Below are 72,089 nucleotides of genomic sequence, written 5' to 3'. Positions count from 1 at the left end.
TGGCTTAAGGCTTGTCATTGTTCGCCGTTGCTTGTTAAGGCATGTCATTGTTCGCCGTGGCTTGTTAAGGCTTGTCATTGTTCGCCATGGCTTAAGGCTTGTCATTGTTCGCCATGGCTTAAGGCTTGTCATTGTTCGCCGTTGCTTGTTAAGGCTTGTCATTGTTCGCCGTGGCTTGTTAAGGTTTATCATTGTTCGCCGTTGCTTGTTAAGGCTTGTCATTGTTTGCCGTTGCTTGTTAAGCCTTGCCATTGTAAGCAGTGGCTTAAGGCTTGTCATTGTTCGCCATAAATACGTGCGAAAACATCAACATATATTTACAACGAGGAAAGGAGTTTTCCAAAGGTTGTAATGGAACAACACAAGAGAAAGGATTATGAGAGGATATGGTTCGTTTGTGGAGGTTTTGCCAAGACGTTTTGTGAGGATACCTTTGTAAACACATAATGCATAGTTATGGATGTAAACTTTGTTAATAACTGTATGAGATTTTTTCACTAAGAAATTTTCGCATCTATATTTTTTTTATGAAACCGTACACAATTTAAAAACGGCATAAATCTGCACTTACGATGCTTGTTTTTGTCGTTCACATCCCTCTTTGAATGTTACTTCTGAGAGTCTTTAACTCCCATCTTCGAATGTTGCTTGTGACTGTCTGTATCTTCGTGTTGTATTTCCTTACACAGTGTGGCGTGGTTAACTGTCTTCAGAGAACAAACACCAGAAGCAGATTCCTACGATTCAAATATCGTAAATGATCAAACTTGTGTTTATCCCTCACCCATCGATTATTTAGACAATTACATGAATTGTTTGATAGGCATTAGTTAGAAGATGACGGATGACAAGGTAGACACAATTTTATGGATAACAACATCCTTAATACTGCAAAAAGCGACGTTGCTTGACAACAGTATGAGCATCTATACCGAAACGTCGCTTTTTACAGTATTAAAGAAGTTGTTATCCATAAAATTGTGTCTACCTTGTATAGACACATGCTGTGAAATAAATATAATGTAAGTGCATGTTTAAGTTCTAGCAACTGAGCTTGCATAGTGATCATTCATATGAATTTCCATTCACAGAATACCCGTGAAGATTCCGGGGTAGAATAGGTCTTCAGCAACCCATGCTTGCCGTTGATGCATGTCATCGATCACAATTGCGTGGGTCGATGCTCATGATATCAGTCACTGAATTGTCTGGTCCAGACTCGATTATTTACAGACCGCCGTCATATAGCTGGAATATTGCTGAGTGCGGCGTTAAACAACAAACCAACCAACCAATCCATTCACAGAATACCATAATCAAGGTTAAACACAAATTGTCTCTGATTGACAAAATATCTACGTGTTAAAAGACTGATGGGGCCTTGGTCATTAAATGCATGAATATTTGTTTGATATCAAGGTGCAGCTATTCTCGCGATATGTTGCAATGTTGATGGAATATTGTTGGGTGCGGCGTGCAACAACAAACAAGCATACGGATCTCTCTCACCTTTGACTTGTCTTCACCGAGAACAAAGGACTCTTCCTGTAACTGCCCACCTTCCTCGGTGTTTGCCAGGCGACACGTCAAGATGCCATGATTGTATTAAAAAAAACACAGCCAGCACTCTCAATGCATAATCTGTTGCACCGACGAATGTCAATCCATGAAAGGCTCTTGATTGTGCTTCCACGTGACGTGTCACAGACGCAAAGTGTAATAGATTGTAAAACCACACAAAGCCAGAATAGCCAGGACGCAGGTCGCCAGGCATCTCCCATCTTGGTCACCTCCGCTCGAAATCTTCTGAAGCTACATCTCATTACCTGATGATGCTCTTCCTGATGTGTGTCCTGACGTCATCTGCAACGCAAATAAGTTAATTTACAGTTAATTGATGGCTTCCCAGTTTGGCTGCAGATGATGCTGAGAGCACTTAGAGATAAATACCTCCAATTTCAAAACCCTGACTTATGGTGGTTGAAATCGATATGGGCACATATTCCTGTTTTTCCTGTTATATTTAGTGCTTTTGTCGTCTCACAAATTATCATTTTTGTGAGATTGATCACAAGTTACCCAAACCAACATTACCAATTAATTTCAACATATTATTTACTTTTCATTCATTAGCTGACAGGTAAGACGATAGAGAAATGTATATTCATAACATAGGATAAACACTCACTGGCTATGCTTGTATTATTATATGACGTAATTGATTTGACAAAAGAGGCAACTTTATTAAATAAGAACTATTTAATAGTTACAGAAGAAGCCTAATACATATACTGAACCAAATTAAAAACTTCACAATCCTAAAATTTTAACATTTTGACCAGTTATCATTGTGTGACAGATTCATGGTGTGGGGTGCTTTCTGTGGCAATGCACGTTCCAGGCTTCTTGTCATCCATGGCAACCTCAACGCTGCTTCTTACCGCGACCAGGTACTGGCCCCGGAACTTTTGCCTTTTATGACAGCACATGGACCCGGTTTGATCATCCAACACGACAATGCCAGACCCCACACAGCAATTTTGACAGGGAATTTTCTTCGGAATGCGGGAGTCAACGTCATGGACTGGCCGTCAAGGTCTCCCGACCTCAATCCCATCGAACACGTCTGGGATGCTCTTGGCAGAAGTCTGCGCACTCTCCAGAACGAACCACAGAATTTGCAAGATCCTGGCACCATCTTGCAGCAACAATGGCGTCGTCTTCCCAATCATGTGTTCACAAGCATCACAAGGTCCATGCGGAGGCGATGTGTGGCAGTTGTCAACGCACATGGTGGCCATACACGCTACTGAACTTGTGTGCCATCAGATTCTCGTGCTTGGGACTTATGATTTAAACTGTTGATGTTATTACCGAATACCGTAGGTGCTTGGAACAAATTATGGTTACCACCGTTAATTAAAATCCTTCTTTGGACATTAATGATTAAAAATTACCTTCTCTGATACATTTGTCCGTTGTATATCATATATAGGATTACTTTTAAAAAATACCAAGTTTTTAATTTTACTCAGTATATTTTAACAAGAATATGAAACAAACAAATATGTCATATAGCACCATCATGCATGTGCGTTCGTGCAATTTTAATATTGTCTCAATATTTTTAATAAATATTTGGACCCCAGTTGTCTTTTCAAAAAAAGAACAGATTTATCTTACCCAAACCCTGTCCCTCGTCGTGAGAAGCCAACGCGTTGAACACCACGTTGCCCTACGTCCCAGGGCAAGACTAGCAGACTGTCACATCACATTTGCGTTCTTTTATTTCACTTTTACTGACCTTAGTTCTTCCATGAACTGATATATCAATGATCACTTTCCAACATCCAGTTGAGTTGACAGCACGATCCCGAACATAGATTATCTATTTCAATGTTGTGTTGAGTCAAATAACACGTTTGCATTTCCTATGACTAGGAGAGGCACATTGTATAATAACACATATCAAGTGTCACAGAAAGGGCTTGAACAATTTATTTCCCACAAGTATTTCTGTTTTAAGCCACATTTCCAGCGACGGTAGGGGAATGAGCATATGCAAAGTGGCACTTTGAAAACGTGTGCATGTTCTCTTGTAAACACTGATGAATGTATCTTTTAGATATTTATGTCATAGGTATCATATGTGTGACGCTGAGTGACAAGTGCAATTAGCACAAAATAATAAAATGATTTAGTTCTCTGAAGTTGATCAAGATCTGTTTCCAAATGCACCGTAAAATGCTGAAGGAAACAGATGCTGAATGTGACACGTGAAATTGTCAATGTTATCAAGCAGACCTGGTGAGAATAGAAATGTACTCATTCATATATGTATAAACAAATATTTTATGTGATTATTGTTCACTTCAGTCGCAGAACAATTTTATTTTAAATCTGAACTATAAACTAAATTTGTCTTTTGCGATTACAAATTCAGCTGAATGCTAGTATCTCACTTAAAATATGATTGTAATAATCGTTAACATTATTATTTATAATCAGAATCTTGGTTTATGTTTTGTTGCATTAAACCTATCGCCCATGGAAAGTTTGATCATGAACTGCTTCAAGTTTCGAATAGCAACAAACATTGATGTGTCTCATTGCTTGCACCACATCGAAAATCACAAGCCCATTGCCATGCTTCCCTGAACATTCCCAAACAGATAGCACACACAACCTCTATTGTATCTGCTCCTGGTCATCTTCTCGAGGCAAGAGCGTCCACTAGCCTTTTTATCAAAGTCTTCATCTAGGCCTTGATATAGTGCATACTCTTGCGACGGGAAGCTGGCTTCTGGCGTGTGACCGCGGCTTCTGAAAAGAGATTATTCCTCAGCTCGGACCTCCAAACAGGACATCGAATTCGGATTCTCGTTTCAGGAAGTGTTTTTCTAACATATACTATTAATTATAACGAGATGTTGGAAACAAATATAGACTGTCATGATGCTGACTTTAGAGGTGTTCTTCTAAACAATCATCGGATGTGGTCATTTAGGCTTTGTGGTTTTTATAATCATCCAATGACCATACTAAATATTGGTGCTTGTGGATATTTAATAGAGAAGTGGATGATTGTATTCGGGACTTTCAATCCTTTCTTTGTCTGTGGGAAGTCAGTCAACCAATTCAAGCATTCTTTGTCAAAAACGTACATAAATGTGTGACTAAAATTGTAAATAAAACCCGCTTATATCAATAATTTATGTATTCAATGTGGGGAAATATATTATGAAGAATGCATATGTTTTCACGTCAAAGGGTTGTGAAACCCTTAATTGTAACATGATGATGAACACGTTGATTATTTTATTTTGTGATTTGAGGTATTTGGAAATTACACAAATAACAACCTAATTAACTGAATACCTTGTCACTGTAAATTCGGTCTTTATTCATTCTGTATCTCGTTATGATGAGAGGTGCTTGCTGATTACACAAATAACTCCATAATTAATTGAAAACCTTGTCACTGTAAAGTCGGTCTTCACAAGAAAAATACAAGTGGCAAGGGATTAGCTGTGTACAGGATTATTATTGTTTTGTTTTAAGCTGTAATTTTGACAGACAAGCGGTTAATTTAAGTCTTAACTTCAGGTACAACATATTAGAAACAGGGTAAACATTTACAAATGTTCACTGCCAGAGATTGGTGGAAAGCAGAGTCAAGTAAGCTGTTCTCTTGAGCGTATGGTACACGCAAAATAGGATATAGAATCAGACAGACTGCTTGTTAGCAAACGTACCACCAAATTCCTGTCTCAGAGATTAACCATGACCCTAAATGCAATCAAGGACGACGTTTCTTTATATTTACAGAAAGTATTTGAGACAAGTAGGATTAATACCATGCGGATCATCACACACTCAAAGGATTTGCACGAATCTTTGCAATGTGGTATCATTACTGTTTGATAGTGATTCCAAAAGAGTTGCTTATGCTATAGTCGTACAATGGACTCTTCCTTCATCAGAGCTATCTTATTATGATGGAAATAGTTATATTTTAGCTGAAGATAATTATTCTCAAAATTACAGAATATCATGTCATTTCTATTGTATTCGTTCCCTTGGGCAATTAACGTGCTACTTACTTGTGATAATTGATACTCTGTTGGGTACCACGATTTCCACGATAATGAGAATCTGACATTTCATTTAGCATTAATTGTCATATGACCCAAAAGCTCCAAAAGAGTAGATGTTAGTAATATCATCTCAAATGACGAGCAAAAATCCATTACCAACCAGCATTTTTTGTTCAAAAACAAAGAGCAGGATCAATGTTGAGGAAGATACTTGTATTGTAAAAGACATGAATTAACAACATCATTACAAGTTATTCTGTGAATGAGAACAAAAATGAAGGTATTGTGTCCACAGCTTGGGGGATGGGGTCTGTTGCTCAGGGGTCGATCTACCATCAATACTGTCAGTCAATATGAATCAGTGCACGCCCCAAATCGACGACAGGCAGAAGATGTTAGATGTCTGATCACAAGAAATGGAACTTGACACCATTCGTCTCTGATGGCCTGTGCTGACTGATCCTTGTTTAAAAGTCGACCTGGTCGACCTCTAATTTGACAGTCAATGTTTTCCCTCAAGTGTTTTAAAGTGGTTCTCCAATGTCACTGATAAGGAAATACAACTGATAAGGAAATACAACTGATAAGGGAATACAACTGATAAGAAAATATAACTGATAAGGGAATACAACTGATAAGGAAATACAACTGATAAGGGAATACAACTGATAAGGTGATAAGGGAATACAACTGATAAGGAAATACAACGGATAAGGAAATATAACTGATAAGGGAATACAACTGATAAGGAAATACAACTGATAAGGAAATATAACTGATAAGGGAATACAACTGATAAGGAAATACAACTGATAAGGGAATATAACTGATAAGGGAATACAACTGATAAGGAAATACAACTGATAAGAAAATACAATTGATAAAGAAATACAATTTATAAGGAAATACAATTGAGCGCCAGAAAAGCCACTTCAGTCATCCTGTGATTATACTAAAAGAAAGAGACGCTAATATGTAATCACAGGCAGGGAAGGTGAATCATTCCCCTTAAATGTCATTAGAAATATGAGGATTTCCTGCTGGGTCGCAATATTCAACCGACTGCCAACACAGTTATAGTGACATCTTGCAGTCATTTGATTAAAGCCTTTCACGTTTTGTTTTTAGTTTCACATTGACAACACTGACGTGGAATCAGGTATAATAATAGTAATTTTTACGTTTGTTTCTTTGTTAGTTGTTCAACGACGCACTCTGCAATGTTCCAGCAATATGATCGCGGTCTCTCCATAATCAGGTCTAGACGAGACATTCCTATGATTGACACCATGAACATCGATCTGAAGCTATTGGGATACGATGACATGCATCAACCAAGTTAGCAAGCCTGGACACCCCCTCGATCCCATTAGTCGCCTCTTACAAGTATGAGTTTGCTGAAGATCAATTCTAACCTAGATCTTCGCGGTAAGTAGTAGTAGTAGTAGTAGTTGTTGTAGTAGCAGGTGGTCGTAGGTGTTGGATCTCCTATATTAGAATACCACGATTCTTGTTAGCCATGTCTGGGTGAGACGTTGATTCGTTTATGTTGAGAATATATTCCCTTTCATTAGAGACTGGTAGGTAGGTTTCTTGTATTACTGGTTCGATGTCAACTACATGTATACCAAGATTCACTCAAGATTTGTTTTCGGGATAACATCCGGCTTTCTTAAAAAAAGTTAGAATCTAATTAAAACTTGCTTATGCCCAGATGGAAAATGGGGTTTTGGAGTCTATCGTAATGGATTTACACGACCCATAAACTACCCCTTCACGATGCTTCAAAAAGTCGTATTTGACTATGGAACATGGATTGGCAACGTTTCATAGTCAAACTTAAGTTTGTCAGTTAATACCCTAACACTGGACATGCGGACACATGTGCCTCCTCGGTTGTATCGACTTAAATGTCCATGTCTTTGAGGACTCATACAATACAAGGTTAATAACATAAACAAAACAGATTTATTTATGTTACATGTATCACAATAGTTGTTTATCGACTGACTCCAACGACATATAGAGTGACTATGAAGAGATCCAGGATGGCTGGACATCCATATGATATGGTCCGTACGCTGCTGCTGTGTGGTTGGTCGGCCTGTGTTCTGTCAGAAAGAAATGACTTTACTGTTAGAAACTCCACTATCACTTAAGGTAGCAAATATATGAATCAAAAGCTTTGTAGTTGCAGACATATGTATTCATCAGCCATGTAACATTACAGTCATGCTTAATGTTCTGTTTATTTTTTTTATTACGTGATTTTAGTTCGAGACAAACGATTTGGTTATTTTTTCAATCTTTCGTTCTGCAGATTAATGATGATATTATTGGCAAAAGACGATTTAAAAATCTGTTTTAAATTTCAGTTTACTTATCATATAAAACTAAACTGAGGGCCAAAAGAAACGTTACCAACATTAACTGATTAGCACATCTCACGAATACAGCCTTCATGTTCCATGTCGTTCTTTGCACGTGCTTTACGTTTTTTGGGAGATATTGGTGTTTTTCAGCATTTTTTTAAAACATTCCTTCCCAAATTATCGTGCAATATCTGGGTATAAATTACACACGGATCTGTTCCCTATCATTTGTTGCGATGATTAACACCAATGAACATGCCAAGACTAACCGCTGTCCAGAGGGAGAGAGCCATAGGTATGCTGCAGATGGGAGCGACACAAAGCGCGGTTGCCATTAACATGAACAGCTCCAAGATGATCATTACCAGACTGGTCTCACGTCTCCGACAGACTGGCAGAACAGCAAACAGACCACGGAGTGGCAGACCAAAGGTCACGACCCCGCAGGATGACTGCTTTTTACGGGTATTTCATGTGAGAAACAGATTTCTTACTGTGACGTCATCAGCTGCTTACAGCTTAGGACATCCGGTCAGCAGACAAACAGTGACCAGACGACTACGACATTATGGTCTCCGGGCTTATCGCCATTTCATGGGCATGACCTTGACACGTCAACATCGACGTGCCAGATTGACGTGGTGCAGGCAAACTTCAAATCTGACGCGAGTTCATCGACGACGTGATGAACGTACGGCTCCTTGTTGTGTCCGGGAGTTGGAACCTTACGGGGGCGGAAGTGTGATGGTCTGGGGTGGCATTTGCGGGGCCAAGAAGACGGATCTTGTCATCATCGAAGGCAATCTGACAGCACAACGCTACATTGACAATATCGTACGGCCAGTGGTTCTTTCTTTCATCCAGCGTCAACAACGGGCGGTATTCCAACAAGATAACGCCACACCCCATAAAGCCCGTATTACTAGAGACTTTCTCAACGCCAACAACGTGACTGTCCTGCCGTGGCCAGTTCGATCACCAGATCTGTCACCCATAGAACATCTCTGGGACCAGCTGGGGCGTCGTCTTCGGAAACGTCAACATCCTCCCTTCACGAGACAAGCGTTGATCGTTGCCCTCCGTGAGGAATGGAATCGGATTCCTGCAGTCGATGTGAGGACGCTTGTCTACTCAGTTCGACACCGCATATGAAGATGCATTGCCGCTCATTGAGGTCATGTCCCGTATTGAACGGTCTGGGCCGTCGTCACCTTAAAGTTGTAACCAATGTTTATCGAATACTTGAGGAATGACCCCATGTCAAGAAATGTCCCTGTTGGAGCTCAAGGACTTTGTTGCTGAATTAGTAAGTTCGCATTTTCTTGTTCTGAATGATGAATTTCTAAAATACAATTGTTATTGCTGCTTCAAATTGTGTTGGTCATATTTTATCCTAGAAATATCGTTGGTAACATTTCTTTTGGCCGTCAGTTTAGGAGAACATTTATTCCCAAGGCCGGCCTACCTGTTACATATACGTTCCTCCCGACACAGAAAACACACCTATCACCTATTAACTAGCAGGATTTTAGTTAATTCATACCTTTTTCCTTTCAGCAGGTGCGTGTTGTTTGTTGTCCGGGATAATGTCGGACGGTGGTCCGGAGCGGTACTCTTGAAAGGGGTGGAGTACACCAAGGTTGTGTCCTGGCCCAGTGCAGAGGAGGTGGTGCTTGCTTGTCCTGCGGTCCCTGGCAACACAAGAAGGACTCTTGTACCCCACGAGCTTTTGAAATACAAAAGTTCTATTTTACGTGAAAACGTGTCTCCCCTACGGCACGGATTTGAAACGTTTGGTTCATTTGACACCCTTTGGCATCCTTGTTTTTTCAGGATGCACAGTAGATATTGTTACAGTATTCTTCAGGAGAAATCTGTATACATGACACATGGACCAAGAAATGACTAATGTATTGCACAGCCAACCGCTATTGATCCGGACCACGATGATTCCGAAAACTCGTCAAGTATCGTCAAGAATATCACACAGTTACAATGATTCGTTGATTTGGAATCGGATCTCACTGACACGGTGCCCTTAGAGAAGTTCACTATATGCTGTAAGTATGAGCTTCGTATTGTATACGGTTTTCAAGTTAAACGACTAGTACTTAAGGAGTCATTTTTCATTTCAACAAATTCAATTTATTCATTTAGACTTGTTTTTTTATATTTTTCACGAATAATACATTCTAACAAGCTAGCAGACATGCTTGATGTACGATGCATACCTTCAACAACCAGGGTGTATCCACAGTCAGGGATGGTACTCCCGCCACTCCACCAGACTTTGCTACATGTGTACCTCCCAGCATCACTCGCCGTCACACTGTACAGGATGAACTGTACCGCCAGACCAGCAGATGAGTTGGTGACGCCAGTGATCTTGATTCGTGAGTTATATTGAGGCCATATGCTGACCAGAGACGATCCCACGGTCAGCACACTCTTGTCGGTGGGGGATCGAACATAAAACCGATGTCCATAGATTCTCATGTTCCAGGTAAACGTTGCATTATGACCTTCCCGTACAGACGTAATGCTTGTGTCACTCTCAGTCCATGCTGTAATACATAGAGATACATGATCGTGTTTGTTTGTTTCGCAATATTCCAGCCATATGACGACGGTCTGTAAATAATCGAGTCTGGACCAGACAATACAGTGAGTGACATCGTGGCAGTCGATGTCACAGTTGGGATACGATGACATGCATCAACCGATTCAGCGAGACTGACCACCCGATACTGTTATTCGCCTCTTACGACAAGCATGGGTTGCTGAAGACCAGTTTTCACCTGGATCTTCTCGTAGTAGGAAAGCATGAGGTATTGCCGTCAATGCGTTGTAATTCTACGTCGTAGATGAATATGGAATGAGGTCAGGATTCTGTTGCAATCCAAATTCCAAATAACGTTGTAGACATTTCTTATGATGATGATGATGATGATGATGATGATTGTTTGATTGATTGTGTGTGTTTGTCTGTGTGTTTTTGTGTGACTGTGTGTCTATCTGTATGTCATGTGTCGGCCTGTTTTATGTATAACGACGTACACAGCAATATTACAGCTATATGACGGGGTCTATGAAAAATCAAGTCTGGACCAGACAAACCAGTGATATTATTATTAGCAACCGATCCATTTAAGTGAGTGAGTGGGTTTGTGAGTGAGTGAGGGAGGGAGGGAGGGAGGGAGGGAGCGAGTGCTGTTTTGAAGAGTAATTTATCCTCTGAATAATGAATAATTATGAATAGATGAATAATACCCAAACCGGAAGATCAACCGGAACGACAGTGTTTGCATCCGGATGATTTTATTTGTGTCCACTTTCACACGTCTGTTACAACTGATTTTCTATGGCTGCCTTCACATCTCTTCAGCGCTTGATACATGAGTTCAACACGCCTGTGACTGTAGATAAAGAGCATGCAGTGGAGCGGTGATTACCTTCATCTGAATGACATCCATGCACACAGCAGCACGCGACCACACACAGTATCCTCAGCCACAGAAACACCATCACAAGGTTTTTATAGGGTAATTTAATCACCACCACTGAGAGTGTGGGATCTGGCCTCGCAACACAAGGATCCCCACACGTTGATGCGTGTGATCAACGCGGAAGCAATACTGGGGTCATCCCATCAAAATATGTCCTTGCTTTCATATTTCGTTTACTTTAAAGCTATTGCTGCAAAATAAAAGGTATTTATATATGTTGATTTGTGCGACCTTTCGTTATCAGTACTTAGTTAAAGTACTTAAGTTCAACATAGAACGTATATCTTTATATCACAATAGGGGAGGTCGGGAAGCTAAAAATGTGGCGATGGGGCATTTAGAGGTTGGTGGTGGGGTAGCTTAGAGGTGGATGTGGGGTAGCTTAGATGTGGTGGTGGGGTAGGTTAGAGGTGGTGGTTGGGTAGCTTAGAGGTAGTGGTGGGGTAGCTTAGAGGTGGTGGTGGGGTAACTTAGAGGTGGTGGTGGGGTAGCTTAGAGTTGGTGGTGGGGCAGGTTAGAGGTGGTGTTTGGGTAGCTTAGAGGTAGTGGTTGGGGTAGGTTAGAGGTGGTGGTTGGGTAGCTTAGAGGTGGTGTTGGGGTAGGTTAGAGGTGGTGGTTGGGTAGCTTAGAGGTGGTGTTGGGGTAGGTTAGAGGTAGTGGTTGGGGTAGCTTAGAGGTGGTGTTGGGGTAGCTTAGAGGTGGTGGTGGGGCAGGTTAGAGGTGGTGGTGGGGTAGCTTAGAGGTGGTGGTGGGGTAGCTTAGAGGTGGTGGTGGGGTAGCTTAGAGTTGGTGGTGGGGCAGGTTAGAGGTGGTGTTTGGGTAGCTTAGAGGTAGTGGTTGGGGTAGGTTAGAGGTGGTGGTTGGGTAGCTTAGAGGTGGTGTTGGGGTAGGTTAGAGGTGGTGGTTGGGTAGCTTAGAGGTGGTGTTGGGGTAGCTTATAGGTGGTGTTGGGGTAGCTTAGGGGTGGTGGTGGGGCAGGTTAGAGGTGGTGTTGGGGTAGCTTAGATGTGGTGTTGGGGTAGCTTAGGGGTGGTGGTGGGGCAGGTTAGAGGTGGTGGTGGGGTAGCTTAGAGGTGGTGGTGGGCTAGCTTAGAGGTGGTGTTGGGGTAGCTAAGAGGTGGTGTTGGGGCAGCAAAGAGGTAGTGTTGGGGTAGGTTAAAGGTGGTGTTGGGGTAGCTCAGAGGTGGTGTTGGGACAGCAAAGAGGTGGTGTTGGGGTAGGTAAGAGGTGGTGTTGGGGCAGCAAAGAGGTGGTGGTTGGGTAGCTTAGAGGTGGTGGTGGGGCAGCTTAGAGGTGGTGGTGGGCTAGCTTAGAGGTGGTGTTGGGTTAGCTTGGGGTGGTGGTGTGGCAGGTTAGAGGTGGTGGTGGGATAGCCTAGAGGTTGATGTGGGGTAGCTTAGAGGTGGATGTGGGGTAGCTTAGAGGTGTCGGTGGTGAAGTTTAGAGGTGGTGGTAGGGTAGCTCAGAGGTGGTGGTTGGGTAGCTTAGATGATGTGGTGGTGGGGTAGCTTAGAGGTGGTGTTGGGGCAGCAAAGAGGTGGTGTTGGGGTAACAAAGAGGTGGTGTTGGGGTAGCTTAGAGGTGATGTTGGGTCAGCAAAGAGGTGGTGTTGGGGTAGCTAAGAGGTGGTGTTGGGGCAGCAAAGAGGTGGTGTTGGGGTAGCTTAGATGTGGTGGTTGAGTAGGTTAGAGATGGTGGTTGGGGTAGGTTAGAGGTGGTGTTGGGGCAGCAAAGAGGTTGTGTTGGGGTAAGTTAGAGGTGGTGTTGGGGTAGCTAAGAGGTGGTGTTGGGGCAGCAAAGAGGTGGTGTTGGGGTAGCTTAGATGTGGTGGTTGGGTAGGTTAGAGGTGGTGTTTGGGCACCAAAGAGGTGGTGTTGGGGTAGCTTAGATGTGGTGGTTGGGTAGGTTAGAGGTGGTGTTAGAGTAGATTAGATGTGGTGGTTGGGTAGGTTAGAGGTGGTGTTGGGGTAGCTAAGAGGTGGTGTTGGGGTAGCTTAGATATGGTGGTTGGGTAGGTTAGAGGTGGTGTTGGGGCAGCAAAGAGGTGGTGTTGGGGTAGCTTAGATGATGTGGTTTGGTAGGTTAGAGGTGGTGTTAGGGTAGCTTAGATGTGGTGGTTGGGTAGGTTAGAGGTTGTGTTGGGGTAGCTTAGATGTGGTGGTTGGGGCAGCTTAGAGGTGGTGTTGGGGCAGCAAAGAGGTGGTGTTGGGGTAGCTTAGATGATGTGGTTTGGTAGGTTAGAGGTGGTGTTGGGGTAGCTAAGAGGTGGTGTTGGGGCAGCAAAGAGGTGGTGTTGGGGTAGCAAAGAGGTGGTGTTGGGGTAGCTTACAGGTTGTGTTCGGTCAGCAAAGAGGTGGTGTTGTGGTAGGTTAGAGATGGTGTTGGGTAGCTTAGAGGTGGTTTTGGGGTAGGTTAGAGGTGGTGTTGGGGCGGCAAAGAGGTGGTGTTGGGGTAGGTTAGAGGTGGTGGTTGGGTAGCTAAGAGGTGGTGTTGGGGTAGGTTAGAGGTGGTGTTGGGGCAGGAAAGAGGTGATGTTGGGGTAGCTTAGATGTGGTGGTTGGGTAGGTTAGAGGTGGTGGTTGGGGTAGGTTAGAGGTGGTGTTGGGGCAGCAAAGAGGTGGTGTTGGGGTAGCTTAGATGTGGTGTTGGGGTAGCCTAGAGGTGGATGTGGGGTAGCTTAAAATAGGATGTTAGGTAGCTTAAAGTAGGATGTGGGGTAGGTTAGAGGTAGTGCTGGGGTAGCTTAGAGGTGGTGTTGGGGCAGCAAAGAGGTGGTGTTGGGGTAGCTTAGAGGTGGTGTTGCGTCAGCAAAGAGGTGGTGTTGGGGTAGGTTAGAAATGGTGTTGGGTAGCTAAGAGGTGGTGTTGGGGTAGGTTAGAGGTGGTGTTGGGTCAGCAAAGAGGTGGTGTTGGGGTAGGTTAGAGGTGGTGGTTGGGTAGCTAAGAGGTGGTGTTGGGGTAGGTTAGAGGTGGTGTTTGGGCAAGAAAGAGGTGGTGTTGGGGTAGCTTAGATGTAGTGGTTGGGTAGGTTAGAGGTGGTGGTTGGGGTAGGTTAGATGAGGTGTTGGGGCAGCAAAGAGGTGGTGTTGGGGTAGCTTAGATGTGGTGGTTGGGTAGGTTAGTGGTGGTGGTTGGGGTAGGTTAGTGGTGGTGTTGGGGTAGCTTAGAGGTGGTGTTGGGTCAGCAAAGAGGTGGTGTTGGGGTAGCTTAGAGGTGGTGTTGGGGTAGCTAAGAGGTGGTGTTGGGGCAACAAAGAGGTGGTGTTGGGGTAGGTTAGAGGTGGTGTTGGGGTAGCTAAGAGGTGGTGTTGGGGCAGCAAAGAGGTGGTGTTGGGGTAGCTTAGATGTGGTGGTTGGTTAGCTTAGAGGTGGTGTTAGGGTAGCTTAGATGTGGTGGTTGGGTAGGTTAGAGGTGGTGTTGGGGCAGCAAAGAGGTGGTGTTGGGGTAGCTTAGATGTGGTGGTTGGGTAGGTTAGAGGTGGTGTTGGGGTAGCTAAGAGTTGGTGTTGGGGCAGCAAAGAGGTGGTGTTGGGGTAGCTTAGATGTGGTGGTTGGGTAGGTTAGAGATGGTGGTTGGGGTAGCTAAGAGGTGGTGTTGGGGCAGCAAAGAGGTTGTGTTGGGGTAAGTTAGAGGTGGTGTTGTGGTAGCAAAGAGGTGGTGTTGGGGCAGCAAGGAGGTGGTGTTGGGGTAGCTTAGATGTGGTGGTTGGGTAGGTTAGAGGTGGTGTTAGGGTAGCTTAGATGTGGTGGTTGGGTAGGCTAGAGGTAGAGTTGGGGTAGCAAAGAGGTGGTGTTTGGGCAGCAAAGAGGTGGTGTTGGGGTAGCTGAGATGTGGTGGTTGGGTAGGTTAGAGGTGGTGGTTGGGTAGGTTAGAGGTGGTGTTGGGGTAGGTTAGAGGTGGTGTTGGGGCAGGAAAGAGGTGGTGTTGGGGTAGCTGAGATGTGGTGGTTGGGTAGGTTAGAGGTGTTGGTTGGGTAGGTTAGATGTGGTGTTGGGGTAGGTTAGAGGTGGTGTTGGGGCAGGAAAGAGGGGGTGTTGGTGTAGCTGAGATATGGTGGTTGGGTAGGTTAGAGGTGGTGTTGGGGCAGCAAAGAGGTTGTGTTGGGGTAGCTTAGATGTGGTGGTTGGGTAGGTTAGAGGTGGTGGTTGGGGTAGGTTAGAGGTGGTGTTGGGGTAGCTAAGAGGTGGTGTTTGGGCAGCCTAGAGGTGGTGTTTGGGTAGGTTAGAGGTGGTGTTGGGGTAGCTAAGAGATGGTGTTGGGGCAGCAAAGAGGTGGTGTTAGGGTAGGTTAGAGGTGGTGTTGGGGTAGGTTAGAGGTGGTGTTGGGGTAGCTAAGAGATGGTGTTGGGGCAGCAAAGAGGTGGTGTTGGGGTAGCTTAGAGGTGGTGGTTGGGTAGATTAGAGGTGGTGGTGGGGCACCAAAGAGGTGGTGTTGGGGTAGCTTAGATGTGGTGGTTGGGTAGGTTAAAGGTAGTGTTAGAGTAGATTAGATGTGGTGGTTGGGTAGATTAGAGGTGGTGTTGGGGTAGCTAAGAGGTGGTGTTGGGGTAGCTTAGATGTGGTGGTTGGGTAGGTTAGAGGTGGTGTTGGGGTAGCAAAGAAGTGGTGTTGGGGTAGCTTAGATGTGGTGGTTGGGTAGGTTAGAGGTGGTGTTAGGGTAGCTTAGATATGGTGTTTGGGTAGGTTAGAGGTGTTGTTGGGGCAGCTTAGAGGTGGTGTTGGGGCAGCAAAGAGGTGGTGTTGGGGTAGCTTAGATGTGGTGGTTGGGTAGGTTAGAGGTGGTGTTGGGGTAGCTAAGAGGTGGTTTTGGGGCAGCAAAGAAGTGGTGTTGGGGTAGCTAAGAGGTGGTGTTGGGTTAGCTTAGAGGTGTTGGTGTTCGGTCAGCAAAGAGGTGGTGTTGGGGTAGGTTAGAGATGGTGTTGGGTAGCTTAGAGGTGGTTTTGGGGTAGGTTAGAGGTGGTGTTGGGGCAGGAAAGAGGTGGTGTTGGGGTAGCTTAGATGTGGTGGTTGGGTAGGTTAGAGGTGGTGGTTGGGGTAGGTTAGAGGTGGTGTTGGGGCAGCAAAGAGGTGGTGTTGGGGTAGCTTAGATGTGGTGTTGGGGTATGTTAGAGGTGGTGTTGGGTCAGCAAAGAGGTGGTGTTGGGTAGGTTAGAGGTGGTGGTTGGGTAGCTTAGAGGTGGTGTTGGGGTATCTAAGAGGTGGTGTTGGGGCAGGAAAGAGGTGGTGTTGGGGTAGGTTAGAGGTGGTGTTGGGGTAGCTAAGAGGTGGTGTTGGGGCAGCAAAGAGGTGGTGTTGAGATAGCTTAGATGTGGTGGTTGGGGTAGGTTAGAGGTGGTGTTGGGGCAGCAAAGAGGTGGTGTTGGGGTAGCTTAGATGTGGTGGTTGGGTAGGTTAGAGGTGGTGTTGGGGTGGGTAAGAGGTGGTGTTGGGGAAGCAAAGAGGTGGTGTTGGGGTAGGTTAGAGGTGGTGTTGGGGTAGCTAAGAGGTGGTGTTGGGGCAGCAAAGAGGTGGTGTTCGGGTAGGTTAGAGGTGGTGTTGGGGTAGCTAAGAGGTGGTGTTGAGGCTGCAAAGAGGTGGTGTTGGGGTAGGTTAGAGATGGTGTTGGGATAGCTACGAGGTGGTGTTGGGGTAGGTTAGAGATGGTGCTGGGGCAGGTTAGAGGTTGTGGTCGGGTAGCTTAGAGGTGGATGTGGGGTAGCTTAGAGGTGGATGTGGGGCAGGTTAGAGGTGGTGTTTGGGTAGCTTAGATGTGGTGGTGGGTTAGCTTAGATGTGGTGGTGGCGTAGCTTAGATGTGGTGGTGTGGCAGCTTAGAAGTGGACGTGGGGTAGCTTAGAGGTGGTGGTGGGGCAGGTTAGAGGTTGTGGTCGGGTAACTTAGAGGTTGATGTGGGGTAGCTTAGAGGTGGATATTGGGTAGCTTAGAGGTGTCGGTGGTGAAGTTTAGAGGTGGTGTTGGGGTAGCTTAGAGGATGTGGTCGGGTAGCTTAGAGATGGATGTGGGGTAGGTTAGAGGTGGATGTGGGGTAACTTAGAGGTGGCGGTTGGGTAGCTTAGAGGATGTGGTTGGGCAGGTTAGAGGTGGTGTTGGGGTAGCTTAGATGTGGTGTTGGGGTAGCTTAGATGTGGTGGTTGAGTAGTTTAGAGGTGGTGGTTGGGTAGCTTAGATGTGGTGTTGGGGTAGCTTAGAGGTGGTGTTGGAGTAGGTTAGTGGTGGTGGTTGGGTAGGTTAGAGGTGGTGTTGGGGTAGGTTAGAGGTGGTGGTTGGCTAGGTTAGAGGTGGTGTTGGGGTAGGTTAGATGAGGTGGTGGGGTAGGTTAGAGGTGGTGGTTGGGTAGGTTAGAGGTGGTGTTGGGGTAGGTTAGAGGTGGTGGTGAGGTAGGTTAGAGGTGGTGGTGGCGTAGGTTAGAGGATGTGAAGGGGTAGTTTAAAGGTGGTGGTGGGATATGTTAGAGGTGGTGTTTGGAAATGTTAGGGGTGGTGTTGGGGTAGGATAGAGGTGGTGTTTGGGAATGTTAGAGGTGGTGGTGGGTTAGCTTAGAGGAGGTGTTCGGGTGGCTTGTCCATTGGCTTAACACTCATGCGTATAGAAATTATAAATTGTTTGTTAACGTTTTATCCATATGCGTATACAGCATTTAACATGCATGCAACATTGCGTGATTACCCTACACGCCTACATAGTGTAGTGTGAATATTGAGCTTCAGTTAAAAAGTACAACCAGAGCAATAGCAAGTAACATCCTTCTTTTTATCATTTGCATAGCTAGATTTTTATGTACCATCTAGGTAAAGTTTAAAATGTAACGTAGAAAAGATTATGCAATCTCAATACAGACCAACGAGTTATGTTATCTCGAAAGTCTACAGGCCAAAAGACACCTATGATGTAGTGTATACCCATGCGCAAAAAACTGTCAAAGTGTTCTTTTGTATCATATGTTTAAGAAACACAAATTCTGAAAGTGTATATGTCCTGGTGGTTATTTGTAGTAAACATTGAAACCTCGCTTTTTCATTCCTGATAACGACATCGGTGAAACCTCAGTCCTCATTCGACATGTTCGACAATGTGTACAGGATAAGTGACGTGATGTGCGACGTTCTTACTCATTAGAGTTCAAGTTATCAGTAGTCAAGGTATCAAGTAATACTTGTCTATCATGACAAATTATTTTTGCGAACAAAGTTAAAAGTGAATATGATTAATCTTTTTAATCAAGTGAAAATAGTCAAGACGCATACATTAATATGATCACAGTTACGTGTGCCCCTAATCATATGCTTGTTGGACACTACTGTTACGTAAAAGATGACTCTGTCAAAATCGCAAATTCCCGACCAATCAACTTTGTTATGTTCCACTGTTTAACAAAGAGTACTTAAAGATGTTAAGAACAGGAACACGTTCCTGCCTACTCTCCTGTACCCATTCCCGTAGGATGATGAGTTACAAAATATAGATAGATACCGTTGGTCCTCAAGGTGGAGATCAGGTATATGTTCACTGGAAAAGTCCCACCCACTAAGCAACACAAACTGACTTGTTTCCCTTGGTAATCGACTACTACATCGGGGCCTTATTCACTGTTATCACATCATGATGCCAGGCATACCATGTGTTATATTTGGAATTACACTTTCTTAGAAAATAGGTTTAATGTAAATATAAACAAACTACGAATTACATTTAACTTATGTAGCAACGTCAGGGCGTTGCTTGGTTGTGTTGTGAAACTTTCAACATTTGATATTATGTATTCTGCGCTATCATGTATTTAAGTAATGACGACTCGTTGCCGTTGTCTTTATTTATCGTAAAATATAACACTGCTGGGAGATTAAACATGTATCTTGTTGCACATATGTAAATATTGTAATATGAAACAGATGAGGTAGTTTTACTGGTCTCTTTTTATTCTAGTTCAGGTGAGAAGATCAATGGACGGGAATTGACTAGTTCACAACTTTGAACGATATGAGATAATCGATATGCAAACTTTACTAATCCCTTATTAGACACGTTTCCACAGTACGCCTTACATCGCCCCTTTATCCACGATACAATCTTTGCTGGAGCAGGTCTTAAATGCGGCACATTATAGTCCTCTGATATCTTAGTCAAGCAACGTTGATGTAATCTCATATTTGTTACGTGTGTTCAACGTGTTCTATTCCACTCAGTCATGTCACTTCTTCGTCACCTGTATTTTGAAGATGCATTACTTCAATCAAAGAGATATCGAAAACGTCTGTTTCTCTGTTTCATAACACGAGTAATATCTCATGCTGGCTGTAACGAAAGAAAACAAACTTCGAAAACTTTATCCTATTTTGTTCACATGGCATCTTAAGATACATAAACACATGACAATTATTTTAATGCTTACGAGTATTGATACAGATACAGTACATGTGCGCCCGTTCGCATTATAGAACAATGGACACGATCGTATATAAGTTGTATCCACTGTCTCTTTACGTAATGTAGGATCACAACGTGCTTCCAAAGTAAACTGTATAACAACAAAACATAACGTTGATGACATTAAAATGACTTTCGTAAAAATAGTTACAATGCTCCTATACATCTAACAAGGACACCGAAACACCAGGTGTAAAACTAATGACGCCTGTGATAATTCATCACGGAAACAGAAAGTCCAATTGCAAGGTCACACGGTTTTCGACGTTGTAAGGGAATATATGTCTTATACTTTATCACAAGTATCATGTCCATCATCGTCCATTACCTGATGTAAGGTATGGTTGAGACAATCAACCGTGCATATTCTTAAAATCCACTTTTCATCGTTGTACTTCATGAATTCCTCGCATTGACAATTTATCATTCACAAATATAAGTTATGATCTGCTATCACGTGATATCTTAAAACGTCCACAAGAATCCAAAATATATCATGACTTCTTAATTTGTCTTTTGCAAATAATAGAACTTTAAGGACGAATTGCATAACAGCAGGTTATGTGAATATGCACACAAACATACACTCACACCCACCCACACCAACGTACATTTAGACACCGCGGTTTCGGTATGACACTCATACAGTTGGTTCCACTCAAAAGTATTGATACACTGACCAAATATATTTGGATATGTGTTTGCATGTTTGTGCAGCTGTTGTCAACGATGTTTGAATCCCACATACACGTTAGGCTGGAGGCATGTCATAATAATATGTTTTTTAAACTATTCTCCATAATCAATATCCCGAGCATGAGATCGGGTCAACATTATGTATACAGTGTATTTCAAACAGAAAGTAAATGGATTTGTCCAAGAAAATATAACAAAATACTGCTTCATGTCCGGTAACTATCATATAGGTCAATTGACCCTGTCACCAGGAGGACGTGAAACCATGTCCTAGATGTGAAACAGTGACCTGCACATATTGGAACCTGCTCCATCCAAACCAGTGGTATAGCATGAGCTACTTCTGCAGGTCCATGTGTGTTATGACACGGTGGTTTCATTTATTCTTCATGTTACAGGTAGAATGTTTGCCTATAGAATTTCTTCTTTTTGGATCATTATAGAAAAACAACAAACAGAAACATTCGGAGTTTAATGAGAAATCTTATTAAAAAGAACTGTGTTTATCGTGATTAAATGTCGTAACCCAGCAAGTAGGAAACGATGTGACTGATAATAGTTATAAAATATACTAAAATATGAAGAATTATTCACAACAGCTTTGTATTAAAAATAATTACAATAAATAATGACTATGTACACCAATCATATTGAGTTCAAGTCGTGACAAAAGTTGACAGTTATCCAAACGAGTGAGTGAGTGAGTGAGTTGGGTTTAACGCCGCTTTTAACAGAATTCCAGTTATATCGCGGCGTGTCAGCTTAATGTGGGAGGAAAGCCCGAAGTGATGCAGGTCTCAGACGTTTACCACTTCGGTGAAACCCATGAGCACGGGTATGGTGCTGTCAAACCTAGAAACATAATCGGGGCGAACCGGGATTCGAACCCACAATCATAGGTTTCTGGCGTGCCCAAGGGACGCAACTCTGCACAGTGAATCGCGCGCCTTACTTATCCAAAAGAGAAAACATTAAAAACAGCAGGTGGAGTATGTCAGTTGACCTGGGACAACGGATAACGGAGAACAATAGCGGGACACCGGTCATCTTATGTTAGAACAATAGCAAGCATATTTAACACTGTGGAATATGTGACATGTATTATCAAAGTAAAATAACATAAACAGAGAACTTAGTACACAGAGCAAGGCAACATCCCTATTTGAGAGTGAATGTCGTATGGCCGGACCCGCAGCATACATGAATCTGAAATGTGAACCAAATACTGGGAGAAGGACGTGCTCATCAAATGCATGTGCTGTAACCTCAGATAACGACAGATGACGTACTAATGTTGGGTTGGCTTGGCTATTAGTCCAATGAGCTTCAGACAGGTTATAATACTTCATAGTCATTGCACTGACATTGCGCCATGAAACCTTCATATCCGTCATCGCACTGACCTACCGCCATAAAACCTTCATATCCATCATCGCACTGACCTTGCGCCATAAAACCTTTAACACTGTGTTTTGTACTGTCAATTTGTGTTGCCATCATACAACTAATCTCTGATAATACCTCTCCTATCAACTCCTGATGTGCTTCAGCATTCTCTCATATGACATCCTTCTCAGCATTGCTACATCTCCCTTCTCTTGGAGTGTGAATGGACATTGTTTCAGTAATGACATTGTCAGACATGATTTTCAACCCGGTGTCTGGTTGAGCATCTACGGGAGATCTGACTGTCTCACGGTCTTCTGAAGGGCGTTGAAAGGAGATTCCAATTTCATCTTCACCTTCATCAGGATAGTATTTCCCGAGATGGTTTAAGATAATTACAGTAACACCATCGTGGACTGTTTCAGGTTCCTGTACAGTCATACCGTGTTGCCTGACAGACATATTTTCATCCACTCCGTTTTTCACCTGCCTTCTATGTACCCTGCCTCCTGAGTCTGAAGTAATTTCTGGTTCAGTATGATCCAAATGTCCTTGGTCTGGTTCCGTGGGTGCTTGATGATCCACTTTAGGAGTCACCAAACTGTCCTCTTGACAGCCCAGGCTACTGTTAACATCTGCCTTTTGTTCTTCGGCTGCTCCTTGGTGTGGCATATACATTTTATCGATGGTATCATAACCAGGATAAGTCATGTTTTGGAGTGACATATGATCCATACTGAGAGCTCCAAATGAAACCCCTTGACAGGCCGAGCTACTTGAAACATGTGGTCTGTGTCCTTCAGCTGAGTTCTAGTTAGGGGATATGTAGGGGTGATGGGGGCGTGCCTCATTCTTGTGAAGAGTTGTCTAGTTAGGGGATATGTAGGGGTGATGAGTGGCTTGCCTCATCCTTGTGACGAGTTGTCTTGGAGCGTTGAAAGAAAAAAATGCTCTCTCTTCTGTAAATTTCCCAGCCTCCCTTATCCCAGATTGTCTTGTGGTCAGTTACTTTGGCGCACAGGATCCACATCACAACAGATGACTCTGTATATGAAGGCTCACGGAGGAGAACGGGCATTTTAGACAATGTAGGTGTTGCATCCACAGATAAAGATAGATTATAAGTTAGTTGAGCTACGTCAGAGGGATGCAGTTTTGTCATCGCACTGACCTGGCAAGATAAAACCGTCATGTACGTCATTGCTCACGCATTCCGTGTCATCAACTATGTTTCCATCTTCATTGAGGGAAAGCTGCATATTGTGTTCTTTACTGTCCAGTTGTGTCGCCATAATACCACTTTTCGCTGGTGATACCTTTACCACCAACTCTTTGTGTGCCTCAATAGTATCTCTTTTGATACCACTAATAGTATTGCGTAGTATTTCTTTTCTTTGTTGGATAATGGACATTGTTTCAGCAATGATATTGTCTAAATCAGATATGATTCCCAACACTGTGTCGGGGTGAGCGCCTACAGGAGAGCTTACTGACCGAGCTTCAGCCGCACTGATACCATCGTCCTTCTTACTTTCACCACGACAGTGTTTCCTGGGAGGACATAACGGAATCAAATATGCACCATGTACTGTCATACCGTGTTCCCCAAATGGATCATTTCCATCCACTTCAGGGATTTCGGTTGGCATTTGTCTCCTCCTCTCTCCAATATCAGATTCTGAAGTAGTTTCTGATCCAGTACAATCCAAATCCCCTTGCCCTGCTGCCATGGTTGCTGGATGTTTCAAACCCTGGGATGTCGATCTAACCTCTTGGCAGCCCAAGTCACTGGTAACATCTGGTCTTTGTCCTTCAGCTGATCCTTGGTGCGGCGGAATACACATATCTTCAATGACATCATAATCAGGATAGGTCAAGTCTTGAAGTGATATGCTTGTATCCTCGGCTGGAGTGACTTGACGAAACCTGTGGACATAAGGTCTACTTCTATCATATCTGATCTGGAACACATATCGAAATTATTCTACAGCTATATACAGTTTACGATAACGTTGCTTAGTATTATACATATACTGACTTTATCCTCGATATTCGTATTAGTCAACGTTTTAAACATCTATATTTATACGAAATCTTTCTTTTACTGTCACCTCTTAGATGAGTCAAGGGTGACCCAGTCGTCAAAGACGATAGAGCTAATGTCTGTTAGTCGCACCATCACCCACTGATGGTGGGCTTTGTCCATGACGTAGTGAACTTGAAGCTGACATACCTTTAAATAACCAACTACTGTTCAAAGTGGCGTAAAACGCAACTCATTGACATACTCATGTCACGAAGTATTCAATGACAGTAATAATTTTAGTTTTTATGGAATTATGGAACGTAGTTCTTTGCTCGTTTGAAGACGGGATAGACACGTGGCTTAAACACTTGCTGGTCCGGATCAAAACCCGTGTTCGATACACCAGGTCAGTGATATGGTGTCCCGGCGGTGGTACTGCCAGAATATTTCTAAAAGCATCGAAAGCGTCACTCACTCACTTCAAGAGATGACATTTATACACAATATGTCTAAACTGCAGGGCCTACATGTACCTTCGTTTCCAGCGTTCTGCAATAAAACACAAAAAATTGTTTTTATTCAGTTTATCTTTTGAAACATCTGTGTTATCGGGTCGATAGTCTCCGTGGTCGAGTGGATAGAACGTCTGCCCGGAGAGCGGAAGATAGGTTGTTCGATCCCCGGCCGCGTCATACCAAACGACGCACTTTATGATATAAAACAAGGATTGGTTGACTCGGAGTCAGTCTGAGTGGGATATTCATGATAACATTGGCATGCATGTTACCTCAGCACTATGAAATTGGCATAAAACCCGGCATTTCCTCTATTATACGGTGTGGTGTAATAAGTACAATCGAAAATCAATTGATGGGATGATCTATACAAATATATAATATAAGTATCGTCCAAGGCGGCTCGTCAATAATAGAACAACCCACATTATATCGAAGAGCAACGTTTAATATTTGTAATCTTACCTCTGATATTCTTGTGTCGGACGAGTACCACAACAGCAACGACGAGCAATATGATAGCCAGTATTGAACAGACAATGATAATGTCAGAAGAGGTCGTATCTGGAACACGCACAATGTAATAATGACCAACATAATACATGATTACAGTAAGGGTCTGTGTCTGGGCAAGTTAGGGCTTGCATGAAATCCATCCTTAACATGATATGACATAATTAGTATAAAAGTGTTATTATTTCAGTGAAATGGCTGATTTATAATTTACAAATCGTTGTTTTGAAAACATGAATAATTGATTGTGTAAAATAATTAATCAGGTAATGAACGCTAATTGATAGGATGACATTTGTGTAAGCTGCAATTTCCTGAAGGTAACTTCTTTTAGAATGAACAAGACTTTTAGGTAAATGACCTATGCAATGCGTTACCATTTTGAAAGCATCAGACATTCTCAATGAGAGCTCATTATGTTTATTATCTCTTATGAACAGATAAGGATGTTCTCCGCAGCATGTTCAGTGGCGAATTAATAATAACGTAATGTCATGTTATGTCATAATTTTAGTTAAAGGTTAACATGAAATATTCAAAGTTGAGTTTCCTGTAATGAATTGGTTATACAAGTGTTTGCCATATTCGGCTCAAGGTTAACAAATCACATTTAAAGTACACTCACGCGTATTCGTGCTGCTTCCTGCCAAGTAAGGAAGGAGAATTCGTGAAAAAGATAACAGATAACATGCATTTCAAAGTCATCATCTAAGCAATGTAAATACACTTGCATGACACAAGTTATCATTATCTTACAATATATATCTTTTTTAAAGGTTTTTGAAGACTGCCTACATCTAATGTAAAATTAGAAGTACCGACATTTAAAATTCGAATCTATCATTTGAATTAATTGTGAGAATAAAATCTTCCGTGTGACGACTTCTCTTCTGCACCTGCTAAATGGTGATGATGTTAATGTAAGATGGTCTTGCAAAGCCGTGGACAGTAATAATCTGCTCTTTGAATTATACCTGATGGGAATACACATGACTCATAGGTGTTTGGGTAAATATGACGCCACCCTTTATGCAACAGCGCTGATACATTTCCATTGACATAACACGCGGCTGGAGTTCCTGATTGATATTTATGGCCATTTGAAACCCTTTGAATTTGAAAGTCTCCTAACTATTAGATATATGGTGTGTATTAAAATAATAAGTAAGTCAATCAGAATGAATATATTCATATATTTAGGACAGTACACATACGTAGTTGAACATCCAGGACAAAGTCGCTGCTCCATCGCGACACCTGTCCACCCTCCTCTGTACCCTGACATGAGTAGTTCCCACTGTCCTCCTCTCTGACATCTGTGATTATCAAGGTGGAGCCTGACATTTGGCACCTGGCTCCACACAGTAAGCTGGCGGTGTTTCTTCTCCAGATGTAGGCCATGTTGAGACTGTGGTCAGCTGGAAGACTCCGGGACGTGGAGGAACACGTCAAGGTTATGTTCTCACCCACACCAGGCAGGTCGGTGGCAGTGATATTCGTCTTCCCTGGCTTACCTGGAATGCATGGTAACATATGTACATCAACGGGGCAATCTTCAACGTTTGTGTTTAGGCATAAATATATCACGATTTTTTTTTCACGTGGAGGAACGTTGCATGTCAGCCTTGTATCCCGAGTCAAATTGAACTCTTCTGTGTTTCACGGTGTCAAAGGGAACTATCAGTTTATCATACTCCTCACACTCGACTATAGCATAGAGCGCCTCCGTAGTCAAGTGACAGAGTGCTCCCCCCCCCCCCCCCCCCCCCCCCCCCCCCCCCCCCCGGAGAGATCCCGTTCTCGTCTTACCAATAGACCTTAAAAAATGGTACTTTTTGTTACGCTTCCTGGAGCTCGGCATTAAGGGGCAAAAACAAGAACAGGTCGGCTCGGAGTCAGTATACTGTGTCTGAGTTGAGTTCAAGTTAAACCACGGCACGGTATCTCAGTGGGCGAGCACTATCAAATCGTCATTAGTCCTGACTAGAACAAGCAGCCACGCCACACACTCACGTGCATGCACGTCGCTATATAAGTTGAACGTGAAGTTAAACCCCATTTCACCTCACCTCTCCTTTTGAGTATAATTACTGCATGGGATTCTAACAGAATAGAACCATGCAAATAGTGCTGCAATCGTGGAGTGATACAGGTTTCTATCGGCATTGTTGCTTGATTCCTTCAACGAACGCAATGCTAATAGTGGCTATCAATTATTGTAGGGAGACTCAGTCACGTTATAAATTCAATACGTCGAACGACAATCTGCCGAAACAGATTCCAATGGCGTGAAAGGCAACAGTGATGAAGACCACATGAATAAATCACCGACAGAGCGACGATCTCAGATGCCCCGCGAATCCGGCAAACATTTCCGGCTTCACCGGCAGCAGCCGCCACCCACACAATATGCATATAAAAGTAAGGGTTTGTTTGTTGGCTATCGCAGCAGACAGAAAGACTCCTGCCATACGACGGAGGCCTGTGAACAATGGAGTCTGTTCTGAGCTACTTACGTGAGATAATCAAGGTATGTCCACACTGAGGGATGGTGTGATATCCGCTGACACAAAAGTAGTTGCCAGCGTCAGCTGCTGTAACATTATGTAACATTCCCCTTTCATTCTTTACGAGAACGAACCAAAATATTGACAGTTTGTATTCACTTACGTGAGACAATCAGGGTATGTCCACACTGAGGTACACGGCGATATCCGCTGACACAAAGGTAGTTGCCAGCGTCAGCTGCTGTAACATTATGAAGCAACAAACGTGCAATGACAAATTCAGAGGAAGGACTAATTCCCTTGATCTGCAGTCTTGAGGTGAAGGTATACCCAACGTTCCATTTATCAGATAGCTTCCGCATTAAATGTGGACCAGAGGGCGACGTGATGTAGGACCCGCTCTCCAGTGAGGGCATCTTCCACGTCATCATGGCATCCTCTCCTTCAGGCACCACAGTGTAGTTCTTGATATCATCAGACCAATCTGTAAAATAGTATTCGTTTGTTTAGTCGTGTTGTCTATGGAAAAAGATGTTGGAAATGCTGTAGGTGTATATCGTATATACTGGTCGACTGTTCAGTATGTTGTATGGCAGTGTATTTTATAACAATGACTGAAACTTTATTACATAGCTATTTTTTAGATTCGGTCGACGCTCATTGCATTGTGTTTAGACAGTGATCCGTCGTGAGGAATATAGTGCTTTTTAATGTTAGCAGTCGTCAGGAAGTTACTGTGTTTAGACGCTTATGTGGAGTGTGATGTGTGGTTAGGTATACCGTGGACGGTGATAGTGTGTTATAGAAACATGTGGAATGACCAAGTACCGCTGAACTGAGGGCACTGTGTAGAAATTTCCGATGGCTAGCTAGGTTGTATATAAGGGAACATGAGCCTGTTTACGCATCGCTCACACTTTTCATCACATCAAGTCCAGCTTTCGTGTGTGGATCACTCATCATCCCTGGATCCCCGCATAAGTGCGTCTCGGAAGCTTGACCGCTTTTGCCGCTGGGTGAATATATATCATTATCACTGACTTTTGCTATTACTACTATATTTGTGTATTTGATACTGACCACTGCCATCATATTATATATTGGATAGTGTACCACCACTCTATTGGGTACTGCCATTGTAAGTGTTGTGCAGCAATTTGTGTTGATTTGTAAATCTAGTTAATTTTGTAATTCAATTGTGTTTGAATACCATTTGTTGGTTGTATGTTGGTTTCACACTAAGTTCATATACATACAGATTTCTGGGTTAACATTTTGTTCACTGCTCGAAAAGTAAAGGACACATGTAAACTACACTGAGACATGTTCAAACCACTCACTTATAAGGACAATCTCCTCACTCCACTCAGACTTTATCTCCCCCTCTCCAGCCTGACACTTGTATCTGTCGTTCTCCTGCCAACCATCACGAATAGTCAAGGTGCTGGTGTGGTTTATCTGTCTCCCATCATACACAGATCTCCAGGTCTCAGATGACGCCATGTGATTCCTCCCCCCACTATACAGCCTGACATTGTTTTCTCTCCATGTGACTGACACAGTTGGGACGCTATCCGGATAGATCCGTAGTCTACAGTTGCAAGTCAGGTTCACAGTGTTGTTGTCCTCCACGTCTTGTTCAATTAGGACATAAGGATCTTGTAAACCTCAAAAACAAGGTATCCTCTCAATACATAAACAAATATACTATCAACTTTGTATTCTACATTTCAGTATATTAGTTATGTGTGCATCATGGGAAGATTTCTCAACAGTTTCTGGTGATTCCCCACACATCTATAAATAGATAATTTACCAACTTTAACTTTCACACGTTGTCAACAGCATGATGTGACGACAGGTGTATATTACAAGGAGCTACAAACGCCACAGAATAAGTAACACTGGTATCTAACGAAAGAAATGCCATAGAAGGCAAACTGGTGCTGGAGATTACATGAATGAATCAATGAAAATCATTGATAACACCTAGTGTTCACAATATTAATGTCAACAAATATATCACAGCTTATTGTGACGTGACCCTTTTAATTTATCAATAACCGATTAATGGGTAACTTAATGCCTGTGAAAGGTAAGATTTCAACTTGAATAACGAAATACCCGTTTGCCACTTGGCACAGAACACTACCCGTCCCTTGAGAACTGATGCGTTGTCTGTTCCATGACATTGAAACATAGCGACAAAACCCTTTCCATATCCAATATAAATCTCTGCATAAAGCAGAGCATGTGTTAATGAATCACTATCAAATAGTAATGACACCAGGTGTTCGCGAAAATGTGAGCGTATCCTGCCCCACCGGTGGCACCCGTCAAACACATGCAAAGACACGTCAATTGTTTACCTGAAAATATGGTAACAAAATAGGGATATGCACCGGACATCAATTTTGTCACTGATGCGTCAAATTGTGGACTAATGCGTGTCAAGCTAAACGTGCTGAATCTCCCTCCACCGTTGAAATACGTCGTGTTGTATTGAGTAGGTGTATTTAATCTCAGCACGCCGTTTATATTGTTGTATGGAGGACAGTTGGAAGTGACATTTACCATCTTGGAGAACACGTGTATGATCTTCCCCCAAACCAAAGGTAATAAAGAGAACGCATCTTGTATTTAAAACGTAAAGTCGATAGTATGATCACATTAAAGTGAGTGAGTGTGTGAGTTGGGTTTAAAGGGGCACTGATCTAACGCAATTCCCCGGACTGGTTGTTGCCTTTGTTATTGTTTTTTTCCCGGTGAGTACCCGGATGATACGCAGCGCAACTGAGCGTGACCAGAGACTGGGCTACCTTCTGCAAGGACAGCTACATAAACTTGGAAGCTGGAGGCAATATTTGTTTTGTTTGATTGGTTAACTGTGATCCATAAAGATTTCGACAAAGGGCGCATGTTAATTAATTTCTTCAGCCTAAACAAACAGACAAAAAGAACAGCGGAGCTCATCGGATGTGGTCATTTGGAAATACCCCAGATGGTTATAGTTTATACTAAAAAAAGTATCCATGCAGTGAAAGCATTTTCGGATTTCGGCTTGCGTCGATAATACGATTACTACTCCCTTGTTGTCATCCACGTTTTCGCGTATAGCCCTACACTTGTGTATTTGTCGTCATTGACTTGATGCTCAGCTAATGAATTTATTACAGGTACAATTAGTGGTAGCACCACTTAGATTACCTGACAAGGGTTCCCATTTGGCATTTATTGTGTCTGGGGTAATTATTCAATCTAAATCCAGGTTTGAAGTGAGGTGAAATGTGTGTTATGTAATATGCACGTGGCAGCCCAGCAAGAGATGAATGATCAGTTGATTTACTTTTTTTTTGTAAATCAACGGATCGTTCCTAGTCGTCAAAGGATTAACAGAAAATACGTTGATTGATTAATCACTGTTATCTTGCACAGTGGATATGTCAAGAGTGAGTGTTTACATGTCTAGGTTTACTAAACCAAAGGGAACACACTCATATCATGGCGTGAAGTGCCAATGTAAAAACAACATACTTTGTTCAAAGGGTTAACTGATAATACGTTGATTGATTGATCATTGTTATCTATCACTCAATGGATTTTTTAGGAACCAAATTATGAAAATAGTTGTCACGTGGGCTTTCTCAGCCGACCATTGAGACTTGACACTTATGTAAAACACCTGAAACAATCCAAGTGATCAGTTGAGAAACGAACACGGGTTATAATATCCTGAAACGATATATATCTTTTAAAATATTTGATTGTTACTGAGACACGTGACATCGAATAAGTTTCTTTGTACAGCTGCAGACGAGTGGGATATTGTTCCTTTGTGTGGATATTCACGGATACATTCCTCGAACAAGGAAGCTGCCTAAAACTTATACACATAAATTTGGTAGGTTGTAATTATGATATTTGCATTTTGTTTTCCTTCATTTGAACCGATTCGTTCTTGTTTTTCTACGTCTTGGTTGGGAAATGCTTCCATGCGCGATAGACGTTGTTTTCACAGGTCTTTTCCTTTGTAAGCGTGTATATATTACTGTCAATTTGTAAAATGTGATTCTCTCAGGCAATTTATAAAATGTGTCCAGATTGATTAAGACGATCAAAAGGGCCTACTTACATCACAACAGATTATTATGTAGGATTAGAAGCCAAACAACATAGAAATGTACTTTTCAACGTAACATTTTCAGTCTCTTGGTGATGACATTAACATCAAAATGTTTGGAATTCGTTATTATAATAATACAGATGGAAATGTTTTTCAGTCACTTTGTAAAATATCTGAATATTTAGACGTTTAATAAATTTGTTACACATTTGACAGTAAAAAAAATTACACTATAAAAAGGCAATGCTCAGGTGAAATATTTACTTTGTGTTGCAAGTCAAAATAGTATAAACGAAAATCGCAAAATTACCAAGCAAGTGACTTATCAAAACTTCATCACCATTACCGATGCTAACCACAAAGATACCTACATTTCCTTATTATCTCGAAAACTGTATTTCATTTTGTTGATCAATGTGACCCTACGCCCATATTACTACCCATAAAAGTGACAAAAGCGCTTACGAATGGCGCAGCAGAGGGCGCGAACTAGTCTAGATTTCTGGTATACATCCGGTTACTCACTCGGAAAAAACAATAACAAAGGCAACAACCAGTCCCGGGGAATTGCTTTAGATCAGTGCCCCTTTAACGCCACTTTAAAAAGTATTCCAGTTATATCACGGCGTATCAGCCTACTGTGGAAGGAAAGCCCGAAGTGATGCAGGTCTCAGACGTTTACCACTCCGATGAAACCCACGAGCACAGGTATGGTGCTGACAAACCTAGAAACATAATCGGGGCGAACTTGGATTCGAACCCACAATCATAGGTTTCTGGCGTGCCCCAAAGGGACGCAACTCTGCAGTGCGAATCGCGGCGCCTTAGACGACTGGGCCACCCGTGCCACCTGATCACATTAGAACTGCAGTAGTGAGTGAGTTAAGATTTTACGTCACATCGGCAATATTTCAGCCATATAGAGACGAGCGAACTGCAGTAATATAATAGACACTCTCACATGGGTACTCACCTATAACATAAAGTGTTTGTCCACAGTTTGCTATCATTGTTCTTCGATACGGGGGTTGTGTCGGGTCAAGGTGACAGCTGTACTGACCAGCATCAGAAGGGGTCACGTTATACAGCTGGAAACTGAAGGTTCCACGTACGTAGGACACTGAGTTGTCTTTAAGTCTGGTCTTCAATTTCTTATCCGCAACTCTCACTTTATTGCTGCCAGTTATCTGAAACAGTTCCCTGTATTCCTTCATCACCTTGAACTCCTTGATGGGAGACATAGCCCAGGTCACAGTCACAGATCCTCCCAGGCGAGCATAAACGCCTACAGCAGCTGAAACAGAACAACAAAACATGTTTCATGTGTCCATTGAAATAATACAGTTTATATATGATACCAAATACTACACATTGGAAAAGTTTTATGCATTTTGGATGTGATGGAGTGAGTATGGTTTTACGTCGCTTGCAGCAATATTCCAGCAATTTCACGTCGGGGGACACCAGAAATGGGCTTAACACATTGTACTCATGTCAGGCATCGAACGCGGGTCTTCAGCGTGACTGGGCGAACGCTTTAACCACTAGGCTACCCGACCGCCCCTATGCATTTTGGAACAAATCAAATGACATATTCATGAAAAAAATATGTATTCATGTGTGCTGAATGATCCAAATTCATGAAATAAAATCTAACAGAAACAAAATGATAAAACTGTCAATGAATTACCCTTACGACACGATTGAGTCATTTACTGATTATATGAAAAATAATAATTGATGAAATGTGAACATGAATAGATATGTTCGGTGGATTGATATTCCTTGGTGCTGTGCCATATTCCCTCTAGTTTGTATTACTAGAAAGGTTTTAACAAAGGCTTAATGCCTCTTCTCCGACCCTTAAACCAAAACAGAATGTTGTTTAGATTGTTGATTAAGACATCACAGTCAACAATAAAACAAGGAATAACTATCAACCTTGCGCATTTCTTTATTGCCGAATGCTCAAATGACAGTCAGCCTATTCAGGAAGCAGTCAAAGTAGACAAATCTTAGAAACTTACGACTACAATTACGACTGCTATTAGAGCTATTGATGAAGTTGTCTTAAACCTTTCGCAAAGTTATCTTGCTCATGACACACATCTCAGGAAACACATTGAGCTCTTTTGTGACGGAGGTAAAATAATGGTGTTTCCCAAAGACGCCATTGATGATTCGAGGAATTCCCTAGATTTAAATTGTATCAATATTTATATTAAATTATATATAGGTTTTGAAGATAATCAGTTAATCTGCTATTGAAGATAAATGTAGATGTTATGATTAATGATGTAGCCTCCTGTTATTGTTATGGACAACTATGGAGGATATCATTATAAGGCCGTTCTCTTTTATTGACAGATATAGCAACCACTGAATATTGATACATAGAATTCGAAAGGATGATGCGAAAGAAAACGAAAATGTGACAAAACGTTAAAAAGTTCGTACATTATATGGGTATGACCACATTTCAAAGATTGCATCTAACATTGTTTGGCAAGATGTGAGAAGGAAACTCGGAACATAGAACAATGAAACCTACACAATGTCCCCGGAACATAGAACAACGAAACCAACACAATGTCCCCCGAACATAGAACAATGAAACCTACACAATGTCCCCGGAACACAGAACAACGAAACCAACACAATGTCCCCGGAACACAGAACAATGAAACCTACACAATGTCCCCGGAACACAGAACAATGAAACCTACACAATGTCCCCGGAACATAGAACAATGAAACCTACACAATGTCCCCGGAACATACAACACTGAAACCTACACAATGTCCCCCGAACATAGAACAATGAAACCTACACAATGTCCCCGGAACATAGAACAATGAAACCTACACAATGTCCCCGGAACATAGAACAATGAAACCTACACAATGTCCCCGGAACACAGAACAATAAAACCTACACAATGTCCCCGGAACATAGAACAATGAAACCTACACAATGTCCCCGGAACACAGAACAATGAAACCTACACAATGTCCCCGGAACAGAGAACAATGAAACCTACACAATGTCCCCGGAACATAGAACAATGAAACCTACACAATGTCCCCGGAACACAGAACAATGAAACCTACACAATGTCCCCGGAACACAGAACAATGAAACCTACACAATGTCCCCCGAACATAGAACAATGAAACCTACACAATGTCCCCCGAACATAGAACAATGAAACCAACACAATGTCCCCGGAACATAGAACAATGAAACCTACACAATGTCCCCGGAACACAGAACAATGAAACCTACACAATGTCCCCGGAACATAGAACAATGAAACCTACACAATGTCCCCCGAACATAGAACAATGAAACCTACACAATGTCCCCGGAACATAGAACAATGAAACCTACACAATGTCCCCCGAACATAGAACAATGAAACCTACACAATGTCCCCGGAACATAGAACAATGAAACCTACACAATGTCCCCCGAACACAGAACAATGAAACCTACACAATGTCCCCCGAACACAGAACAATGAAACCTACACAATGTCCCCGGAACACAGAACAATGAAACCTACACAATGTCCCCCGAACATAGAACAATGAAACCTACACAATGTCCTCCGAACATAGAACAATGAAACCTACACAATGTCCCCCGAACTGCGACGTGTTTTTTGCAACGCTTCCCGAGTGTGAAATAATAATTTTGGAAGGTATTTTGTTTGAATCTACCCATGTAGAATGTAAATCGACCTTAAATATTTAAAGCATGTTTTACACAACTTCAATCGTTTACTTTTATCATTCGTAATTGAATATTCATTCTTTGGTTAAATGGTGTCACAAAAACATGCCATCTACCTGTACATAATCGACAAGGTGTTCAATGTATTGGACGCCATGTATTTCATATGTTGTACTCGTAGTCAAAAAGATACCACTCTCATTTTCCATATAAATTGACAAGAAAAGGCTCACGGTCAATGCGACAGTATGCACATACGCTGCTCGTGTTTCAACCGAAACAAACGGAAAAGGTGCAGTAAACTACCTTTATAACGAACACGCTTATAATCAAACGACGGATATAACGATTTTTTTTGGTCCCGTCCTGTTGTTGTATATATGCTGTATATATGCTTATAACGAACTACGGTTATAACAAACTAACTGTGTGAGTTATAACCGTTTTGTATGTTGTTTGATGTAACATGTTTTTCTGGAATGATTGTTAAGCTGTCATCTGTTATCGACTCGCTCTTACATCATCAGTCAATACAATGTTTCAGCGTTGTCTGTTAGGGTATGCTGTTCGTTTTGTGAAAGTAAATGTGGCAAACACTCGGTTTTGTGTTCAGAAACGATACAGTGGACCCGTACTGTCAAATCGTTTTCTTCAACATGTATCACGTCGTGATCTCATAAGACAGGTCTTAATTTTTGTAGTAAACTTAAGATAACCTAGCGCTAAGGCAGCCCCAAGTACAGACTAAGCTAAGATTTGTTGCTACGACACACTAACGCCAACCGTAGTGATAATTTTAAGACAGCTTCGTGAATAGGCCACCAAAAGGTCAATTCACTGAGCCTAAATGTCAATCTATCCTTTCATTATTCAATTCATTACGAATGTGCTACCCAATGCATATTTCCTGATCCCTGCATGTAGAATGACCATCCGTAAGTACAGCTGTGAACACATTTTTTGGAGATGTTGGACAATCCAATTTTGAAATTAATGTTTGCCTTTGTTCATTGTTGATATATGATAAACAGAAGATCCAAGACACGTGTGCTCATTGAATCAAACCAAAATATTTATTTTCTTTATCTCCACTCAACTGGACATGCCAATTCGGGACTTGAAGAACATGCTTGTGGCAGCTAGGATAATACACCTAAACGTGTCGAGGAGCGAGGTGATTATAATATATAAAATGTCAAATCACTCACGTGTAGCCCCCGTACAGCTGTCGGTCACTATACAGCAGACAACACAAAGTATCCACCACCACGAGGGTCGCATAGTGTGAGGTTCATCCAAGTGTAAACTGTCCACGTACTGTCCAAACTAAGTCATCCAGACTGAGCGGATTTGAATCTACTAGCGTTTATTTCAACACGTTTATTGCAACGTGATGATTCAACGCGGTTTTCTGCCCACCTTCCGCCTCAAGTTTCCATTACCGTGACGTGACTAAAGGTGTCATTAGGTTTGCATCAGACCAGAAGTTATAATTATCTTTAATGTTTTTATTTCTGTTGTTATCGTTCAGCGAAGGAGGGTCGGGTGTCCCTGGCAGTATCAGGCTTGCTAGGCTCATCATAAGCTCAGTCCCCTCTACACGCAGCCCAGACAGCGAATAGGACTTCTCCCATGAAGCGCTGCCGAGTCGAACCCGCCAAGAGCGTTTCGGAGAACGTTAAGACTTCCCAACAACGCAGCCTTCTGCATTACCCAGATTATCAGCACTTTATTGCCTGTCCTCCGATGCAAATAAATTACATCGGGTGGTAAGGTTCTGTGGATTGGACGACTGTGAATCGTCGTACCCGACGCCGTTGGACGTTGCTCATAATATCAATCACTGCTTTTTCTTTCTGACCCTCATCGATCTGACCTGTAAAACTAACATTATGAAGTCTAAATGAAAAACACATAATCCTTCACATCAGACAATGATGTGTATCGAAGTATAAGTTGATGAGTTTCCCACACTGTATCACACATGACACGGAATACAATGTCTGACCCAGACAGGCAATGGACACCAGTCTGTGGAGCATTTTCTCCATGGATACCATCTCACAGTGCAGCATTTGTATTAACACAGTCAACCTTCAAACAACATGATTTCCCCGATATGTTACCATGTGTTAACACAGTTACCCTTTAAACAACACGATTTCCCCGATATGTTACCATGTGTTAACACAGTTACCCTTTAAACAACACGATTTCCCCGATATGTTACCATGTGTTAACACAGTCACCCTTTAAACAACACGATTTCCCCGATATGTTACCATGTGTTAACACAGTTACCCTTTAAACAACACGATTTCCCCGATATGTTACCATGTGTTAACACAGTCATCCTTTAAACAAAACGATTTCCCCGATATGTTACCATCTCACAGTGTAGCATCTATGCTCACATGGTATGTTTATGGTAGGATCAAAACATGCGAAAACATCAGCACAACGCTTTGAAGATTTCCGTTATCCCGTTTCCGTTTTCGTCTAAATTTACGCTGTAACAACCAACTCGACTTCCCGCACAGGATGACACAGATCCAGAAGTAAAACGACCTATGCGGACCTCGAGGACCTATGCCGTAGATTGTGAAACACTTCCGTAAAGAACTCACATGTGATGTTCAATCATGGACTCTGACATGGTGGTACGTTGTATTGTGTTGGGTATACAAGCAGAGCATCTGCTAATGAGTATCTGGCCTGACATAACTGGAGGGAAAGGGGCTCTTTATTTAACTAATGAATGATTAAATCAGCTAAACATGTTTTTTGAACTGAGTATCTACCAGGTGGCATTGAAGAATTGACTAAAACTCGAGCTCGAAAATAGTAACTTCACAGACTGCTTTGTAAATCATTAACGCAAAAAAGTGTACCATGACACGAAAACCCCACCCACTCGATTATCAGCTAATCAGGAAACTCGTTGTCCGGTTGTGGCGATGACCTGGTTTATGAGACAATAAACAATTGCTTCAATTCACTTTAGCAGTGTCTTTCATTCACTATAGGTGAAAACGGGTACATAGAGTCCCGCTCCAGTCGTTAGGACACAGGTGCTCAAGTCCATTTGTTTCAAACCTTCAGAGCCCTCCTCCAAGATAAGAATGGTCGTATTTCGTTCACTTCTGTCACTGCAACTGTAACATACACAGATTATATTTAAACCTGTCCGTATAAAAAAGGTTTGTTGGACTTAAAATTGGAAAAAAACAAAATGGAGCCCGACTTGGGAAGTCCTTTCAGAAACAGAATAAACTTTTTCGAGATGAGAAGATCTGTTTTCGATTCTCTGAGTATAGTACCAAGATTGATTTTTCCTGTGAGCATTCCTGCCAGGTAGTTGTTTGACAACTGGAACTGGTAGTGATAATAGCTGTGGATCAAGATTATACAGAGTGTGAACCTACAGTTGGGCCCTTCCATAGGTAATTCAAAAAGTGTCAAAAGTAGTACAACACTATGACTAAGTCACTGGAGTATATGAAAACCTATCTATTGAAGCAAACATATCATGCACCAGGTGAATTACACAGCTAAGTTACCCAACGAATCTTATACTCCATGAAAGGTACGAAGCCTAATTATGACGATTTATGAATATGCTATTTATACAACGGAAGGATATTATGAGGAATGTGCTGTTATTTTCTAAAGCTTGTTAATCGAACTTAATCGAAATATCGCCACTGTTATATTAAATCCTGTAAGTTCGTGTCGACCTTACTGTTAATATCGTATGGAAAGGTTCAAAATAACATTAACCGTTGTAAGAGGATGTAGGTCATAGTGGAACTAACAAAGTAACATTTACTGTTACCATCTAATGATGTGGTTTCTAAAGAATTATTGAAAAACCCCGTTAATAGTTAACATACTGATGTAGACTCATGTCGAACTGTTAAAAAAGTATGACACAATCGTGTTATATGTCTGATCATTTACATTTGGAACCAACTAATGTAAGGGAGATAACTCAGTGTAAGACTTGACTGATGTGGATGACACCGGACAGCGGTTATAAAGGGAGGGAACTCCAACTGACTTAGTACCAAGACAGGCTGAAAGCGGTCTGCTTAATATGTTTTGTGTTTCAGTGGAACATCATTTTCTGTAATAACCTTAATGAGTAGTAACCCGTCAAGGTTTAATTTGCTGCTAGCCTTTCATCCCGTTGCCGTACAAGACACACATATACGTTTACACTGTCTGGCTCTAAACACCCCCAATCTCTCTACCGTTACAGTAAAACACAACATCACATCTACATACAGTCCACACTGACAATACAACACAGCCTCACACCTACATACATTCCACATTGACAATACAACACAGCCTCACACCTACATACATTCCACACTGACAATACAACACAGCCTCACACCTACATACATTCCACACTGACAGTACAACACAGCCTCACACCTGCACATATTCCACACTGACAGTACAACACAGCCTCACACCTACCTACATTCAAACATTGACAATACAACACAGCCTCACACCTACATACATTCCATACTGATAATACAACACAGCCTCACACCTACCTACATTCAAAAATTGACAATACAACACAGCCTTACACCTACATACATTCAAACATTGACATTACAACACAGCCTCACACCTACATACATTCAAACATTGACAGTACAACACAGCCTCACACCTACATACATTCCCCATTGACAATACATCACAGCCTCACACCTACATACATTCCACACTGACAATACAACACAGCCTCACACCTACATACATTCAAACATTGACAGTACAACACAGCCTCACACCTACCTACATTCAAACATTGACAGTACAACACAGCCTCACACCTACCTACATTCAAACATTGACAGTACATCACAGCCTCACACCTACCTACATTCAAACATTGACAGTACAACACAGCCTCACACCTACATACATTCCACACTGACAGTACAACACAGCCTCGCACCTACCTAGATTCCACACTGACAATACAACACAGCCTCACACCTACATACATTCCACACTGACAGTACAACACAGCCTCACACCTACATACATTCCACACTGACAGTACAACACAGCCTCAGACCTACATACATTCCACACTGACAATACAACACAGCCTCACACCTACATACATTCCACACTGACAGTACAACACAGCCTCACACCTGCACATATTCCACACTGACAGTACAACACAGCCTCACACCTACCTACATTCAAACATTGACAATACAACACAGCCTCACACCTACCTAGATTTCACACTGACAATACAACACAGCCTCGCACCTACCTAGATTTCACACTGACAATACAACACAGCCTCACACCTACCTAGATTTCACACTGACAATACAACACAGCCTCACACCTACCTAGATTTCACACTGACAATACAACACAGCCTCACACCTACCTACATTCCACACTGACATTGCAAAACAGCCCCACACTCTGACAAGTGTAAGTTGGCATGGCTCCCATTGCCGATAGCTATGAACACACAATATCACTAAAAAATGGGCAAATCTAACAAATATTATATTTAGGATAACACTTTCTTAGTAAAGTACATATTCTAGTACTTTTGTTGAGTTGAGTCCTGTCCCCTTCGAACCCACACTGCCAGAGTGAGGTACACAATTACCAGCACACCGAGGCTTCCACAAAATGAAAGTCGAACAACTGGTAGTCTAGATCACGTACTTTGTGTACCCCTCTGACTGAGTAAGGCACTGCAACCGTGGGTTCGAATCCCAGGTAGGACCCAGCCCCAAAACTGGGATCTGTACTTTACTAAGAAAATGTTATCTGGCCTTACACGGGCAACGTGTCTGCCGACGTTAAAGGCCACCGTACAAACGATTTTTTTACAAATCGCGGGGGCATAAACCATTATTGATCAAGTCATCTCAAAGGTTCATTTTTATTCCCCTGGGGATGGGGATGGCCTAGTGGTTAAACCGATTGTTCGTCACGAAGAAAACCTGGGTTCGATTCACCACATGGGTACAATGTTTGAAGCCCATTTCTGGTGAAGCCCCGCAGTGATATTGCTAGTATATTGGTAAAAGCGGCGTAAAACCAGACTCACTCACCCTAATCATTTGGTATTTTCGAATATCCTTTACTTTATTTGGAAAGTATATAACTTACTTCGTGAAAGAAAAACTAAGAATACTAGTCGCTCATTTGTGTGGTAGATCCTCTACTACCTGTAATTTTAAACAATTAAATAAAATTATGTTAAATATAATATCATTCAAAGACATTGAGAACATGTTCGATCACCTCAATTTAAGGCTTTGAAACCGGTGACATCCAGCCCCATTCGGCCCAGACAGCCAAATTGGGTGTTTTACTGTCAACACCTGGAACGAACCTACAGACATTATTCTGTACAATGTTTAAACAATTAATTATCTCTGACCCCATACAGCTGACTCATAGGAGGAGGACAAGAAGAAGAACAAAACTTATTTATTAATGTGATACACATTGCATTTACAGTGTATAGAGATCTGGATGATAAACTAAGTTAAACAAGCACAGCTTGTGAGACACATGTACATACAACAATCAAATACTATTAAAATAATGTATATTCAGTGATACACACAACATGATTGAACTAAAGAATAAGTAACAATTTAGATACAACACTGAAAAAAAAACATGGTAAAAGGAAGAAACACAGCGCTTAGTAAGAGTGAGTATTTAGGCTTGAAATGGTTATTCTGCAATTTATGAAAAAAACAACATCTACGCCAGATGATAAGCATTCTCGACTATTTGCGGCAAACCCTTCCCTTGGGCGTGAAAGGCAAAATAGCTGTGAAAAGTATTTGAATTAATAACTTAAAATTAACATTGTAGGACAAACCATTAAACGATTTAGATTTACCTACAATAACATCGAGTGTTCGGCTGACAGATTCAGGAATTTGTCTTACTGCAAAATTTAAATCAAGATTATCTCGTAGCCAAATCCCTAGACACTTATAACCACTAATGTAGTCTATAACATTATCGCTAATATTAAATACAAACTGAGTTCTGTTCATGCAATAAGTACTGCAATGTACAACGTGGTCTCTAACATGCACAAAGGATTCGCAATTACAACACGTGTTATGCTTCCCGCATGGATTGGCATAAGCATAGGTAATCCAATGTCCATGATGCAAGTAGATAATATTATAGTCAGCATGACGAGTGGATATATACATGTTATATACATGCTATATACATCAGATAATGAGTAAACATAAGTACTAACTGGGTGGATGTAGCGATTATCTTCATCGCCCGCAGTGGTGGCAATATACCGTGATGGATATAATAATACTCATTGTCTCTCTTCCGAAACTACAGCAGTTGTGAATACTTGAACCCATGTTTTGTTTTGGTTTACAGAATATACCCGAACACTTATTGTGCTGGACTCTCTCTTTGCATAATTACTTCATTTGTTCCTCAAAATGCCAGGTTAACCAAAGTAATCACGACTCTTGTGACTATCCTTATCTCTTAAAGGGGCGATCGTGTAGCCTAGTGTTTAAAGCGTTCGCTCGTCACGCCGAAGACACGTGTTCGATTCCCGACATGGGTACAATGTGTGAAGCCCTTTTCTGGTGCCCCCCGCCGTGATATTGCTTGAATATAGCTAAAGAGGGGCTTACAACCTCACTTACTCACTCAGTTATCTATTTACATCAAATCATTCATTAATCATCCGCTGATTATCTCAAAGGACAAAGCACGTCGTTTCCTTGAACGACGAGGTTGCCTCAGAGGTAAACAGAAATATAATTGGTTCAACAACATGATAACACTCCAGCTGACTCGTCATTTCTCTGAGTGAGAAGCAGTGTATCCTTTTGTTTGATAATAATTCCTGTTTGATAATAATTCCTGTTTGATGATAATTGCTGTCCTATGCCTGGTCTGTTTTATTTCTTCCGTTTGAGTTTTCTGCATCAGTGTTATCAAATGTTCCTGGTTCAGCTGACGTTTGAGCGTCAAGGGGAGGAAATGGTCTAACTTCCTCATAGTCAGAGCTACTGGCACATGGTGGCTGCATGTGATAGAGGGCCGAGCCTGAGCCATCTGTGTCCTCAATGACAGCGTATTCGTCAACCCCCTCCTGTTCATGTGGGCCATGCGCAGTCTGGGCAGGTGTAAGATACGACTGACGAAACCTGTGAACAAAGAAACAACATTTCCTGTACATTTTCATACAATGCATGACTATATTCTGACATAAAACTGATGCATTAATGAACATATTTTCATAAAAAAATGTCATCATGTACCAAAAAAAATCTTCTTTCTTACTGCCTCATCACTTAGAAATCACAAATTCTACTTCCTGACTCAATCTACCTGCACATCCATACCTTAGTCACAAGTAAGAATAGTACAAACAAATATGTCATATAGCCAACAGGACCTACCTGACAGACCAGTATTCTGTAACAAAGGAAGAAACAATTTTGATGTTATATAAGACCATATGCCTGCGATCTATATAGTTTATTCATAGGCTGGGACATTTAATTAAACTCTTGCAAAGGACGTATGAATCAATCCAACCTACATAACCGAACTGCAGTGCAGATTCGTCCGCCTCTTTATTACTTCCACATGAATGGGGGCGGTCGGGTAGCCTGGTGGTTAAAGCGTTCGCTCGTCACGCAGAAGACCCGGGTTCGATTACCGACATGGATACAATGTGTGAAACCCATTTCTGGTGTCCCCCGCCGTAATATTGCTAGAATATTGCTAAAAGCGGTGTAAAACCAAACTCAGTCACTCACATCCACATGAGTTTAGCAGAGTGACATAACACGTGGCTACTGGTTGTTGTGATGCATTAGTTTTTAAATAACACTTTCTTCCTAGTCGATTAAGTAGTTGCAATGTAGAGTACAGCGTTGCGTCACTCATCGGAGGCGAGGCATGATCTTATTTCGAATGTTCGTGGGATTCACCAAGGGGTCCTGCATCACTTCGGGCCATGATATAACTAACACATTGCTTAAAACGGCGTGAAACACAACTCAGTCACCATTCCTATTTCACCCAGGTTTCAATCTCACCTCTGATACGCTCCAGTCGAATGAGGAATATGGTGGCAAGAAGGATCAATGATATGGCTACTATCGAACACCCAACGACAACAGCCACATCAGGGGAGCTTCTCTCTGGAACTGACAACGAGTAACAGTATCAGTTTGATGAGTTTTGTAGCTAAGTCTGACGTGTACGTTTACGAACAAAACAAAATTCTCAGTGAAGTGAAAAAAATTACGGATGTATTATATACTAAAATACCAATGTATGTAACAGGCGAAAGCATCATCAGGAATATTTATAATAATTATGATCTCTGGTTTGGCTTCAACAGAATTATTCTTTTTATCTAGTAATCAATGAATATATGAGTGATTTTTTTTATTTCCTCCAAAGTTGAAACATAGGCAAATACATTATTGGCAGTACATTATTATATTACTTGAGTATATACAATGAAAGCATGTGAACAGTGTTCATGAATGACAATTTACAATGTACAATTTGTGAACATTACTGAGTGAGTGAGTGGGTATGGTTTTACGCCGCCTTTAGCAATATTCCAGCAATATCACGGCGAGGGACACCAGAAATGGGCTTCACACATTGTATTCATGTCGGGAATCGAACCCGGTCAAAATAATGTGGCAATTATAGTCATAGCTATTACAATGTTTACATTCTTTCCACACCTTTGCTCTTGATCTGAATTTAATACAAAAGTTGTAGGGGTTGTCTTAAATGTGAATAGAGATGCATTATATTACATGCATGTGTAAACGTGTATGAATGTAATGCTATCACGAGAGATCTGGTCTCTGCTCTAAGTGAGAAATAGGCGAATCTGTTGGGTGCCTTTTTTCGGAGCTTCGATGGCGAGCAAAGATTGGTTTTACTGTTAAAAAAAAATAAAAAATTTTTTAAATGATTCATCTTTTCTTCTCTTCATGTTTGGAATTGTTATTTATATTCTTGACTATAAGTAACGGACACAATTAATGAAAGATATTTTATATGACATTTAATATGAACTATTTACAATTTATATGAAATAAGGGGCATGAGTTGCCTAATAACCTGAAGTACAGCAACACAAGATCACTCGTAGCTGAAATACTTTGACAGGCAATTGTAAAAACTACAATGCACACACTCATTGATATAATATGTGTTCTGTTTTGTGATTGGCTTTTCACACGTTACGACTCAACTTATTTCACTGGACGTATCACTTCATATATCATTTATAGAACTATTCCACAAATTGATAGCCACGTGAGGATTCCGGGTTAGAATTGTTTCCCAGCAACCTTTGCTTGTCGTCAGAGGCTACTGAATGAAAGGTGGGGTCCCGTTGATGCATGTCATCGTATCTCAATTGTGTGGATCCGATGCTTATGATGTCAATCACCGGATTCTCTGGATTAGTGCTGAAGTTGCAACAAACAAGCAGGCTACGTAATTGTGCATTGTCGAGATACATTTCTGTCTTTGTTAGCTGGCTACATTCAGGCTTGAAAGTGTCAGCATTTAGCACTCTGGTAATTCTATGACTGCTAGCGGAACACATATTCTCGAGAATATGAAGCACGAAAACTTATATGGAATGTATAAAAAGCAGATACGTTTTAATTGGCATATTAGAAAGCTACTTTTGTCAATGAATGGCCAGTAGATATTTATCAGTGTACATTTTACCCATGTGGGAAATCTAACAATCGTCACGCCGAAGACCCGGGTTTGATTCCCCACATGGTCAATGTGTTATGCCCATTTACTCCATTTAACCTACCTGGCCAGTCAATGACCTGATATAAAGCCTTATGAAGCTACTTGGCTTTTCAATGACATGTTATATAATGAACATATTTGGTCATTCAATGACACGATATATATAATGAACCTTGGCCTTCAAATATAATGTATTTCCTTGGCTATGTAATGGCATAGAGAGACAGACAGTTTATTCAATGAAAAGGCCATAGGCCCATACCCCAGACAATGTTAGATTGCATGACCTGTGCATGCCAATATGTAATATACAACATCACAGTTTTCAGTTAAAAACCATTCAGTCAAATATGTTACACTTTGAGACGTTTATATTGTTTAAGATATATACTTCTTACAGCTGAATAATAACATACACAATACAGCAATACTTGAAATTCATCTTCAATAACAAATCTACCATTTTCTATACACTATTTGCATAGTCGTTAATTGAATTGGACATTTGTGTATCTCACAAAATCGACTGCAAATTTAGACCTGCTACATCTGAAACGAGTCCTACATATCTCTGATGTACTGGAATGGGGAGTGTAAGATTTTTCAACATTTAACAGGGATTTATAATGTTTACAATAAACGGTATCAGATATACTATTTATAGAACTACACCTTAAATGTTGAATGTATCAAATAGGTTTTGTTTAAAAAGATGAATGAATATCTGCATTTTGCCAACATAATGTGTTAATCGATAAGTATCCAAATACTAATTTGAAGAGAAAATGTTCAATATGAGTAGCCCATGTAGTTTGACGAGAATCGTCCAGTGATTTGAGCATTATATAGCATCGGCGAGGTAGTCTATGATCATCCAAAGGCAGGATCCTGCGCCAGTATATGATGGGGAGAGGTTATATCACACTCTCACAAAACTGTACAACTTCAATAATTTTACAAAATGAGGTGACACGATAACAAACTATAGGTACAATCATAGCATCAACTATCTTCAATAAATCTTGACCATTACCAGCATTCTATTGCTGTCTATATAATGTCATACTAGCTTTGTTACTTTGTAAAAGTTGGTGTTTCAGTCCAAACAAGTTTGGGCAGGAACCCAATACTCAAATATCTATACAATGACACAGTTTCATAAACTTTCCACTTTTCATTACAGAGGACAGGTCCGCCATTTCTGAATACCATAACTTGAGTATACTTCAAGTTTACCTTCATACTTTAGGTATTGCAATGACATACTATATGAGAAACCTACATGGCTACCTGTTGAGCCTACGTGCTATTGTCCGTTCATGACGATGTTATGAGGGACTTTGAGTCTTGTGGTGCCATTAGCGGACGCACAATTGCAAATGAATATTACAAGCTACACAATACAACCTTTGCACAACACGCAGGTCATAATATAACCCATGTGTTAAACAACGGATTACAAACATTCCACTCTACACTTCTATACTTACCCATACCAGGCGGTGTCATGACGGCGTTTGAGTCTTTGACGTCATGACCTGAAATAATGTTATTGTAAATGAACATAATATATTAACTTCTTTATGCACCAATCGTATTATAAGCCTCACTTTTACACATTGCAAACACCACTCGCAAGGCACCTCATGGAACTATATACTACATTCACATGAAACATGCAACGGGTACTACATATTCACCTTTATAAGTTACAGCCTACTATTTACATCAACTTTCGAGAGAATGCATTCCCATGTTAAATATATCAACAACTGTATAGTAACACTATTGTGGTCATTGGTAAAGTACATGTACAACAGCCTGACATCAAGCAGTTTACGATCATCACTGACATGGTGTATCTCTGTGATGGGATGATATTAAGATTATGTACCGAGTGCAATCTGAACGTTATTTCAAGAGGGACATAAACTTCAATATCAAATTATAGCAGTGTAATGTTCTGTCTGTTAATACAGATGTAAATTGAAGAGAAATAACAAAAAAAATTCAGTATCCTCTCTACATCGAAAGGTCAAGATTATAATATATGCTGTAACCAAACCGGGAGTCACTAGTTCCATGGCATTAAACAAGATAATTTCTAGTTTACACAATATGGTTATATGTGTTTAAAAAATGAGACACCTTGGTAGTATTCAAACAATACAGTCGTCCTTTACCATAACTGAGAAAACGCTAGTAAAAGACATTAATTCCCAGGTGCATGGTCGGCAATGTCGCGAGCTGAAAACGACCAAATATCAAGGACTATGCGATGTGGTTAATAGTCACTTGTGGTTTTACATTCTGTGTTTGATGTTCATCACAGATCATTCACATGAGCGCGAAACTATTTGAGATTGGAGTTAGTTGCCAGCAGGGATTAGCAGCAACCTTCCCAGCATCCCAGGTTTCATGATGAAATACTATGTTATCGGTAACAGTGGTGCTAAGCAAAACATAACTGGATAATTTGACACTTGCTTAATTACCAAATGACGCAGCTATATTTTTTTAACATTTGTCTTTGCTAAAGATAAAAGGTATTTCACAAACTTCAAACAATTTATATCAAGTTTATGTTCCGATGACAAACTGAAAATTATTTGTAGAGGGACATACATTTCATATCAATTTGAAGCGAGTGTATTTTTCTATTTATTACCACAGATGTACTTTTAAGAGGGAACTGCATAGGAAAGGGTTTTCCTTCCATATCACGAAGAAAGGCCTTTTCACCGCTATTGTGCCTTTTACTGGATAATCAAACTGGATATTCGAGATATTTACATTTTGGAAGTAAAATACCGTCCAGAGTAGAGATAAGCTTTTATATTTCGATAGTTAACAGCAGAATAGTTGACTCAGTACCTATAACGCTGGTTGTTATTGTGAACGTAAGAGATACGTACTTGAGACGATCAAATCGTGTGTACACTGAGTCATTTTGTAGATCTTGGTTGCACTTTTCTCTATCCTGCAGCTGTATCTCCCAGCATCAGCTAGTGTAACATTGTAGAGACGAAAGACATAGGTGCTGGTGTTATGGGAGGTAACAACCTCTACCATCCTGGTTCTGAGCCAGTACTTAGGAAGAATGTAGACCTTATTGGAATCCACAGCCATCAACTTATCCCCACTAGGTGTCATGATGTAGAATTCATATTGATAGCGAGGCATCATCCAGGCTACCATGGCATGATCACCTTCACGCACTTGTGTGTAGTTTGGGACTTCTTGCATCCTTGCTGTAACATATACATGTCCCATCCACACTACTTAAGATAACCATGTGCATGTATGAGTAAAAGCGTACTGGCATGAGCGCGGGATCGTCATTTTATGTTGAAAGCGTACTGTGTAAGCTGCTAAATCAGACGCAATATGAATAATACTGGGAGGCAAGCATTAAATACACATCTCAGTTGTTATACACATGTATTCATAAGTGTAATATTTTAAATAGATATGTATTGAGATAAATTAAGAACTAAAGTGGAATTCATCTATAACAGGATGATTAGATAGAAAACTGTATTAAGTTTATGGACTGAGATATGTGAAAAGGACGCAAATTTCTTGTTTTTTTGTATAACCACGAGTCTGGCTATTAGATAACAGCACGAGTGTGTGGATCATGTATTGTGACACATGATAGCTGTGTGCCGTTTATTTAGAAATCCTTAATTATGCCATGTTGTTTTCAGAAAGTAATACTTAACATGTGGATTTAGCCTTCAATTATGCGTACTTTTTTTAATTATAATAATTCTATACAACGAATAAACGAACGTGTGAAGAATCAATTTGAAGAAGAAGAACAAATTCGGCCATGTAAGACATTTCCGTATGTGTGTTATAGTCAATAACCTATAATCATAAAGATCTTCAGTTGAACTGTATTAAAATACATATGATACAATATGGCTACTTGTTTCTTATGTTGGAGTGGTTTAGTCACTTACGTTTGGTTGACATTCCAAATTCTTCGCTCCAGTCAGTTTGAACATTCCATCCCACTATTTCAGCTTTACACGTGTATCTGCCTCTGTCATCATCCTGTCCTACATCACTGACGGCCAGAGCGCTCTTGTGGTAGAAATAGTCTCCATGTAACTTCGAAACTGCCAAAGGAAGTCTTCCCATGTTTACCTGTTCGACTTCATTCTGCCTCCAACTCCAAGTAATTGATGTTTGTAAGTCCCCTTTCACGGCGACGTAACATGTCAGCGTGACAATTTTATCGGCTTCAACTGTCTGAGCGGCGACGATGTAGGGATCCGCAATATCTGTTCATAAATATAATGTATGGCAATTGGTAAAGGCACAATGCAAGGATCGTTACAGGGGCCTAAGCGCATATTTGAGTAAAACTAAATAGCATACTCATCATTTCTAAATGAAAATATACACACGTCACAGAACATTTTTCCAACAAGTAATAAGACAAATGCGCTGGCAAAATGTATGTTCGATAGGGCATGAGGACATGAGAATCCCTCTGATGGCATGGTATTTGATAGATTCTGGAAAAGGTATATTTTGATGATTTTGTAAGTGAATATCAAAATGAGATGGCCAGTAGTTTTGATTTCAGAGAACTTGTTTCAACTACATTTGTCTCATTTATCTGTTATTGTACTCATAGTATTAAACCATACGCACATTTTACAAATAGCCGTTGACCACAGTCGTTCAATCTTGACCCGGTCGAGCCTGGTGACCCTCTGTGACATCTGTACTCTGCACTGTCTGGCCAGTCCACATTATACAGCTCGAAGCTGAACATCCCAGATCCTGACGAATTCATTCTCCCGGTGAATGTTGCTCTGGACTTGTATCTGTCAGTGACGTTCACTTGATTGTAGTTAGTTATGTGGAACAGAGATTTCGAAGATAACCGTCGCACTGTAAATTCTCTGAGTCCAGGTCGGGGTAATTTCCACGACAGAAAGGCAGTACTCCCAAGGCGAGTATATGCAGGCGACGCAGCTGAAATAATACAATGCATGGTAAAACACACCCGAAGAAAACCAGGAAGCAGTAGTTCTGCCTGCGTTGTGTAGCAGATACAACTGAAGGTCACGGTGCCAGTCATCTCTGATCAGTTGGCCGATCATTGACAGGTGATTATAAAGATGTGTCCAATAGATACTAAGGTCAATTGATAAATTGCTGTAGACTGTCACTGTAGTCTAAACACGGATCGAGTCGAAACTACGATAGTTTGGATGTGCATTTGTTCACAAGGATGGGTCGTAGCGAGGATATTCGTGAACGATGATGCAATAAAACTCTCTGACATTTCTTAATGTATGCAACAATCCTGAGTTCAAGGTTAAGGGTGTAAATGATCAGAAGATATCAATAAAGCGGCAAAACTTTTTCCATATCCAAAAAAAATCCCTGTATAAAGCAGAGTCTACGATTCCGATTATATCACGAGCTTCTGTTTATGAATCACTCTCAAGTAGTAATGATACAAGATCGTCGCGACCAGCGGCACCCTCACAAACACATGCAAAGGAAAGTCAGTTATTCGCCTAAAACAAAGCAGAAACATATGGTACAAGTCAAAATAGGGAATTGCATCGGACATAAGTTTTGTCACTGGTGGGTCAAATTTGGAAATGTCCTCCACATGTCTACTATAAAACTTTTTGAAAGCTTTACTGAGGCCTAGAATGTTGTAATCTTGATCAAACAACTTCTGAGCAAGAGTCGCATGACGCTCTTTGAAATCGTGGCACAAAGAACATGCTTTGTTGTATCTCAAATGTTGTGAAATTTAAACGCCAAATGCTGGAACTGCTGGAATATTACTCGACATTGAAGGGAAAGTTGACTATTGGGAAGTGGAAGACATCCCTCTTGTCATACAGTCTTGTGGAGAGTGTATTGTCACCCTGAATCTTTATGCAGAGATCTAAATATGAAACGGATGAGGTGGTCTCACTGGTCTCCTTTATTTCTTGTTCAAGTGGGTAAATCAGTGGAAGGGAATGGGCTATTTGATTGTCATTGTGTATTTGTGCTATCCCCCAGGAATGTGAAAATAGTCCGTCAGTGTTTACGTCATTTCGAGAAAACAGTCTCAAGAAAAACGTATGAACGTTATACTGTGTCGTCCATACACTTATGAACGTCAGTTTCGCGATCATGTGACCGACTTCTCGCCCAATGGAAAAGCCGTATATCGTTTAAACTTCACATTACAAATCATACAGCTTTAAACTGTCATTTAGTAAAATAGAAAAACGGTACCCATGACTTGAATTTCTTTTAAATGGATGCTTGTAGCTGAAATCAGTTTGCGCTGAATGAACACACGATTTGCCGTGCCGTGTGTAGTCGCGATGGCACATTTAAGTATTCTGACATTTCAAAGTGAGGCATGTTAACGTTGTTTCCTCGCAAAATATATATGTTCTGATAAAACTTAGGTTCGATTTCCCCAATTCTTCAGCGCTCGCTATTTTTAGTTCATGTGGATGGTATGATATGTATGGGGAAGTGATGCTGTGGTATGTTTACATTTTGCATAATTAGTTTCATAAACATTTCAGAGGCATGTATATAACATGCTTATTGCGTAATTATATTGAAAATTCTTTAAAAATCATTGGTAATAAAATATATAATGTACACAGTAAATATTATTAGTGCGATATATTTACGATCCCAAAACACAGAAATGTTACAACTTTTTTGTAGTTAGTCATTTCGAACATCCGATTTGGAAGCCACAAAGATATTTATGATGCGATTTTAGATTGAAATAGTTATATTAAGTAATTAACAAGCATTGACATTATATATGCTTGAAAGAAGTGTGGAAGATGAAAGCAGATGTCATCCGAAGTTTACAGAGAAAAGAACCTTTAGGAAAGGACATTTAGGCAAGATGTTGGCACCTCCATGTACATATTCAGTTTTTTGTGTCGTTTTAATCAAACCAAAGCATTTACTTTGATAAACGATTTCGTTATCGCAACTTAAGTAAACCTACACGGCCAGTGGACATTAATTTTTAGGAATAAGCCTCCATATGATAACATACCTAAACGTGAAAGCGAGGTAAGTAGTAATGTAACAAAATCACTCACGTGTAGCCCCCGTCCAGCAGTCTGTCACTGTACTGCAGACAACACAAAGTACACACCACAACGAGGGTCGCATTGTGAGAGGTTTATCCAAGTGTAATATGTCAAAGCACCGTCCAAACTAAGTCATCCTAGTTTGTCGAATTTGTATTCACTCATGCTTATTTCAACACGGTTTTTACAACGTTATGATTCAAAGCCGTTTTCCGCCAATGTTGTTTCGATTACCGTAACGTGACTATACAAGCGTGAACAGAATGTTCTTCCTCCCTATAAATGATTCACGACCAAAGTTTCACACATCAGAACTGAATTCAATTTATTGTTAGTCCTAAGATGCAGCTAAATGGGATCGGGTGTACAGGATCGTGGATTGGATGACCCAGCGTCATTGTACACGACGGCGTTGGACGTTGCTCATGATATCAATCACTGGTTCCTCCGACTATATCTGACCATATCTTATCAACATCGGCCTACCCTGCACCAATCAGACACCTGTAAAACACACTCATTCACATTACTATCTTACTGATACCAACAGAACACTTTCTGTGATTATTAGAAACCTTTGCTAAAACAGTCACTTGTCCGAATCCGACAATAGCGTAAGCACATGTAATGCAGTCGGAACAAGTCATTACTTATCAGGGGATGTGGGACAGCCTTGTGGATAAAGCGTTCGCTCGTCACAAAGACCTGAGTTCCATTCCCCACGTGGGTACAGTGTGTGAAGACCATTTCTGGTATCCAAAGTCGTGATGTTGCTGGAATACTGCTAAAAACGGCGTAAAACATTACTCACTCACTACTTATTCTCTTAAACCTGACCTTATTAGTGTTGAATACATGCCAACTGATGCTATATTAACTAAATAAAATATCTAGTTTAGGAACAATCATCTATGCATTTGTGTAATTATTATTTGTGACTCCCAATTAGAGTTATCACCTTGGGGCAGGAGTTATCGCCACGGGGCAATAGTTATCACCACGGGGCAGGAGTTATCAGCACGGGGCAGGAGTTATCACCATGGAGCAGGAGTTATCACCATGGAGCAGACGTTATCACCATGGGGCGGGGGTTATCACCATGGGGAAGGAGTTATCACCTCGGGGCAGGAGTTATCACCTTGACTCAGTCCTCCACTTTCCATCCAGTTTCACATGTGATCTCGCACTTCCCCGTGTTCAGTTACTGTTACTATGAAAATTGTTTCAACAGTGTGTGTATAATGTAGGTTGGCGGTATGTGTGTTTCTGTCTTGCGAGGACGACTTCTGCTGTTAGTAACATGCCACTCAGACAAGCAATGAGGTTTTTTTCTGAGAATTCGTTGGACGCTAACTCGCAACCTATTGATTGCTAGCCCGACTGCTAACCGTAGCTACGTTCACACTGTTAAATTTGCTAATTTTCTGGATGACATGAAACAGGACATGTTTTAATGTCATAAAACATTTGAATGGGTTACGAAGATCATATTCCAGCTGGGGTTAATTCTCAAAAATACGTTAATCATATTAATGAATATAAGGCTTCTTTGTACGTGACTTCGAGTGACTCATTTTAACGGCCCATCAGCATGACGTGGGAGGAAATCCCGAGGCGATGCAGGTCTCACACTTTCCCCACTGTGGTGAAACCAACGAGCACGGATGTGGTGCAAACCTTAACAAATATTCATGGCGAGCCAAGATTTGTACACAGAATGACAGCATTCTGCCAAGGCTAAGCGACACAACTCTGCATAGGACATTTTGGCGTCTTGGACGAAAGGGCCACCCTGCCCCTGCTGCATAATGAACACGAGAAATTGTTTCAAAGCCAAAATTTATTTTAAACTAATTACACAGCTGTAATGTGAATAGGAAATTAAATAAAGTTCGTGGAATGCATAACAAAAGCGTTCTCATTTGGGATATGTACATCAGGTCACTGACATGATCTTTATAAGAGATACATACTGCTATCTCTACATACATCTCCAACACTACATACATAACATAAGCCATGGTTACACATTATCGACAGCGTTCTGTTGTTGTTCGGCATCTCTGTATGGGGGACCACTCCCACACTACATACATAACATAAGCGATGGTTACACCTTATCGACATCATTCTGTTGTTGTTCGGCATCTCTGTATGGGGGACCACTCCCATACTACATACATAACATAAGCCATGGTTACACCTTATCGACGGCGTTCTGTTGTTGTTCGGCATCTCTGTATGGGGGACCACTCCCATACTATAAACATAACATATAGGAACCATAACCTCAATACTATCAATTACTGAGACGTACTATTGACCACCTTTTGCTTGGCCAACTCGTCATAGTATACTAGATGTGTGACGTTGCACGACGGTAACAGTTCCGTAGATATGTTCCTCCGTGTCACACGTCCGATCACTGTTCTCGTTCCGAGGCAGAGGCATCATACTACAAGGAACAGCCGCCGTATGTATCCTCATGACGGTCACACCATCCGGCGCACATTGTCCTGCTCCAGCGCTGTTTGGTTGCCATGGTAGCTCATCTTCTTCTCCACTACACACGTCCGTGTTACTTCTCCCATCGTCTTCATGCCGTGACCTCTTGCACTGAATACAGAAAGAACGCCTTCAACAGAAATAAGCATTGATGTACAGACTGGCATTCTGGTGCCAGATAGACAAACAAGGGAAACAGTAAAACCTATTGTTCGTGTAACAATTTCAAACACAAAATATGTGTGTGTGTCTGTGTGTGTGTGTGTGTGTGTGTGTGTGTGTGTGTGTGTGTGTGTGTGTGTGTGTGTGTCTGTGTGTGTGTCTGTGTGTGTCTGTGTGTGTCTGTGTGTGTGTGGCTGCTTGTACTAGTCCGGACTGATGCCGATTTATAGTGCTAGCTCACTGAGATACCATGCCGTATTTCAACATGAATACACCACTCAGACACAGTATACTGACTCCGAGCCGACCAGTCCTTGTTTTAGCCCCTTAATGCCGAGCGCCAGACAGGGTAACAACAAGTACCATCTTTTAACGTCTTTTGGTATGACGCGGCCGGGGATCGAACCCCGGATCTTCCGTTCTCCGGGCGGATGCTCTACCAGCAGACCACGGAAGTGGTCTTCCAGTGTAGGAGTTACAGGTACTTATTCCGAATAGATGATCTCCAAAGAATACATGCGATCAAAGTGTGGTCTTACCGTTTGATAACAAATACAAAATGAGAACCGCTACCAGGATTCCTATAAGAACGGCATATCCATCTTTAATAAAAAAATAACAATTTCTTTATATATACAATTAACTGGTCGTTGAGAAGAATTGCAGTCGAGTGTTCACCACATGATTGGCAGGGAAAACGTTTTTATGAGGCCTTATAACCATGGCCTAAGCATGTGCAGTATAATATTGATATCGATATACCATTGACAGTAGTTATGATTCTGGATATAAAATCCGACAATGCCATGTCCATACTCATAAGAAATCATTCGATTGCGACTATATCATAAGCAATTTTTGTTTATATAATCAGCATGTCAGATAGTGATGGTTGCAGGTATTCGCGAAAAGGTAAGCACTGGTAGCACCGTCATAAACACATGCAAAGGAAAGTCAGTTTGGCTCTTCTTGTAACTGATGAGACATATTTTGAAACGTCCCCCGCCTGTCTGCCATACCAATCGTAGAAAAGTTCACTCAGGTCTTGAATCACTTCATATAACCAAGTACATACTAAGCACTACACAGTGTATATTACACGTTGAAAAACGTATACTCCCCGAGTATACACTGTATACAGAGTAACTATAGACATGTTTGCACTGTTTCACCTGTATCTGCACTACATATGACAAGGTACAGTATACACAAGTCGAGTATGTAGACTTACATCAACTTGTGGATTCTACACGGGCCATGAATAGCACAGTCTACACGATACACGATTTACACTAAATACAGGTGACAGTATAATCTGTGTACGAACAATGAATTGCAACTTTTTCCACTCTACACCATTCTTATATATTTACACTTATTCGGCGATGTCATAACTGGCTTTGTTCCTGTGGCGTTATGACCTGAAATGTATTGAATGTTATATACTAAACTACACTATGCATCAATATATTACACTCCTTATTTTTAAACATTACAAAAACAAAACTCACAAAACACCTATTACTAGTATATAACTATTACATCCAGAATGCATGCATTCAACAACTCGCAAAAGACAAAAAAAAAGTACGTACCTTAACAAACTACAGCCTATCTACTATTTATATCAACTTTTTCTAAGAGAATACATTCTTATGTTAAATATTTTGACATACTTACATTGACACTATTGTAGTCACTGCCTAATTAAGAAGCCTACATTATTTTCTATTAACATGATTTGCCTTTGCTGAGGGTGATATGCGCAAATAAGGTCATCAGAATGTGACGTCATATAATCGCATTGATGACGACTTCCTTAGTGCATGATGTTATGTAAAATCATTCTAACAATAGAATATCTGAACTGATGCCTTTATATGGGATAAGGAAACCCACATTAGTCTTCAGTTTCTTACAAAAACATATGAGTCGGAAATTGCCAAATTAATTCACTTGGGTCGAGTAGTCCCTACTTCCTCGTTGCTCGTAGGCTCTTCTCTAAGTAGTGGTGTAAGTAGCGGGTATTGTAATTATGTAGCAACACAGTGTAGTCAGGCTGTGATTTATCCGGATTTATTTCTCATCAATAAGCTGTCATACATTAAATGCATAACTGACTCATGTTACAAAAAGGGAAAACTCCACAATTTTCACCTGTTGACTTGGTTGTGATATGAACATAAGTGTTCAGAAGCATATAGACACTTCTAAATCCTTCACTTCCTCAGCCAAATACCATTGTAAATTTATATTAAAGGTCCTTTACAACCTTGATTAGATTACTACTAATTGCTGGTAATCAAATTGTGCAAACACAAACACTTTATTTATACACAAATAATGAGTGAGTAAGTGAGTGAGTTGGGTTTAACGCCGCTTTTAACTGTATTCCAGTTTTATCACGGCGTGTCAGCTTAATGTGGGAGGAAAGCCCGAAGTGATGCAGGTCTCAGACGTTTACCACTTCGGTGAAACCCACGAGCACGGGTATGGTGCCGGCAAACCTAGAAACATAATCGGGGCGAACCGGGATTCGAACCCACAATCATAGGTTTCTGGCGTGCCCAAGGGAGACTCTGCACAGCGAATCGCGGCGCCTTAGACGACTGGGCCACCCGTGACCCCTACACAAATAATGAAATCAGGGATGTGTATATTTCATGGACAATCAAGAATACTGACTGATAACTTCAAAGGCTCAAAGTACATCTGTAATGATAAATATTTTTCTCTCACTGGTAAACAAACACAAGAAAGTACGGGCTGAATGAAGGTGTCAGATATTGCTATATTTATATAGGGGCTGGCTGGTACGAATAAATTGCAGATAGGAATATAAACACAAAATAACATAAGTGTACTCACTCGCAGCGGTAGTGTTAAGTCCTCGGGTGGGACTATTATTGCACAAGACCACAAAACACAGTGCAGCACGCCAGAAATACATGTTTAATATTATACTTGCAATATGCACGACATCTGGTCTATTAGGCTTGGATGTACCATCATATCACACATCGCCCTCGTGGTCCCTTACTCGCGAGACCTCTGTGCAGGTCAAACGGTTTATGCGTAGTTCGAGAATTAAAGTAAAATAATTTCCGCTTACACAACCGCTCGCCGCGACAGTTCAAAGTGTCTGATAGTAATAAAAAAGATATTATTAAAGGAGACCGGGCTTTTGATTATATTCTTCTTCCTCGTCAGAAATTAGCTATGATTGTGGATTCGATTTCTGTTTCTATCTTTGAAATCTTGTTAACATTCAAAATCATGTTAAATACGTTTATGGGCTTTAAAACAAATTGGTTGGGTTTGGATGGGGGAGGGGGTCGGGGGTTGGGGGTTGGGTTGGGGGGGTGTGGGGGTGGGGGCTCGTGGGTAATACTTAGTCCGCGGCCTATCTCAATAGCACTCAACATAAGGTGTAGTTATCTTTTGTCCTCACAACTAAATCGTATTGGCGCTCGGCATTAAGGAGATAAAACAAGGACCGGTCGGCTCGGAGTCAGTATACTGTGTCTGAGTGGGGTATTCATGTTAAACTGCGGCATGGTATCTCAGTGAGCTAGCACTATAAATCGGCATCAGTCCAGACTAGTACAAGCAGCCACACACACACACACGTCGCTATATAAGTGTAATAATCTTGGACGCGACGTTAAACCCCATTTCACCTCACCTCACCTCACCTCACCTAAATCGTATTGCGTACACTCTCGGTTTGTCAGCTGGAGCTGCTGAACGTTTTCCACTTGGGAGAGCATAATCTGGTGAAACTAGGCTCGAATCTACGATCACTGGATCCTGACAAGAGTAGGGAACCTCTCGCACCATAGGCGACTTAGCATTCAATGTCCTTAAAATGTAATCTGAATCAATTGGACCTTAGAAGAGGTTTATTTGTAATCGAGATTGATTATTCTCCAGCGTTGACGTTATATATTATTCTCTTGTTTGGATTCTGCTTGACATCTAACAACAAGAATGACATATCAATTTAATTTAATGGTGTGACAATGTATCCTGCATGCTTAATATCACCACATGACATGAATACACACTTGAGGTAGAAGAGTTATAATTTCGAAACTACACTGTGTCCTCGTTCCTGTTTAACTTGAAGCCTTTATTATTCGCAAGGGAATTACAATACAGATACAATTTTAAATTTATACACACGACCTGTATTTGTCCAAGGCTTGCTTTTAACTAATTTAGGTTTTGCTCGAAGAACTTTACAGATTGCAACTGACTGGCATCGGTATGAGCAGATTTTAAAGAGATCAACTGCATACATATATTACTTTGAGTCACGCACTGTTTTCTAAGCAGAGAGGAACCGATCATTCTTTTCCATAAAACATTTCATGTTGGATGGCACAACAGGGTTGTTTGGTTGGTGTGTTGTTTAACTCTGCACTCAGCAATATTCAAGCTATATGACGGCGGTCTGTAAATAATCGAATCTGGGCCATACAAGCCAGTGATTGATATGCTGAGCATCGTTCCACGCAATTGGGATGGATGACGTGCATCAACCAAGTCATGTGGAAGTAGTCCGTCAGTGTTTACCTCATTTCACGAACACGGTCTCGTGAAAAAGGCATGAACGTCAAATTGTCTCATTCATACACTTATGAACGTCAATTACGCGGTCATGTGACCGCACAAATGCCAATACTCATGTGTAATATCTTAACACTACACACACATCCCCGCACACATGTGTGAAAGTTCATGATAAGAGAACCTAACCATGAAATTATGTACATAAATATCAGTTGCCCTCTATCATTCCACGGTTCATTGACCCAACCATAGCAACCCAAAGATCTAATCCACTGAGTTACATACATACAGACATATTATGCAAATGTACTACCTGAAAATTGAGACATATTGGCATATTGAAGCAATATCATTCCAGGATTTTGAAAACATGTTTGCCCACCAGGATATAGCAATCTATTTTCGAGACTGCACAATATCGTACATCTTGCGCCGACATCACACATTGTTTATATTTGGCTTTGAAAACAAACGGCGATATCCAGCCCATTTTCCCCCGGACAGCCAGCTTTGTTTTTTCTACTGTCAACACCTAGAAAGAACCTATAGACCCTATTTTGTACTGAGCTAAAACACCTCAGTTGTCTCATATCCCAAATTGCTGATCCATTGGGTCAGATAGGCTGAAAAATGTTAGTATACAGTTTATTAAACTTTTATCAGATTTAAATTTACTCATATTAACAACGAGTGTTCACCTTGCATATTTAACAATCTCTTAAGCTGTAAAATTTAAATCAAGACTTCATTCCAGCCAAACCCCTACATACTTAGAAGTACTACTGGAGACAATGTTTCGGCTTATAGAACATACGCTACCACTTATTGTCTGTGTTTGACTGAGCTTATGTCTTCTAAATATTTAGAGGTTGTTTCAACTTAATCAACCACCGTTTTTTTCAGAATTCAAGTCACGTCTTGTATTTCGACGTTGAGGTTGTCTTTGTAATAAAATATAATTAAATTTGTTCAACAGAATGATAACAAACTAGCTTTAATCTGAAGTGAGAAACGGTGCCATAGTTCTGTTTGATTAATATCTGACATACTTCCCGTCTTAGGTCTGGCCTGTTTTTACAGAAATACTATACAGTTTCAGTCTGTTTCAATGTTATGAACATGTCCTGGATCAGCTGACGGCTGTGCGTCACGGGGAGGCAACGGTCTAACTTCCTCATAGTCAGAGCTACTGGCACGTGCTGACTGCATGTGATAATAGACCGAGCTTGATCTATCTGTGTCATCAAGCGTATTCTTCGTCACCTTCGAGTTCAAGTGGTCCATTCATATTCTGGGTAGGTGTAAGATACGATTGACGAAACGTGCGGAAAGAGAAAGAACATTTATTTTGTACATTCCTATTACGAAGCATTAATTATAAAATTCTGACATTGCATTCATTATATATTCTGAGATAAAACTGATGCATTTATGAATACCTCCAGTGAAAATTATTAATTTTATCAATAAAGTAATAATGAACAATGTAATCCTCTTTCTTATTACTTAGTGCAGAAAATCTACTTCTTCACTGCACATTCATAGTAATAAGCAAAAATATAACTTACATATATTAGTGTGTAACTAACTAAGATTCCAGTATTCTGTAACAAAGGAAGAAACTATATCAACCTAGAGGAATAATAGGACTTATGCAGGTGACTAAATAGTGTATTCACAGGCTCCATCCAACTTATACAAACGAAACTACAGTTACCTCATTTCCTGAGTGAGTGAATGAGTGATTGAGATTGTACGCCGCTTTTAGCAATATTCAAGTATTATGACGGCGAGGGACACCTGAAGTGGTTTTCACGCATTGTACCTATGCGAGGAATCGAATCCGTACCTTCACTGTGACGAGCGAACGCTTTAATCGCGAAGGTACTTCTTATTTCGAAAGTCCTGCATCACTTCGAACTCTCCTCCCAAATTCGAAGTTGCGTAAAACACAACTAATTTAATATTCCCATTTCAAAGAAGTTATAATCTCACCTCTGATACGCTCCAGTCGAATGAGAAATATGGTGGCAAGAAGGATCAATGTTATAGCTACTATCGAACACCCAACGACAACAGTCATCCCAGAGGGGCTTCTCACTGAAACTGATAAGTAACATTATCAGACTGTTGGACGGCATCTGATGTGCACATTTATAGAAAAATGAAGTGCATGCAACCAATGAAACAGCCTTGAGGAACATTTGTCATTGAAGCCAGATAATATAAACATTTTATAAAATTTATATTAATCAAGTATCCATGGATAATGTCAGAGATAAGAGGATAGAATGTACCTGATGGTCTGTAGGAAAAGAATACTCCCACTGTTATTCCATGAACGCTTGAAACTCTAAACTTGTACGCACCGAAGTCATTATCAGTAAAATTGTATATGGTCAATGTATATACAAACACAGTCGGTGTCGTATTCTCCATTGTCAGATGGTATTTATTATTCTGTGTGAAGTCTATCTCGAGCCCCGATTTTGTGATCTTCAAATCTCTGAAGAAAGTGTGTGGATAAGCACATATCCGAAGTGTTATTTTGCCCATTTGGGTCCTTTCCAAGGATGAGAGTAGCAATGTCATTATCCTCTGCGTCTTGTCTCGTGGCTAATGCTAAAAACATAAGTGTTCATGTGTATTACTCTATTACCCCTATTGATAGTTTATAGTTACCTTGGTCATGCAATTATATATATGAGACACACTCACATTGTTTCCTTGAACATTGAAAATGAAAATGGATTAAATTTTATAACAAAGGGAGACATATTACATAGTTGGTGTATTTACTAGTTATAAGCCATCGTTTCTGCTTATGAACGAGCACCCGGCAAATACTCCTAACACTTCACATATGACAACTTTACCCAAGTTCTTTGCGAATGACATTTTCATTGTCCAGAAGACATTGTTACACTGACAACATGACATGCCCATAACTACTAGTATTTATGAAACAGCCCTTAAACTAATAAAGGGTGTTTCATAACCAAATGTGTTCATACAGAGACTGTGGAAACTTGGAGACATCAATGTGGGGAATATATCAGTTTCTTAAACTATACGAAGTGTTAAGATGATAGCAAGGATGTACATGTACCTTTTAGAGTAACCTTTTGTCTCTTCCAGTCAGTTGTTCCTAAGTCATTGTTGGCTTCACAAAAATACGCCCCAAGCTTTGAGCAGCTCCTGATGTGCATAACATGGCTATATATGTGTCTCTGATTTCTGTCCATGATGACTGTCCTGTTGATGTTTCCATCTTGCAGAAGCACTACGTCTGGTGGCGGATAACCTTCAACCTCACACACGAACATGACATTTTGACCTTCACTCACGGTAATGTCCGATGTTCCATTTACTGTCATATTTAGGATCTCAGGTTTGACTGTAACAGAGTGAAATTCTTTATCTTGTTGTCAGTGTTAGCTAATCACTTTTGAATATAAAGTATGTCACATGTAATGATTCAACTCAGTTCACTTTATGTACCATTGCATGTATCAGTTACATAACTGTTTCACAAATTGATAGACCCGTGGGGATTCCGGGTAAGAACCAATAACCTATGATTGTGGTAAGAGGCAACTAAATGAATAGGATGGTTAGGCACGATGACTTGGTTGATTGCTTTCTACTGGTATCACAGCTGCGTTGATCGATGATGATCATATCACCCATTGGGTACTCATGTGTTGATTTACAGACTGCCGTCATAATAGCTCGATTATTGGATGACGTAATATATATATAACACCTTCTCGGTCCTTCGGTGCCATATAAACAATGAACCTACTTGACCACTGAATGACAAAAAAATATAATGAACCTTATTGGTCAATCAGTGACATTTAATATACAGAGAAACATACTTGGCCATTCAATGACATAATCCAAACTCCAGTCGGACACCAGGTGTTCCGCCTCTGTCGACTGACATGAATAATCGCCCCTGTCTTCTCTCCTGAGGTATGTGATGGTCAGTATCGACTCGCTCATCTGACATCTCCCTCTACTCTGCAGAAGGGTGCTGTCTCGCCTCCAGATATATGTCAAATTGGAAATTTGAGGAAGATTCCTGGAGGTCGAGGAATATGTCAGGGACATATTTTCACCTACTTCTGACCTCCCGTCTGCTTTTATGCACGGTTGTGTTGGTGTCCCTGGCAACAACATATATATGACATATTATATTGATTGACTGTCTCAGACTTTATCACTTTAGTTAAAAAGTATTCATAAATAAACACTTAAATAATTGATTTTCGTCATATATCGTCGATTCTCGGAAAACTGATTTCAGTGGATTATTCCGAAATGATTCGTGCAGTCAACTGTTATAATTGTCACCCATATTTATGAATATCATATATTTCCGTAATTTCCAAGAAAGAAGGCACTACATAAGCGTGACCCGCAAAACGATATTGCTTTATTGAGGTGAACATCGTATCAAGTCCGAATTTGATTACATCAAAGTTACTGCACTATCGGTGCTACTTCCACATTACCTACATTGGAAATACATATTCATAGGCAGTGATGGAGTCATTAATATCACCTATTGCAATACTAACGTGTTTTCTTATATTTGAAAACGTGTGTTCGATATTTTCTTTGTATCCTTGTTTAAGTTTTATTACTATCCATAGGTTAGAAATTGAAACAGCGATTTAAGGAAACGATATTTTTTCAAATGGAGCTACAAGGTAGAACTCAACAAACAGATATCTGAACGTCCTTCCTCGTTATGATTGATATCTGATTTTGAAAAATACATGATGTTGACATTGAACACACGTGCATGATACTCACTTAGAACATACAGGTCATGTTGACAGATGGACTGGTTCGATCCCAGACAATAGTATCTGCCGGCATCGGCTACAGTAACACTGTGGAGTAAAAACCGGAGGACCATATCATCAGACACAATGCTAACTCCAGAGACTTTCAGCCTTGGTCGGTAGTTAGGCTGAATGTATACGTAGAAGCTGTCCACCGTCAGTGGGGAGCTACCATTTGGGAATATAACATGAAACCAGCTTGCACTGATTGGAATCATCAACGTGATAAGCACATGGCTTCCTTCTCGAACTTCTGTGTATAGTTTGTACGGAAGGACATCGATGCCTTTAAATCTATCGTTCAAATTTCATCACAACAACTTCTACCCCTACACCCTAAATATAATATCAGTGAGTGAGTGAGTGAGTATGGTTTTACACCGCTTTTAGCAATATTCCAGCAATATCACGGCGGTTAACACCAGAAATGGGCTTAACGCATTGTACCCATGTCGGGAATCGAACCCGGGTCTTCGGCGTGACGAGCGACGGCTACCCGACAGCCCCGAAAACAATATCAAATCCAATTATAAGTTGGTGCTCCAAGTATAGGAACGTACCAGTGATTATTACCTGTAAACAAACGTTTGATCAATGATAAACAGATACTTAGAAACCCTATAAACATAACATGTTCTTAAAAACTACCATGTTCATTTAATATGTAAATAAACAAAAAACTTAATATTCGATATATATAACGGCAACATGTGACATTCAGAGTGGCAATATATCAATGCCAGTGTATTGTCATTTAACAAATAAAAGGGTTTAACCGCAGTGAGATAATAACACTCACTGCCAATGACATATTCCTCGCTCAAGTCAGACAGGAATCCCGGGACCACTTCCGTCTGACACGCGTAATATGTATCTCCCTTCTCGTCAGCTCTCACGTCCCTAATAGACAAGGAACTCATGTGGAATAATGACCAGCCTGCGACACTGGTTGATATATTGTACCTCCCTCCTTTCTCCAGCTGCATGCCATTCCTCCTCCAGGTGATGGTCACTGTGCCAGAATGGAGGAGGGGAGGGATGTTGGTGATGGCGTAGCATGCCAGATTGATACCTCTGCTCGGCTGAGGTGCTGGGACCAAGATGTAAGGGTCTTGGATATCTGTTCACACAATGTTTCATTATGTTACAGGTGAGATGAGGTGAAATAGGGTTTACGTCGCGTCCACGATTATTGCACTTATATAGCGATGTGCATGCACTTGTGTATGTGTGTGTAGCTGTTTGTACTAGTCTGGACTGATGTATAGTGCTAGCCCCCTGAGATGAGTTTAACATGAATACCCCACTCAGACACACTATACTGTTATAAGGTCAAAAATGCATCTCAGAAACGAATGATAATAAATAGAACCATTATAGCTGCAATTAGGAATTGCATTAAATATAGTTCGTGACAGAACTTGTAGTTGGAAAGGAATCAATAGAGAAAAGACATTTTACATTTATCACAAGTGTATTCTGGACATTTCACATTTATCATTGGATTGGTCTCTGGCTATCGTCCATGAGTTAATGAAACAAATGGGGAATTACAAGGTATAAGCCATTGGGAGCTTCGGAGCGAGTCACAGAATCAATAGAGAGATGAGCAATCTGGCACGTAGGCTTTTGGTATTTTTCCGATGGCGACACAAATGAGTTCATGGTCAGATCTAAACTTGTAACGAATCAAATGGAGGTATTGAGACATGTGACAAGGACAGGTCAGGCTCGAACACTATAAAATGATACCCTCAACATTAGGAGGGGGGAGCGCGGTTTGCAGTCGATCGAGTCGAATCCCGATCGTTCTAAGTTTCCCCCAGCTAGTGACGAGCCTGGCCAGTCTGATCCTGTTCTGTATTGATAGATGGGCTGAGAGTAAGTAAAACTATGTGAGTATAAACTGGTGTTGCGTTTCTTTATTATGTGAGTATGAATGCTGATAGAGACAACTTGGAGTAAGGGTCATTAGGTCAATCACTCCTTGACGGAGCCGAGCCGTGGTGGACAAGGCGAGGGCAATGTCCTGGCTTAATTGACCACAAGGACCAGGAACGGCAATACATTTAGTAACTGTAGCAGGGTCGCACTGGACGCCGAAAAGCAGTTACGACAATACTAACGCCGAGCTGACAAGTACTTCTTTTAGCGCCTTAATGTCGAGCGGGGACAGGGTAACAAGTACCATCATTTAACGTATTTTGGTATGACGCGGCCGGGGATCGTACCATGGAGCTCCCGCTCTCCGGGCTCTATCTCCAGACCATGGAGGCGATCTCAGAATAACATATCTTTAACACCCATACTGAAGAATGTATATTGTTAAATAGTATTTACATTCTTCACTGCTTGCAAATACGCTTATAGACAGATAACCTCATTTCTCTTTTGGATTAGAGACGGTAGGGTAGCCTAGTTACCCCAACTGGGCCAAAACGTGTGAAGCCCATTTTCTGGTGTCCCCCGATTGTTGGAATATTGCCAAAGAGGCATAAAACCATACTCACTCACTCTCTCATTCTTTTTAATTATATTCCTGGTCCTCATGAACAATTTCGAGCGTTTGCCAGGAAAACGGAAGGTGGGTTGTTGATCCCCTGCCGCATCATAACTAAATACCTGAGAATATGGTACTTGCCTGGAGCTCGGAATTAAAAGGATAAAACAAGGACTGGTCGGTTTGGAGTCAGTATACTGTGTCTGAGTGGGGAATTCATGGTAATCTGTCGTATGGTATCTCAGTAGGCTAGCAGCATGAAACCACCATTAGCCCGGAATAGTACACGCAGCCAGTGTTCTCAGTATTCTTGAACAAGACTTAAAACCCATTTCCCTTTATCTCATGAACAAATAGTCCATATGGCTTATGATATAATAGTATTATAATGATTCATTTATCACTTTTACGACATTAGCTTGTTTGTTTGTTGTTAACGCCACACTCAGCAATATTCCAGCTGTATGACTGCGGCCTGTAAATAATCGATCCACGCAATTTGGATACACTAAATTGTGGAGTCGAGATTTATATTGTAATGCTTCTCTGAAACAACAGTGACGAGAATTGACTCTCTTGAACTACACTTCCTGTGGGACAAAGTATTTAATAAAGTGACATTTATACTGTTGAAGAGAGCGTTGGGTAAATGCGGGTGTTATGTTAATTATTTTAATGAATCCCAACCCAATTTCAATAGTTAAACCATCTTCCGTATCAAACATTTACCAGTGAAGGTGAGTGAAGAAATAACGTCCTTGTTTTGGTTTCGCTCTGAATTAATACTTTCAAGTCAGGTGCTAAAGTTTTCCGCCTTGTGGTGCAGTAGTCGGTCATGCACATCTCATGAATTTCTTAAATGCAAGGTATAGTGTTCAATTAGCTTTTGACAAGTATAAACACTAATGTAACAGGTATGTACTTTTGTTAACTAGAGCAATAATACAAATTTATCACAAAGGCGGTTGAAAACCGCCTAAGTGTATGAAATAATTATCAGAATTCTTTTCAATCATGAATGTGTGATGTGTCATAAGCATATTTCCCAGGTAATTGCCACTTTCGCATGTAATGTTGGAAGTGGGGACGGATATATTAAGCATAATTGCATTAGTATAAACGACCACCATTTGGGGACCTATTGTAATCCGTGTCCCTACGCATACGCGTAAAAGGTATGTTTTGTTTGAGTGAGTGCGTGAGTGAGTGTGGTTTTACGCCGCTTTTAGCAATATTCCAGCAATATCACGGCGGGGAACACCAGAAATGGGCTTCACACATTGTACCCATGTTGGGATTCGAACCCGGGTGTTCGGCGTGACGAGCAAACGCTTTAACCACTAGGCTACCCGACCGCCCCTGTTTTGTTTGAATCAAGTTTAAGATTAACTACTCACATTCTGTAGTTCCTCCAATTTGAATACCGCACAACAGTCCCACATAGAGTATGCCAGGCCACAGATGGAGATGCCTCGTGTGAAGGAATAGTACCATCATGGACACAGGTCGTTACCTAATGTACTGGACGTTAGAATATCGGAGTCACCTTCGGTGGTATGGTGTTAATCCACCCGAGTTCAGTGGTCTTATCGAACGGAATGTGTCCTCCTCATGTTGTTCTTGGGGAATGTGTGTGAATGATTCAACGTCATTGCAGTGGACCGCCTCCGTGGTCTAGTGGTAGAGCGTCCGCCCGGAGAGCGGAAAGTTCGGGGTTCGATCCCGGGCATCGTCATACCAAAAGACGTTGAAAGATGGTACTTGTTGTCACCCTGTCTGGCGCTCGTCATTAAGTGGCTTAAACAAGGACTGGTGGGCTCGGAGTCAGTATTCTGTGCCTGAGTGGGGTTTTCATATTAAACTCATCTCAGTGGGCTAGCACTATGCATCAGTCCGGATTAGAACAAGCAGCCACGGCAAACAGGTTGCCCAATTCGGTCGCCTTTAACGACCAGCAATTGGGTGTTGAGGACAAATTCTACCCCGGGTCCACACTGGGAAAGAGCTATTAGCGCTACCCAGCACTCACCACGGGGAGGTTGCTCTTCGTGGTTTGCGCCCCTGTATCGGTTGAGGAAGGGATTCTGGTGGTTGAGGGCACTGGAGCCAGGAGTGAGTGAGTGAGTGAGTTAAAGTTTAACGTCACATCGGCAATATTTCAGCAATATCGTGACGAAGCAAAATTTGACATTAACAATATTTTTAAATGGTATAAAATTCTGCCGATGAAGGGCAGTATAATAACTAGAATATCACAGATTTACATAAAACGAGTCAGAGAGCATGTAAAAATATATTAACAGTTGACAATACAACATAAAAACAGGCTATAGATCGCCAACAACTGAAGGTAGATCACCACGCAAGGGTCCATGGGGACTTACAATACTTTTGCTACCTGCATGGACCCCAGCAGGATTTACACCATCCCTTCAGTGGTTGGCGATTATTGCCAATTTAGCCGAATTAAAAGAACATATATTCTGCGATTAAAAACTTGGTAGTAATAAATATACTGTGAATGACGGGGACTTACGTATCATCTCCGGGGGACAATCATTTTACACTACTTCAACCCCCTTCGAGGACTGGAGCTAGGAACCAGTGTTCCTTTTGCCCAACACACCACTTCTACCAGACTGGTAGGGGGATGGCCTCGGTCTTATCAATCGGCTGGTCATGCCAAGCCCTGTGCATAAATATTGTGTATGTTCAGACGTGATTTATATGAATGTGTTATTTGGTCTTGATCATGTATAACATGTTTGACTTCCCAAATTATTATGTAAAAGATTGCCTAGAGTCTTATGCCAGAAATCAGTGGCTTGTGGGCCAATCTGGTAATGTTGACCTCCAAATTCAGTATGTATCCGATAACTTCTCATGAGCCGAACCAGCCTGGCATTTAATTCAGTACAAATATTGCTATTTGTGTCAAATTTGCTTGAGTATAACACCCTTGAATCTTTAGTGTTTGCATTTTGGATATCCGGTGCAATGTAAGACTGTCCTTGTTGACACTCGATGGCGGTTGAGGACCAGGGGTGTTGAACCAATATTTTCACCATGTCACTCACGCACTCTGGTTCAACCCGAAACGAAAAATAGAGACGTCTTGAACGCGACAATTTAAATGAAAACACTAACACAAAATCACAAAATATAGATTCCTGGTCTCGGTTCTTGGTGATTGAGGCTTCTGATCAAAAACCAATTAAATTAAATCCTTTCGCTGTATCTAAAGCTGTGTCAGGAATTTGTGGAGAGGTGAGAAATGTAACTCGTCTGGCTCTCTTCTCCGGGAGTGTGACCAGAGACAACAATCTCTAAATCTTTTGTCAGTAACATAGTTTAGCAAATGTTGAGGTTGTTGTGTCCGCTCACATAGCATTGATCACTGCCACACATCTCATGTACATTGAGTGGATCAGACGATTTGTGAAGGCCCTAGAGATCCTCCTACACACATCCAGAGCAGCTGTTCGTAGTTCATCGGCAGCTGTAGGGACTGGCTGCACATTGTGCAGACGCCTTTGAACCTCATCCCACAAGTGTTCGATGGGGTTCAAATCAGGGTTGAAGGCTAGCCACGGTAGAACACGGATGTTGTGTTGTGGCAGAATGGCCATGGTAGCTCTGGCAACATGGGGACGAGCGTTGTCCTGCTTGAAAATGTATTGTTGATGTTGTGCAAAAAATGGAACAATGTGGGATCTGATCACTTGGTCGATATACCGCTGAGCAGTGACGCTGTGTCCCCAACCTTGACCAACATTCAGAAAGCACATGGATCCAAGTCTCGCATTAAGTTCAATCACTGCCCATATCATGACGCTAGGTCTACCCCATGAATCCCGTTCCACAACGTTTCTGTCAGTGAAACGATCACCTCGACGCCGCCAAATTCTCTTTCGTATGCATGGGAGACACAAAAGCGACTTTCATCAGAGAAGATGACACGCCTCCACTCACGATGACGCCAGTTGTGATGAAACTGTGCCCACTGAATTCGTGCTTGTCGATGCCGTGGTTGGAGAACAGGACGACGTGCTGGTCGGCGGTTGTTTGAACAAAGACGTCGGATCACAGTGTCCCGGCTTATGTGTCGGTTATGTGTTCCTATGATCTGTCGAGCACTTTCATTTGCAGTAAGGAACGGATGT

The 72,089-nt window shown here is 41.2% G+C and overlaps 2 protein-coding genes across 2 annotated transcripts; both read right to left on the bottom strand.

Moving 5' to 3' along the window:
- Positions 1–23,117: 23,117 nt before the first annotated feature.
- LOC139456983 (uncharacterized) lies at positions 23,118–36,679 on the bottom strand. Its single transcript, XM_071238444.1, has 9 exons — positions 36,607–36,679; positions 32,636–32,956; positions 28,880–29,206; positions 27,703–28,023; positions 26,247–26,546; positions 25,658–25,675; positions 24,985–25,083; positions 24,532–24,553; positions 23,118–23,904 (listed from the first exon to the last, which is right to left on the bottom strand). Exons 1-9 carry the CDS (start codon positions 36,677–36,679, stop codon positions 23,118–23,120), a joined length of 2,268 nt encoding a protein of 755 aa, XP_071094545.1.
- Positions 36,680–50,188: 13,509 nt separating this feature from the next.
- Positions 50,189–58,945, bottom strand: LOC139456982 (uncharacterized). Its single transcript, XM_071238443.1, has 4 exons — positions 58,864–58,945; positions 57,369–57,416; positions 50,897–51,223; positions 50,189–50,520 (listed from the first exon to the last, which is right to left on the bottom strand). Exons 1-4 carry the CDS (start codon positions 58,943–58,945, stop codon positions 50,189–50,191), a joined length of 789 nt encoding a protein of 262 aa, XP_071094544.1.
- Between the last annotated feature and the right edge of the window lie 13,144 nt (positions 58,946–72,089).

This window comes from Haliotis cracherodii, unplaced genomic scaffold (assembly GCF_022045235.1).
Source record: "Haliotis cracherodii isolate W230 unplaced genomic scaffold, xgHalCrac1.p SCAF_12, whole genome shotgun sequence".
NCBI lineage: Eukaryota > Metazoa > Mollusca > Gastropoda > Lepetellida > Haliotidae > Haliotis > Haliotis cracherodii.
This window is presented reverse-complemented; position numbering and strand designations above follow the sequence as displayed.

What these genes read in the sequence shown, in the direction of transcription:
- LOC139456983 (XM_071238444.1), bottom strand. Translation starts at nt 36,679, where the DNA reads ATGCGACCCTCGTGGTGGTGGATACTTTGTGTTGTCTGCTGTATAGTG. An exon ending in ACAAACACTTTATGTTATAG is followed by an intron (nt 29,207 to 32,635) that starts GTGAGTACCCAT and finishes CTTGTTTTTGAG; the next exon opens with GTTTACAAGATCCTTATGTC. An exon ending in CCGACACAAGAATATCAGAG is followed by an intron (nt 24,554 to 24,984) that starts GTAAGATTACAA and finishes GTTTTATTGCAG; the next exon opens with AACGCTGGAAACGAAGGTAC.
- LOC139456982 (XM_071238443.1), bottom strand. Translation starts at nt 58,945, where the DNA reads ATGTATTTCTGGCGTGCTGCACTGTGTTTTGTGGTCTTGTGCAATAAT. An exon ending in TATGACATCGCCGAATAAGT is followed by an intron (nt 51,224 to 57,368) that starts GTAAATATATAA and finishes GTATTATTTCAG; the next exon opens with CTGCGTCGCCTGCATATACT. An exon ending in TCAACGGCTATTTGTAAAAT is followed by an intron (nt 50,521 to 50,896) that starts GTGCGTATGGTT and finishes ATTTATGAACAG; the next exon opens with ATATTGCGGATCCCTACATC.